This window comes from Zingiber officinale, chromosome 5B, assembly GCF_018446385.1.
Source record: "Zingiber officinale cultivar Zhangliang chromosome 5B, Zo_v1.1, whole genome shotgun sequence".
In the NCBI taxonomy this organism is placed as follows: domain Eukaryota; kingdom Viridiplantae; phylum Streptophyta; class Magnoliopsida; order Zingiberales; family Zingiberaceae; genus Zingiber; species Zingiber officinale.
Genome location: NC_055995.1, coordinates 87,328,896 through 87,400,984, shown reverse-complemented (window position 1 = coordinate 87,400,984; position 72,089 = coordinate 87,328,896). Strand labels below are relative to the sequence as shown.

The 72,089-nt window shown below is 39.2% G+C and overlaps 1 protein-coding gene across 3 annotated transcripts; it reads right to left on the bottom strand.

The window, feature by feature from the left end:
• Positions 1–24,301: 24,301 nt before the first annotated feature.
• On the bottom strand, positions 24,302–30,393 carry LOC121984841 (lysine-specific demethylase JMJ706-like). Of its 3 annotated transcripts, XM_042537988.1 has the most exons (11): positions 29,993–30,393; positions 28,502–28,885; positions 27,873–28,029; positions 27,574–27,793; positions 27,172–27,225; positions 27,020–27,099; positions 26,669–26,946; positions 26,170–26,541; positions 25,749–26,077; positions 25,431–25,664; positions 24,302–24,816 (listed from the first exon to the last, which is right to left on the bottom strand). In XM_042537988.1, exons 2-11 carry the CDS (start codon positions 28,764–28,766, stop codon positions 24,484–24,486), a joined length of 2,322 nt encoding a protein of 773 aa, XP_042393922.1. In that variant the 5' UTR covers positions 28,767–28,885; positions 29,993–30,393; the 3' UTR covers positions 24,302–24,483. The 3 variants fall into 3 exon arrangements, with proteins under 3 accessions (XP_042393922.1, XP_042393921.1, XP_042393923.1); XM_042537987.1 differs by having other exon boundaries at positions 27,020–27,225; XM_042537989.1 differs by lacking the exon at positions 24,302–24,816 and adding an exon at positions 24,871–25,318 and having other exon boundaries at positions 27,020–27,225.
• Positions 30,394–72,089: the final 41,696 nt, after the last annotated feature.

Below are 72,089 nucleotides of genomic sequence, written 5' to 3'. Positions count from 1 at the left end.
ACAGGAAACTATTCATTCGTGTCTCATCTTCTCCAACCTTCAGCTCTAATGATCTTCAGCGTCTGCGGTTCTCTTTCTGTAACCTTCCCAGTAAGTGTTCTTTCTTGACCTTTCTTCCTCTCTTTCAACTCTTCAATGGCTCAAGAAACCTTCGCCCCTTGGTATGCACAACTTTTCATTCTGATTTTGATAGTTTATAACCTTGAATCAGCTAGGCTAAACTTAGAAATCCCCAAAACCTTTCGCATCTACATCCTTGGCCCTTAAGATCGCCCCCATCACCCACCTCTTGTCTTTATAACCTTTTTCAAATATTAGCTTCACGCTAGTCTACGATTCCCCATCCCCTCATTATTTCCTAAATTAAGCCAATATTTCCACATTCCCCTTTCTCAGTTCCTTCCATGCCATGTGTAGAATCATAATCTTATGTTGCTTATACAATATCCCCTTGTTTCCTTGGACCTTCCATCACTTCTATTATCTCAAGAAATTGGAACCTAGGGTTTTTATGATTCAATCCCACCCTAAGATTGTGTTCTTTAAGAACATGTCTTCCTCTAATAAGGGATGAAAATTTCATTTCTTTTTCATCCAAGTACCCGACAATATCTTTTGGCGACCTAGTGGCGTTCGGATCTCCCCTCTTTTTTTGAGTTAGGAGAGTACCAACATGAGCCTACATGTTCTGCTGCCTCAACAAAGCTAACGAGCACGCAGTTCCTCCTTCCATCATTGCTATGAGAGAGTTTTCTCCAGCATTTGGACTGAGTCCCGTCTGCATAGCACTTCCTTCTTCCTTCGGTAAGCCCGTGTAACTTAGTGCTTATATCTTCACTGACTGAGGTCCTTTCTTTTTTATGCAGAGGACATCATGTCTAGGGCCTATGCTCTCGACTCCGCACAGTTGAAAAACGATGTAATAAAATAGCAAGGGCAGGCTATATTGGCCACAAAGAGAATCAACCTACCAACTCTTTCGAAGAGGCCTCCCATCACCAAACGGGTGGCAATGTTGTGGTTGTCAGTGAAGAAGTGGGGGATGCTGAGCCCCTCACTTCTTTAAAGGAAAGCGGCCCTACGACTTTAGCACAAAAGGTGTTGAGTTACATGCTCGGTGCAATCATGCCCAAGAGGCCATCTTCGACTCGTCTACCTACTCGAGGCTATACTCCTATCCAATAAAGTACTCCAGCTCCTGGACAGGTTGCATCACTCCCACATCCCTCTAGTCCATTGCAAGGGGAAGCCCATCTGTGACGAGCAGCTCACCCATCGCGTCTATTCCTCATGCACCTTCTCCTGTTGAGCTCTCGGAAGCCCTCCCTCAGTCGTCCCGTCCTCCCACATATGACGTCAAATTTGATCGTGTCTGGAATCTGAGTCAAATGGTAGGAGTCGGTGACGAAGGCAAGAACGTTGACAGGGAGAAGACCCAAGCCTAGGACCTGAGGGTACGTCGCATGCTTTTCACCTTCCCACAGAGCAAGGGGAGACGACCGGAGCTAAGACCACGAACCTGCGGACACCACAGACCAAACAGCCGAGAGCATTAGTGTGAGAACTAGGGAAAAGGTCCCCGGTATAGATACTCTGACGCTCAAGTAAGGAGCAATACCAAGTGAGAAATGTAGAAAGAAGATGAACAGTAGTACTGTAATAGATGTGTGTGTGAATGCGCACCTGCCCAATGGAGAGGACCTCCTTTTTTATACTGTCTCTCATAACCTTCGCAATTATGAGGCATCAGAGCATGTCGGGTATCAGGGAATGTCTGGTGATAGAGGATGTACGACAGACTCCCATTGGGTAAAGGAAGGTTTCGCTTCATGTATGTGGCAGAGCTTCAAAATATTCTCCGATGAATAGTTGTTATTCTCTGACAAGTAATTGTGATTCCCTAACAATGTTGTCTCTTAGTAATAGTCCGACCAATGTAGGGTCGTCGATAGTAGACTGGGAGTTGTGCCCATGAGAAATGAGGGGACTGTGCTGGGGTCCGATCGATGTAAAGCCAGTCGAGAGTAGACTAGGAGTTGTGCCCAGGATAAGTGGGGGGATTGTGCTCGGGGATTTGACCGGTGTAGAGCTAATCGGGAGTAGACTAAGAGTTGTGCCTAGAAGAAATGGGAGGATTGAATACTGGGATTTGATAGACATGTAGTTAATCAAAATAGATTGAGAGTTGTGTCCATAGAAAATGGGAGGATTGAACCTACTTAACTGATGCAAATTGTACTTTTAGAGCTTCATGGAGAGTTAACCACTGTCTTCTGAACACCTACGTAGCCGTACGTGTGGAGATCAAATTTATGATAATGTATAGATGCCACATCAGTGGTTGCTGTACTTTCTTAATTTAGAACGTGGAACATGTCCTCTCTGTCAATTCAACAAACTATGTTTTGAAACTGTACAAACTGTACTTTCTTTAAATTTAAATACTTAGGACATCTGTAGTCGTAAATCTCTTAAAGAGATTTATATTTTGCTATATCATTGTCACATTAAAAGTTAAAAACTTTACTTCATTTAAAAACCACTCTCTATTATCATAAAACCTCTATCTTTTAAAAATTCTACTTCTTTTAAAATTCTCTTTCTATTCTTTCTCCATTATTTGTTTTATAAACCTGATCCCAAGATTTTGATACAGGTTTATAAAAAAAACTATAAACCCCACCAATATAATGGGGGAAGGGTTTATATTAAGAAATTTATAGTATAAATTGCATGTTATAAATCTCCCACTACAAATGCCTTAATTAGTACAAACAAACTGTGTTGTGAACATGTCCTTTCTGTCAATTCAACAATTTGAATGACAGTATACGGTTTTACGGGGTCATGCTAGTCAAAATATTGAACCCATAGATCAGTATTTGGCCCATGATTCAAAAGCCTAGTGAATCATATATAATTTTAGTAGTCCAAACCACGAACCACCCGATTAATCTATAGAAATTTTTTATTGATATCGGAATAAATTCAGAAAATATAGAGGAGTGCTAGTTAATAGTTCAACATATTCACTAGTGGTTCGAGCATCTGGGTGCACGTATGATATATCCGATTATGGAAATCGAGCCCTCATATTCTTCCTCCCTTTATCATCGCACTGAACTCCGGTTGCGCCTAGTAAATTATATGTGATAATGTGTAGCCATCATGCATGCAGCAAACCAGCAACTTCCCAATGCCTTAACTAACTCGAGAAGGCGCCGCATTTAGTGAAGTGGATCATGAGCAAAAATATTCCCTTGGTGAAAAATTGATAAATACTTTGCCCACAATTCCAACTTTATGCAATCTCTGAAATCATGTCACTGGGCACACTTTTCCTATCATACATAAAAACATATGCATATGCTTGTGAAAAAAACTTGGAGTTACTCGATCACTCTCTCCGCTTGATCCAGAAAGTCTGGTTTCGCCTTGCTCATCAAATCAAAGCCGACATATCGGTTTCCAGTCGACTCGGCCTTGCCTGGTTGGTTCTCAGTGCGCAAAATTTATCTGCTCCATCTAATAATAATAATAATAAATACATGAAAAAGAATATATATATATATATATATATATATGTGATAAATTATAGTAAAATAGATGTATTGTGTAATGAAAAATCATCTAAATTTAATAAAATAATTATTTTATCCTAAATTTTAGATTTTGGATAAGGATTTTGATATGGATGTTCTAATGACCCTACCTAACTAATTAGTAAGTTTAATTGTAAGTTTTGTATATGAATATAAATTGAATTCATTTAAGTAATCTAACTTGGAGTTATTGAATCTTAAATTATTGGACGTGAATTTAATGTGTAAAACTTTTTAGCTAAATTTGTTATCATCTATAGGTTGATAATAATCGGTTACTTATATAAAGAGAGATTACCAAGAGTTTAAGGTATATTCTTGACAAAAATCCTCATCTCCCATTGACGAAGGTTGTGGCATTGCCAACCCTAAACCCTTGAAAGATCCCTTTAGTTTATTTCCGCTTCTTCTATTTCAATCAAGATTCTTAGACGTTGCTATAGGATAAAAATTAAAATAATGACTCTTCATTCTTTATCTTTCCATTTATATTTTATTTTGTTATAGTATGTTAATTATTGAAACAAAAATCCATACTATTATGTATTTTCTATTTTGAATTCATACAACAGTAGAATTGATGCTGTTTAGATTTACGCAATTTCCATCCGCCAGTGTTTCTTCTGCTACGAAGGATACTTGAGAACGCAGCTGGTGCGGCCTCTTTTTCTTTCAATGATTGAATTTGATAAAGGTGTGTACGTTGGTGGAGCCAAAGCATCATATTTGATTGGGCATAACATGACAAGCATTGCCGTTGAAATATTAACGTGCAAAGCATGCATTATGGATTGTTGGAGATTTTATTCGGAACCGTCCAAAGAATATTCACCATTTAAATAGATTTTTATAAATATTTTTTAAATTATTTTGGTAGCTGATGAACAAATTTTATAGGACTAAATAATTTTTATAGGACTAAACAAGATTACCTTCAAAATTAAATTGTTTGAAAAATTAAATATTTAAATTATATATATATATATATATATATGTAATACTATATATGTAATAAGATATATGATTTATATGTAATACTATATATGTAATAAGATATATGATTATGCGATGACTGATCTCATTAAAGTTACTAGTAGACTATCGCACAATTTGAATATTGGGATGTGACACAATTTTTAATTTCTCGAGTTGTTTAGTTCTGATCCCATACGAAAATGGCGAGTTGTGGACTGTCGATGAGCTAGGTGGAAAAAGACTCTGAGAGGAAGGCGTCAAGAACAACTACGAATATCAATAGGTATAAGGGAAAAAATTATCAGTAAGCAATCTAAGGGAGGGTCCTTGGCATAACTACTCTGATAAGGAAGTCAGAATCGGAGAAGAAGAAGAACACTAATGTAATGAGAGAAAAAAGGTGGACTCGTATATCTGCGCCAGCGGAGAAAGACCCTTAGTTATAATGCTGCATGTACTCATTTAATGAGGCATCATATAGTGGCTTGATAATCTGTTTAATCACCAAGCTTCCACTATATATGGTAGTCTCATCGTAGGTATAGAGTATTGTGTTTCTGTATGAGGATATAGTTTTCTAACAAACTCACGTACTGCATTAATTGTAAGATGGGTTCATGGGTTAGGAGGCATATTGGACTACTAGTCAGAAGATAGGTCATACATAGGAAACCCAGTTTCTCATGGGAAGTGAATGTGCAACGATAATACTACAAAGGGGGAGTTGAGCCACATAGGCATCTGTCACACTAAAGTGTTGGGTCCTTGAGAGCATGTTCGATCGGCCTTAGTCGATCGGGAGATGGTGGAGAGCAGAGTCTCATAACTGTCCGACAGAACTAGGAAGTTGGGTCCTTGAGGGCTTGTCTGATCAGCTTTAGCTGATCAGGAGAAGATGGGGAACCGTGGCCTATAGGTGTCCGACAGAACAGGAAGCTGGGCCCTTGTGGACTGACCTGATCTGCCTTAGAGGATCAGGCTAAGGTGGGAGAGCAGAGTCTCATAGGTGTCCGACAAAGTTAGAGAGTTGGACGTCACTAAGGGCATGCCTGATCGACCTTAACCAATCAGGAGAAGGTGGGAATAGGGTCACATAGGTGTCCGACAGAGTAGGGGATATGGACTCCTAAGGGCTTATCCAATCGACTTTAGTTGACTGAGAGAAGTTGAGGAGTAGGATTCCATAAGTGTTTGGCAAAGTCAGGGAGCTGAGCATCTAAGGGCATGGCCAATCGTCCTTAGCTGATCGTTAGAAGGTGGGGAGCAAGGCTCCATAGGTGTTTGACAAAGCCAGGGAGCTGGGTTCTTGAGGGTCTATCTGATAGACCTTAGCCGATCGGAAGAAGGTGAGGAGCATGACCTCATAGATGTTTGGCAGAGTTAGAGAGTTGGTCCCTCAGGACTTGTACGATCGACCGACTTTAGCCAATCGGGTGATGATGATCCCACCAGATTAACTACTTGACCTACTTTAGACTTTGACTATCCTCACACTTACTTGGTGACCCGTAAACCCCACTGAAAATCCTTCCCTTCATCTCATCATATTATATGTGAAGGTTGACTCTATTTAAGCCCCAAATGGTTCTATCTTCGTATTTTTTTATCTAGTCAGATCAATTATAATTAAATAATAAATGCTCTCTTAATTTAAATGATTAATTATTTTACTAAAAAGCTTAGTGAGTAAAAACAGAAATAATTGTCTACAAATGACTCAACTTTTCCATTACTAATTAAGATAAAATTATATATCATTTTTTAAGTTAATTAAACAACTTGGTGTAGCGAAGAGAATGATTTAATATTAAATTAAACATCTTCTGTTAATAATAATAATAATTATAATTATAATTTTCAGTGTCGTACCATTTGGAAGACCATGCAATATTTAAATGCCTCTGTCAATTCCAGATTGACGTTTCCTGAACGACTTTTTTAATTTGTTTTTTTTATAACGGTGATTTCCCAAAGAACATATCCAATATTGGCATTATTTAAAAGGCGCATCGATCATCTCTTTTCCATTTTATCCGGTCAAAGTTGATTTTTTTCTCATTCTCTTTTCAATTTCCTGTTTGTTTTTTTCCCTTTTTTTATACAATATTTGTCCTTTTCTCTCTTCACTTCACTTCTCTTCTCTTCTATGCGCTTCTTCACTTTCCACTTAAATTAAATTAAAATTTCTGTTTTTTCTCTGTACTATTATAATATTAATTTTAAAAATCAATATCATAACTTAAACATAAATACCATTATAATATTAATTTTTAAAAAATAAAAAATGATATATTTAGACTCGAAATATTATAGAAATATATAAGAATTGGAAAGAGTCTAACTGGATCATCATTGATTAAGTTTTTGACTAAAATTCATCAAGGATTGGACATTTGAATTTTTTAAAAGTTAATATGTAATGAAAGTAGAGCTGTCAGACGGGCCAACCCGTGGCGGGGCGGGTCGGCCCGTGGCGGGCTAACCATTTGGCGGGGCGGGGCGGGCCAACCCGCCAACTTGGCGGGTTGGGAAATTTCCAACCCAACCCATTCTAAGGCGGGTTGCGGGTTTGGCGGGCCAACCCGCGGGCCCATCAAAAATTTTTAAAAAAATTAAAAAATATTTTATATCTTCAACATTTTATTTCGAAAAAGTTTTCTACAATTAAATGTATACATAAACATGTATTTTAAATATAAATGAACACAAATGAGTACTTATGTTGGATGAAAAGTACTATTTTTATTTCAAAATTATAACAAAGAAAGATAATAAATTAGCCTAAAACTTAACTTACATATGTTTTTCAACCCGCGGGCCAACCCAAGCCCGAGCGGGCCGACCCGCGCGGGTCGCGGGTCTAGGCGGGTTGGCCCACGGCGGACTTGGGTTGATAAAATTCCAACCCAACCCGCTTAAATTGTTTGGCGGGACGGGCCAACCCGACGGGCCCAACCCAAATTGACGGCTCTAAATGAAAGAAGGTATACTAGTGAAGTGAAGTTATTTATTATTGAATTCATGTATTTTATTAATAATAATATGTGTTATATAAATATCATTACAAGTGAAAAATAAGAAAACACATAAAATAGAAAAATATATAAAATACTAAAAAAATAAATAATTATTTTCTAATAATAATTAATTTTTAATAATTAGTAAATAAATAAGTATTTACTAATAATAATTATTTCCTAATATACCCCTTCAAGATGATATCCTAGAAATGACATCAATCTTGCTACAAATAGCAAACAGCCGAGGTCGAGAAAGCGACTTGGTAAGTGCATCTGCTAACTGGTCCTCAGCAGGAATATGAATAACTCGTAGTTCGGAGGCCTGCACTAGATCACGAATAAAGTGATAGTCAATAGCCAAATGCTTCATCTAAGAGTGAAAAATAGGATAAGCTGAAAGATAAGTGACACTCAAATTATCAGTAAAAAAACACAGCAGGCGTGGTAACCGGAAGAAGCAGGTCTGTCAAAAGTGACTTAATCCATTAAATCTCAGACGCTGTAGAGGTAATGGCGAGATATTCAGCCTTAGTGGAAAAGCACGCAACTGTGCGCTATTTGGTAGATTTCTAGGAAACCGGATTAGGATCCAGAAAAATAATAAATGCACCCGTAGAACATCGATCATTTGGATCTCTTGCCCAGTCCGCATTGGAGAAACCATGAAGAATAAGAGGTATATCCGTAAGAAGACGAATGTCAAGATCCCTAGTATCATTGAGATGCCGAAGTAGACGCTTCATAGTGCCCCAATGCGTCTTTGAAGGAGCATGTATAAACTATAAGAGCTTGTTGACGACAAAGGAAATATCAGGAAGAATCATATGGAGATGTTGTAAGCTCCCAACCACTTGTCGGAACTTAGTTGCATCAAAAAATGAAGACCCATAATGTAAAGTAAGACGAGAGCCAACAACAATAGGAGTGGAGATCGGCTTGGAGTCAAGCATGTTGTGTTTGGAGAGAAGCTCAGTGACATACTTTTGCTAAGACAAGAGAAGAACATTTGAGGTTGGACGAACCTCAACACTGTAGAAGAGGGAAAGAGCCTCAAGATCTTTAATTATAAATTTTGCATGAAGTTTACATACTATGATGTCAACAGAAAAAGCATCACTCCCTGTAATGATTAGATCATCAATATATACGAGGAAATAAATAAGAGTACCATCATGAAAATAAACAAATAAGGAGGTGTCAACTCGAGATGCAACAAAGCCAAGAGAGACCAAGAAAGTGTGAAGCTCTAAATACCAAGCGCGCGGGGCCTGCTTTAGGCCATAAAGCGCCTTATGCAAACGACACACCTGATTCGGAAACTCAGCATTGCACATACGCGAAGGTTGCTCCATATAAACTTCCTCTTCAAGCTAAGGTGACCATTAAGAAACACATTGTTGACATCAATTTGGTAAAGACACCTCCCCCGATTCACAGCTAGGCTAAGAACAATGCGTATTATTACTGTATTAATAACATGACTAAATGTATCATGAAAGTCAACACCAGGACACTCATGAAAATCCTTGGCAACAAAATGAGCCTTATACTGATCATTTGAGCCATCAAAATTACGCTTAATGTGAAACACTCACCTATTACTCATAAGATTTTAGTCTCGCGAAGGTGGGACAAGAGTCCAAGTCTGTTACGGAGGAGAGCATCATACTCTTCGTGCATGGCCTGTACCCAATTTGGATGTTTGAGCGCCTGTGTGACAAAGGAGGGTTCATAGGGTTGTGGAAGGCTAGTATGAAGAAGATACTTTGGATTAGATTTGTAGATGACATTTTTGGAGTGAGTTTACATGAGATGTTGGTTTTGAGAAGCAAGAGGGGGATAGAGAAGCGGTGGGCTAGAGGGTCGGTCACCACCAGGTAGTGTGGACGACCCGACAACAAGAGGCGGTGACGGCGGCAACGATGACAGCGGTGAAGAAGTCATTTATTGACAACTACGACTAGTGGCAGGTTGCGGTATCGGCGCCGGAGGGTCCCCCGAGAGGACTGGTATGACGGACAGCTCAGAGTCAATGTCTATTATTGTGAAATCTAAGGAGGAGGTGATGACAAATGGAAAAACGTGCTCCATAAACTTAACATATCGAGATATAAAGAGTCTTTTGAGAGTGACATCATAGCACAGAAAGACACTTTGGATGAGAAAATAGCCAAAGAAGACACAAGATGTTGACTTGGGATCAAGCTTGTAGTGAGAGTAGAAGCACAACCATGGAAAGCATAGACACTTGAAAACTCGAAGCTTAGAAAGATCAGGAACGGTGGTGACCAATTTTTCAAAAGAGGACATGTAGGAAAGACCGACCTTAGGCATGCGGTTAATCAAATAGACTACCACAGCAAAGGCATAAGGCCAGAAAGCAAGTGGAATATACGCTCTGTGTAATAAAGTAAGACCAGTTTCGACAATATGGCGATGACGACGTTCAAAGTAACCATTGTGTTCAGGAGTGTATGAAGGAGTAGTAAGGTGACTGATACCATGAGTAGTAATAAAGGAGCGAATGATTAAGAATTCACCTCCATTGTTAATGAAGAGTGTTTTGATAGTCATCGAGAACTGATTTTCAACAAGAATTTTGAATGCAATAAAGGTAGAGTATACATCCAATTTTTTACATAATGGATAAAACCATATATACTTTGTAAAATGATTAACAAAGATAACATAATACTTAAGTTCATCAAATGATGATATAGGAGATGTCTGAATATCAGAAAAGATATTATCCAAAGGAGCGCGAGACGAAATACTAGATTTATAAAAGGGCAATTTATGACTCTTATTAATATTGCACGAAGTGCATGAAAAATTGGACAAACTATCTGTAGGAAACGAAAGACCCAAAGATAACAAAAAATGTTACAAAACACATAATGACAGATAACCTAAATGACTATACCATAAGGAAATAGATGACGAGACAAACACAGAAAAAATGGAAGGGGATGAGAGCGTAGACGCAAATTTTGGCCAATAATAGACACCATCTCTATGGACCCCGGTGACCAGTGTCACACTCGTACGACGATCCAACACCTGAAAATAGGAATCAAAGAAGAAAAAATGTAATAGGATGAGTAGCACAAAGTGTAGCGATAGAAATCAAATTTTTTGACATAGATGGCACAAATAAAACATTAGAAAAAACTCAAGGAAAAGATGGAGTGGAGAAAGAGAAAGAACTAATGTGTGTAATGGGTGGTCCAGAACCATCACCAATGACGATGCTATCATTCCCAGAGTAAGGCTCATGCAACGAGAGAGTAGTGAGATCAGTGATGATATAATGAGGCACCAGAGTCAACCACCCATTTTCAAGAATCAGATGGAGGTGTAAATGGACAACAGTGTGCGCAAACGATGCACTATACGTTGGACGTAGAGCAGGAGCCGACAGAAGTAGAGCAAGCATTGAGGCAATCATATGACTGCACTAGCGAGCAGAGTGACCTTGGACACCACAAATTTAACAGTGCCCAAGATAATGATTGGGACTGGACACAACTGGATGTGTAGGATGACACGAAGACAGCGCAGGAGTAGACATGCGTGACTGATGGGACATCAGCAGAAATTGCTGGCGACCACCACGATAGTTTGAATACCTATTATGAGAATTCCCTACTGGAGCCACAAGAGCAGTCATTGACATTAAAGATGGAGATGGTGTTGAGACTTTTAACCGGACTTCATAGCTGAGGAGCTGCTCGAATAGCTCATCAAAGGTAATAGGGACGTCATGAACTTGCAAAGCATGTGAGATATTACAGTAATTTTAGCTAAGACCATTCATGACACGAATGGAGAGCTCATCAAAATCAACTTTGACATTCATAAGTGTAAGAGCGTCAATATTTCTTTTAATGTCCTACATATAATCAGTGATAGATTTGTACTCTGTTGAGGGCTGACAAGATTTTGAGAATGAGTCGTAATCCTATCACGTGAGGGAGCAGCGTCTGCCATGTGTCTCTAGATGAAGTTGATGAAAAAATAAACTGCACAAGAGTAGGAGACATCGAACCTATAATAGAGTTGAGGAGAAGTTGATCCTGACAGAGCCAAAGAATATGATCAGGATTTGCTTGAGGGAGTGTGGCGTCTGTAAGCGTTATCTGCCAGGAGGTAGGGACGTGAACCATCAACAAAACCCAGTAAGTCATATCTGAATAGAAGATACGTGAACTGCAAGTGCCAGGCAAAGTAATTGGAGGTGGTGAGTTTCAACGGTGTCTGAGCATTAACGTTGAGAACCATAAGGGCGGAAAGTGAATAAGGAGTATTTGTGAGAGATAGCCGGCGAGTGATGTCGTTGGTGGAAGCCATTTGAAGGCGGCCAGTGGGTATTGTGGAGAAAAAAAAGATTGATGTTAAGCTTAGCGCTCTGATACCATGTTGACGATAGAATTCATACACTTTATTAATGATAATATTCGGTATGTAAATACTATTACATGTGAAAAATAGGAAAACACATAAAATAGGAAAATATATAAAATACTAGAAAATAAATAAGTATTTTCTAATATTTATGATGTTCATATTTAATTCCAGGGCTGTAAACGAGCTGAGCCGAGCCGAGTTTTGGGGTGTTCAAACTTGTTTGATAAGGTAATCGAGCCGAGCCAAGCTGAGTTTAAAATGAACCAAGATTTTGAAATAATTGTTCAAGCTTGGCTTGATTTATTTTTTATGAGCTTGAGCTTGTTTGAAACTTGGCTCGAGCTTGGCTTGTTTAGATGTTATCGAGCTCTCAATTCAAGCTTGGCTTGAGCTTGGTTCGAGCTTGGCTTGAGCTTGGTTTAAGCTTGGTTTATTTAGATGTTATCGAGCTCTCAATTTAAGCTTGTTTGATTATTTGAAAACTTTAGTTGTTTAATTGATTATTGAGCTTGATAATTTAAACTTATTTGTTTATTTTATTTTATTTTATTATTTATTTAGCATATTAAAAAGAGTTTTATTAATGAATATAGTTCGTGAACATTGATCACGAATGTTTACGAGCTGAACATATATATGTTCAAGCTTGTTTGTTTAGTTTAACGAACTGTTCAAGTTTGTTTATTTAATTAATCTTATGTATATTGAACGAACATAAACAAGCTCTTACCAAGCCAAACACCAAGCTTGTTCACGAACGCTTAGTTCATTTACAATCCTATTTAATTATGATATTCCTGTTAGGATACTACGTACTCGGCTAGAGAGGGGGATGTGAATAGCCGCCCCAAATCACTCGTTTCTTTCTACAATTCGTTAGCGCAGCGGAAAAATAAACTAGAAACGACAGGAAGAATATCAAACCTTAACACAGCGATGTACGAGGTTCGGAGATGATGCTCCTACTCCTCGGCGTGTCCGTAAGGTGGACGAGCCCTATCAATCCGTCGGTGGATGAGTCCCCGGAGAACCGGCTAATATAAACTCCTTCGGGGTGGAGAAACCTCACCACAATCTTTGCAATAGCAATAAGGAGTACAAGAAGAACAAGAACACAAGAACAATAGGAATGTAAAAACACTTGCTTGCCTCTTGTTGTCGATTGGAACCCAGATGAAACAGCAGCTTCTAGGATCCAAACTCAGCTAGAAAACCAGCAGGAAACTCACGCAGAGCTTCAGCACAATGAGAGCTCAGCAAAGCTCTAATCGCCGTAATCAGGCAGAAGAACCAGTTGCACCAAAGCCTTGATCTCCTTTTATAACCTGCGAACCTGCACAGCGAAGACAGAAGCCAGCGGAGAAGACGGAGCGACCCGTTGTGACTCAACGGTCGAGTCGTGGACCGATCAGGCTCCACCCTGATCGGTCCAGGACCCTTCTGATCGGTCTCGGGGACCGATCAGGCTCTGGGCTGATCGGTCCCTAGACCGATCAGAATGCTTCACAGAAAGTTGCCCAACTTTCTGTCCGTTTCCTGATCGGTCCCTGGACCGATCAGGCCACAGCTGGATCGGTCCACAGACCGATCCCACCTCTCTCGGCTGCGTCTCTGATCGGTCGTGGAGACCGATCAGGCTTCATGCTGATCGGTCCCCAGACCGATCAGTAAGCTCACAGAACCGATGATCACCTTCTGTTTGTCATCTGATCGGTCACCAGATCGATCAGATACACAAACGTATCACTGGATCGGTCTGCAGACCGATCCAGAGCTTGGTTTTTGCCCAAACCAAGTCCCAAACCTTCCAAACCAATATCCGGTCAACCTTGACCTATTGGTACATCATGCTTAACATCCGGTCACTCCCTTGACCTGCTAAGACTCCCCACCAAGTGTCCGGTCAATCCCTTTGACCCACTTGGACTTTCCTCTTCGTGCCAAGTATCCGGTCACTCCTATGACCTACTTGGACTTCCCATCACCAGATGTCCGATCACCCTTGATCCATCTGGATTTTCCCTTGCCCGGCTTCACTCACTAGGACTTTCACCTAGCTTCACTCACTAGGGTTTTCACACTGCCTAACATCCCAGTTAGGACTTTCTCACTGCCTGGCTTCACTCACCAGGACTTTCCAACTGCCTAACATCCCAGTTAGGACTTTCCCACTGCCTGGCTTCACTCACCAGGACTTTCCAACTGCCTCACATCCCAGTTAGGACTTTCCCACTGCCTGGCTTCACTCACCAGGACTTTCCACACTGCCTAACATCCCAGTTAGGACTTTTCCGTGCCAAGTCTCCATACTTGGACTTTTCCTGTGCCAAGTCTCCATACTTGGACTTTTCCAGTGCCAAGTCTGCATACTTGGACTTTTCTAGTGCCAAGCTCCCTGCTTAGACTTTTCCGTTGTCAAGTCTCCATACTTGGACTTTTTCCCGAATCAGATCAACCAGGTCAACCTTGACCTACGGTTGCCCCAATAATCTCCCAAACATCTATTCTTGTCCCATATCAAGAATACAACTCTTCCACGAGTGTCAAACATCAACATGCAACTCAACTAGGTCTACCTTGACCTAAGGTTGCACCGATAATCTTCCTAAGTCAAACATCAAAATACAACTCGAGTCAGGTCAACTCGAGTCAGGTCAACCAGGTCAACCTTGACCTAAGGTTGCACCAACAATCTTCCCCTTTTTGATGTTTGACAAAACCCATAATCAAGTTAGGTTAACCCGATAACCTAACTTAGGTTTTCCAACCATCTTCTAATGTCCAATGTTCCAATGTTCTTTCTTTGAACATTCTCTGAACATTCTCCCCTTAGGTTAACCCGATAACCTAACTTGGGTTCTCCAATAATTCTCCCCCTTTTTGACACACATCAAAAAGAATGCCAATGTTCTTCCTCGAACATTCCTTGACATTCTTCCCCTAGCTTAGGTTAACCTGATAACCTAACTTGGGTTCTCCAATAATTCTCCAATGAACACTCTCCCCTTTTTGACACACATCAAAAAGAAAAAGGAGGGTATCAAGGTCAAGAGTTTCTTCCTAATGAAAGTCCCATACCTTTCATTGAAACTCTTAATTTCCCCCTTGATACTAAACTCAACAATCAACTTAGTGATAATCCCATATCACTAATCCTCAAAAGTCTTAAGGAGTAAAAACTCCCCCTAAAAGTCAACTCCCCCTTGACAATTAGGTAAAACTCCCCCTAAAGGTCAACTCCCCCTTGACCATTGCACCAACAATGTCTTGGTGAGTTTCAAACCTTTAGAAATCCAAAACACCAACTCCCAGCTGAAATTTCAGACAAAACAGTCGAAAAATCAGCATTTGGCACGCCCTGATCGGTCACCAGACCGATCAGGGATTCCCTGGATCGGTCACAGTGACCGATCCAGCACAGACCTGGACCCTCCTGATCGGTCCACAAGTCTGATATCAGATTTCTGATTTCTTCTCCCGAAATTCAGAAACCTCTAGAAAATCACAGAAAATTTCAAAAATTATAAAATTTTGAGGATACATTCCTCATAACATACACTATCAAGGAAAAATAGTTTTCTATGAAAATAACTTCCATTTTTCAATCTTGATACAAAGTTCAAAAACTTTGAAATAGTTCAAGTTTAACTCAACTTTGTATCACAATGGTCAATGATGAATGCTATCACTAGGAAAGCTTCATCAATGTTTTTCAAATCAATTTTAAAATGCTTTTAAAACCATTTGAATTTAGGACCATAATCTTAGGGCTAGATGTACATGACTTGTACACAAGCTTTCCCTATGATCCTTAATTTCTTGAATTAGGGTCATTTGGGTACAAGGACAATGCACCTTGATCCTAACTCATAATCCTAATATCTCACACACATCTAAGGTGTATCAAACCACATTCAAGTCAATTTGATGTGAGATATGAGTTAAGGTCAACTTAGGCTAAGTTCTCATGCATTTTCTAAACACCAATTTGATCTCAATATCAAATTATATGTTTGTCCTTAAATCAATTTCAGTTGAGTATTAATGCAAGAGATGATGACATGACATAAAATGGTATCATAAGTAAAAATATGTGACAATGTCATGATGTCATGGCATAAAGTTTGAAAACTTAAATAAAGCATGACATATAAACTAGCCTAAGCAATATCATGACATTTCAAATGATAATAAACTAAATATGATATCATGGCATGGCATATGGCAACCAATCATGGCAAGTTAGCACAAATAAAAAACCTAAATTCCCTATCTAAGTATCCTTAGCCTTAGCTAACTTAAAATCTAACCCTAGATTGCCCATATATCTCTAAGAGAAAACCAAAATCCCAATTATGGTATTTCTCTAGGTTTTCTTAAATTGTGCCAAATAAGATTAAAATCGATATTTTTCAAATATGGCACAATTTACTCTTCAAGGAGTAAATAATAATTCTTTTTCATTTTCAAAGGTTATCAAAGCCTTGAAAATGCTCCTTGAGTGTCAATTTCCTCAAAGTTGGGTTAACTACCCTTCTAATTGGAGTTGACACTCTCTAACCCATCTATGGGATAGAGAAGATGCTCCTAGGAACCCAATATCTATGTGAGCTCATTGGGTTCACTAAATATTCACTAGGGATGACTTCCCTAGCAACCCTCCTAATGACCCTCTTAGGCTTTGAAGCCTTGGTCATTTGGGACTCATCAAGATCAACTCTAGGGGTGACTCCCCTTGTGACCTTGGTGGTGGTCTTCCTAGCCCTAGGTTTTGTTCCATAATCGAATGGAACACTATGATAAGTGAGCTTGACCACTTGGGACTTAGGTTTGTGACCCAAACCTTTCTTGTCCTTGGACTTGGGTTTTTGACTCTTAAACCCTAGAGATGACTTCTCCATGTTTTTAAGAGCCTTTTCCAAAGTATCAAGTCTTGACCTCAAGACTTGATTCTCCTTTTCTAATACCTCAAGTTTTAATTTGTCATTCTTTCTTGAGGTGTTCCTAGGCATGTGTCTAGTTGATTTAGGATTCCTACCTAGGTTATCCTTAGCCTTAGATGGGTTGATCCTAGGGTTAGCCTTTCTAGAATTATCCTTATCTAGACTCACATGTTTAGCTCCTAAGCACATGTATTGATTCCTAAGGTTATCATGCTTGTTATTATCGACAAGTGCAATAAAATTCCTAGCATGCATTTTATTAGAATTGCAAAAATGAACCTTAGAGGTTACCTTAGGGTTTGCCTTAGCTCCCCCTATCGATGTGCCCGGTCTCTTGCCCTTGTGAGGTTGCCTCCCCCTCGGACAATGGCTCCTATAGTGTCCCCTTCGCTTGCATTGGAAGCACACCACGTGCTCCTTGCCTTTGCGTATCGGGCCTCCGGCTTCCTTGACCTTAGGTGCCGGTGGAGTCTTCCTAACTCTCTTTGGACATTTGCTCTTGTAATGTCCATACTCCCTACACTCAAAGCATAATATATGTAATTTGCTCGAAATTAAAGTGTTTGAGTTACCTAGGTTTGTGGATGGAGATGAGCTTTCTTCTTCATCCCTTCCGGAGGTAGATGCCTCTTCTTGCTCCGATCTTGAACAAGAGCTCTCCTCCTCTTCTTCCTTGGATGTTGAGTAGCCCTCAACTTCCAATTCGCTTCCTCCATGATGTGAGCTACTTGGCTCACTAGGCTCATTTTCATGGAATTTTGCCAAATTGTTCCACAATTCCTTGGCGTTGTTGTACCTATCTATCTTGCACAAAACATTATTAGGCAAAGCAAATTCAATAATTTTTGTTACCTCGTCATTGATTTCGGATTGTCGGATTTGCTCTTTCGTCCACTCCTTCTTCTTGATAGGTTTTCCTTCCTCATCCATCGGAGGGGAAAACCCTTCTTGTACACAAAACCAATGTAACATATTAGTTCTAAGAAAATACATCATCCTTACCTTCCAATATGTGAAGTTGTCGTGAGACTCGTAGAAGGGTTGAATCGTGACATCTTCTCCATAGAGATCCATCTCTAGCCCGTGCTCCCCCGGGTGTTGATCCGTCGAAGAACGGCCTTGCTCTGATACCACTTGTTAGGATCCTACGTACTCGGCTAGAGAGGGGGGGGTGTGAATAGCCGCCCCAAATCACTCGTTTCTTCCTACAATTCGTTAGCGCAGCGGAAAAATAAACTAGAAACGACAGGAAGAATATCAAACCTTAACACAGCGATGTACGAGGTTCGGAGATGATGCTCCTACTCCTCGGCGTGTCCGTAAGGTGGACGAGCCCTATCAATCCGTCGGTGGATGAGTCCCCGGAGAACCGGCTAATATAAACTCCTTCGGGGTGGAGAAACCTCACCACAATCTTTGCAACAGCAATAAGGAGTACAAGAAGAACAAGAACACAAGAACACAAGAACAATAGGAATGTAAAAACACTTGCTTGCCTCTTGTTGTCGATTGGAACCCAAATGAAACAGCAGCTTCTAGGATCCAAACTCAGCTAGAAAACCAGCAGGAAACTCACGCAGAGCTTCAGCACAATGAGAGCTCAGCAAAGCTCTAATCGTCGTAATCAGGCAGAAGAACCAGTTGCACCAAAGCCTTGATCTCCTTTTATAACCTGCGAACCTGCACAGCGAAGACAGAAGCCAGCGGAGAAGACGGAGCGACCCGTTGTAACTCAACGGTCGAGTCGTGGACCGATCAGGCTCCACCCTGATCGGTCCAGGACCCTTCTGATCGGTCGCGGGGACCGATCAGGCCCTGTGCTGATCGGCCCCCAGACCGATCAGAAGGCTTCACAGAGAGTTGCCCAACTCTCTGTTCGTTTCCTGATCGGTCTGTGGACCGATCAGGCCACAGCTGGATCGGTCCACAGACCGATCCCACCTCTCTCGGCTGCGTCTCTGATCGGTCGTGGAGACCGATCAGGCTTCATGCTGATCGGTCCCCAGACCGATCAGTAAGCTCACAGAACCGATGATCACCTTCTGTTTGTCATCTGATCGGTCACCAGATCGATCAGATACACAAACGTATCGCTGGATCGGTCTGCAGACCGATCCAGAGCTTGGTTTTTGCCCAAACCAAGTCCCAAACCTTCCAAACCAATATCCGGTCAACCTTGACCTATTGGTACATCATGCTTAGCATCCGGTCACTCCCTTGACCTGCTAAGACTCCCCACCAAGTGTCCGGTCAATCCCTTTGACCCACTTGGACTTTCCTCTTCGTGCCAAGTATCCGGTCACTCCTATGACCTACTTGGACTTCCCATCACCAGATGTCCGATCACCCTTGATCCATCTGGATTTTCCCTTGCCCGGCTTCACTCACCAGGACTTTCACCTAGCTTCACTCACTAGGGTTTTCACACTGCCTAACATCCCAGTTAGGACTTTCTCACTGCCTGGCTTCACTCACCAGGACTTTCCAACTGCCTAACATCCCAGTTAGGACTTTCCCACTGCCTGGCTTCACTCACCAGGACTTTCCAACTGTCTGGCTTCACTCACCAGGACTTTCCACACTGCCTAACATCCCAGTTAGGACTTTTCCGTGCCAAGTCTCCATACTTGGACTTTTCCTGTGCCAAGCCTCCATACTTGGACTTTTCTAGTGCCAAGCTCCCTGCTTGGACTTTTCCGTTGCCAAGTCTCCATACTTGGACTTTTTCCCGAATCAGGTCAACCAGGTCAACCTTGACATACGGTTGCCCCAATAATCTCCCAAACATCTATTCTTGTCCCATATCAAGAATACAACTCTTCCACGAGTGTCAAACATCAACATGCAACTCAACTAGGTCAACCTTGACCTAAGGTTGCACCGACAATCTTCCTAAGTTAAACATCAAAATACAACTCGAGTCAGGTCAACTCGAGTCAGGTCAACCAGGTCAACCTTGACCTAAGGTTGCACCAACAATTCCTACTAAAATTATGTGTATGTGTCAATTGCCAAAATAATGAATATACTCATTTGAATTCTTCTATATAGCAACTGATCCAATCCAAGATCCTTAAAGAATGATGATGAGACGGAGGTCTTTGAGATGGATCTCTGCGATAGTCAAAGAGAGTTAGAATGAAGGTTAAAACGAATCTTAGCATAGTCACTCCGACGCTCAAATCAGAATCTGATGATCAGAGTGTCAAGAAGAGAAAGTGTCGTAGAATAGTAAAGTAGCAGTCAGAATTGTGAGCACATGCTTGTGCTAGTGAGAGCAAATTTTCTTTTATACCATTACCCTAGCAGAGAAAGCAGAGCCCATGTCCTCCAACTTCCCCACATTCTCTATGTTCTATTGCCCCTATCGTCCCATATTCTCCACCTTCTCAGTTAATCACGTCTTACCCACTTAGGTTTTGTACTCCGAGTGGTACTAGTCTCAGAATCGAGAGCCAAGTGTCGAGTAGTACTGGTCTCAAAATCGGGAGTTGAGCGTCAAGTGATACTAGTCTCGAAATTTGGAGTTGAGTGTTGAGTAATACTAATCCCAAAGTTAGGGGTTAGGTGCCAAGTGGTACTGGTCCTGGAATCAACATCCAATGTAGACCGAAATTGGCTTGAATATGCCTTGAAGGGTCTGATTCAAGTCCCGTCCTGATCGAGCTTAGCTTTGTATGACTTTTAACTTAAATTTCATATTGACTTTTATATGTCATGTGGGGGCAAACTATCTCTCCCACATCATACTAGGCTAAGGTCTTCCTTGACCTCCATTCTAACTCTCTTTGACTGTTGTAGAGATCTATCTTGAAGACCTCCGACTCGTCACCAGCCACCTCATTGGTTGTTTCCTCATCCGTGATCTTATATCAGATCAAATTGGCATTGTATATGAGAAATTCGAACTAAGATATTGAGATGGGAGACACCAGAAGAAGTCAAGAGAATCACGACTCCACTAGCAAGAACGATCAAGGTAGCATCATCACCATGACTAGAGAAGATTTCAATCAGCTCGTCATGACTATATATTGTGTAAAGATACTACAACGACATACTCTGCCACTTCCGGCCCTTCCCCGAGTACCTTTAACTCTTGCTGAAATACCCCCAGCTTCAACACGAGTACTAATAGTTCCTCTCAAAGCACTTCCGACTCTGGTTGCAACACTTGGCAAGGCATCGACCCAAGAGGAGCAATCTTGGGAATCTAGAGTTGGGGAGCCACCAATCGCAAAGCTTAACATGGACAAAGCACCCCAATTGGATGAAGAAAATAATGTAAGATCGAGAAAAGTGCTAAGGGGGTGAATAGCGTACATCACTTTCCCATTTAAAACTTTTTTTTCTCTTCAAAGATAAGCAATGGAAACACAATAATCTTAGGATGTTAGTCAATCGTTGATCACTTTAATTGAGCAATCCACTAATAATCTTTTCTCCAAATACAAAGAGACTCGTCATTTACAAAAGAAGAGAAACAACAACAAATTTATCGTTCCTTAGAATTTAAAGCACCAAGATGAATTAAAAATTAACAAGTATATCGACAAAAGGTTTTGGAGGGTCGCTTCGCTATCGAAGTAGCCAAGCGGTATCATGAGGAAACTTTTGCACAGAACAAGAGTAGGAGGGTGTATTTCAGTGTTGTACAAAATCTCTGGTCAAACCTTCTTTTATAGCCTAGGTTCGGTCTACTTCAATCCTATTGGTATACCTATCTAGATCCGATCTATCAATCTGCCAGTCTACAAGATTGATCTATTGATCCAACCCTCAGCCAGCGTTTTCCCGCCATGTCAACAGCTTGACCTCGATCATTTATCACGTTAGCTCCGCAACTCTTATCCTTGACTGTGCCTTATGTTATGTCAAACAAGTCAACTTTTATCCTTGTGTTACGCCAGCCAGATGATCCTTATTCCATATCACATCAATCATTGAAGACTTATCCCATCCACCTCAGATGCCACGTCAACACATAAGATATCTAGGCTGACACCTCAACATAAGGTCGACTGAACCTCGCCATTCAGTCTACTGATCCGTTCTATCTATTGATTGGCTTGATCAGTCTACCAAACCCTGCAAAACATGATTAACACAAAATATGATAATTAAACAAAATAAGATTTGATAGTTACTTAATTGTCTGATTTCAACTTTAGAATCCAAGCGGACATCCTGGTTGGATCATCGCCTACGGTTGTCCCTATAACGAGGACTCATTTTTATCCATTATTCTTTTCAGAAGAATTTCTCTATTCCAAGAACTTATCTTAACTTATCCTTTGTCAAACATCCAGTCCTCTAGACTTGTTTGAGATTCATTTGTTCAACATATGGTCAGGGTTTTCTTCTGACTCAATGTTCGGTCCTCACTAATCCATCAAGTCTATCTTTCTAGAAGTCCAATCCATTGACCTATTTAGACTTCCGTGTCTAATATTCTTAATCTTCTTTCTAGAAGTCCAATTACCTATTTAGACTTCCGTGTTTGATATTCTTAATCTGTTAAAACTTCCATGACCTAGTATCCGATCTAGTAGACTTTTAGTATCTATTCAATTTTACTTATTAGGACTTTTTTACTTAAACTATCTACATACTTAACGGAGCTTATTAGATCACAGTAAAATTTAACTTCACTGTCACTGCATCTAAAGCAACATCCCTTTTGTTCAGGGTAGCATTGGCATTTTGGATGGTAAGTGTTACTCCACATACAATCATCTCATCGTTTATGTCCGCGGTATTTCCTCTTTGATAACTTACCTTATAGTAAAGACAATTACCTGTTCAGATTGTTCATTTGGTTCTATTGAAATTAAAATTAGCCGATCCCTTATAAATCCATGTGAGTTGCCATTTATTGGGGCAGGTGAATTTCTAATGCCTTTTTCGTTAAAATAGAGGTTAACACTTCTTTTTTCCTTCAGATATATACTACTCTGAATTGATTAATCCGGAGATGATGTAACATCTCATAAAAGTTTTCTACCAACTATATGAATAATTTAATAATTGTTCACGGATACTCATCCAAATAACTAATATGCTTAGAGTTGCCGTCCTAGAAAAATCCTTGAAATGCGACCGTAGCTTCAATTCTTAAATATTTGATTAATTATTTGAAGGGCTAATCACTACACTGCAACTCCGGGTTTTTTTTTACACCTTTTGATGCTTATGAGCAAAATCTCCACAAAAAAACTTATGAAATTTTTTTTTTCGGAAATATTATTTTTAGATTTCCTAAAAGCATGAGCAGCTCTCATATATGAACAAAAGAGGAGGAAATAGAAAAGTCCCTCAAACTGTGGTGATGATTTCAAAGAGACTTCATGAACATACATCATGCAACTGTTGTTGCCCAGTCTAGATCCTCTGAACCACAATCTTTAATTTATTCTTGGACCAGAAGTCATTTATAGATGGAATTTTATGGATCCTATTTATATAACAGATGGGTCCATAAAATTTCACCTATGAGTGAATTGATCTATCCTCTGGATCATACTTTGTGGTCAAGAGAATTCGTGCTCTTTGTTGCCAGCCTATCGCAATTCTACGATCACCGTGATATTTTTTTTTAATGGACAGTTGATAGAATATGAAATTGTAGGCTATTTTTTGTGAATATTTTTTGATTTATTTTAATGATGGATGAAAATTTTTATAAAATTAAGTCGATCATTTCAAAATTAGTCGGAGCTGATTGTCCCAAAACTAATTGGTGTAAATTCAATACATGATGTCAATTATATAAAAAAAAATCACCACCTTTATTGGCCTTTATACACAAGTACACTTCAGTGCAATAGCCAATAGTAGAATCATCATTGATGTTTGTCACAGATAATTGGAAAAGAAATACACGTTGTTTGATAAGCTGGAAGCTGAAATATTTACATGGAGTGATTCGTATAATTTTACATCCAAAACGTAAACAAAGATATGAATTGTTTCAATTAAACAAAAACTTGAATACTCCACCTGAAATTCTTACGAGCATTATAAACTCTTAGAAACACAATAAACAATTTTCCTCAGCTGCTTCATCAACACTACACTGAAATGCAAGGAGTCCGACGACGAAAGACAATTTTTCAGTTAAATTTTGCAGACAAAAAAATGTTTCCTTACTAGCTCTTAATCTCTAACATTCTGTTCAAATTATAGAAACATGAGAAGCTGAGCCATGTTAAAAAATTAACTTAATCTCAAATTAGCAGAAGTGAGCTAATTGTGACGATAGTGGTAACACCTACAATCCCCAATATGCATCACCGGCAAAATAGAAAAAGGCCGAGTGTTTGCTGACATAATATCAAAAAAGAAAGAAAACATGTTTGAGAATCAAATCGTGTCAGCGTCTCATTTGAGGCTTGCACAAAGAATCGATTACGGGCATCCTTTCCAAATCACCTCCTGAACATGGAAAATAGCTGCCAATCTGTTGGCCGAGTCATTTCCTCAGCTGTTAGAGCCCAGTCAAAATCAGAAGTTAGCATTGGTGCGTCGAGTAGCGTATTAGCTTCCTGGAAATGGTAATTTACAGGATGAATCCCTCGGCTTATCTGCTTCAATAGGATAAAAAATGCCCTTTGACATTAAACGCTTTTGCCCAAGTTCATTAGATAGTGGTGAAATCCTGTTTGAATGGCCTGGTGTGTCAACAACTTTGTTATGATGTTTAAGTATGACAAGCTTTTCGCCAGAAGATTCCTGTCCGTTTCTTGAAAGCAATGGTATACAAGTCCTGCTGATAGCAGCTTCAAGCTTCTTTTCACATTGTCTAAATTGTGATAATGCTGGAGATGGCTGCCTACCTTCTTCACGGAGCTTCTTTAACCGTTTTAGCCCCTAAAATTTATAAAAATAAGGTCATGAAACTGCAAAGTTAAACAAGTTTGCTGAGCAAATTGAAACCAAATGTACAACATTAAAGGAAGAAGCCACATGAGTTTGAACAAAGATCAAGTCAGAGCTAGACAGAGTTGCGTGTTTGTGAAAAGCTTAATGAGGCAAGCTACCTGCAAATGGCATTGCCATGATATCCAGGGAAAGATTTTTGGTTGCAGCATTGGATTTGCACAATAGTAAAGCAATTAAAAGGACATCAGCTAACTAAACCGTATCCATGAAAACAAAATGGGTCGGGACTAAGAAGCCTTTTGGTCTACTTATTTTCCTCTTGTTCTTTTCTAATTCTAGTATTGTACATACAATGTAGCATGGGTAATCTTTGAAGTTTGATCAAAAGTACATTTGAAGGGGGAAGATTACCATTATAAGTATATTGTCCCTCTAGGCATGAAAAATTTGCTATAATGGAAACACAATCCCACGGACACCAAAAATTTCTCTGAAAAGAGCAAAATATATGATTTGGAAGGTATTGCTGCCCAGATTAAGGTTTCCATTTGCAAATCTAGACTGAATAGAAGGACTAAATATCCAGTTGCATTGGTACAAACCTGATATTCAGCGTGGCTTGAATCAACATTACCCTCAGATGTTATATCTTTTTGGACTGTAGATCTTCGTTTGATTATGAAGATTTCGGCATCAGAATCATCACTCTCTTGCCTAACTGAAGTTTTGTTACCAGCTTGACAAGAAATTAAAGTTCTATTTGGGTTTCGCATGGCAGATTGACATGAACCAGGTAACTTGGTGCACAATGATAGTCCTGTATTAGTTTTTATGTCCTGCATGCAGAATTAATTGAAAAGTAAAACTAAAATGAGAATAAATTGCAAAATCAGAAAATATGGACTAACAGAAATTCTTACATGATTATGCAATAAACATTGTTTTAACTCCACCGATGATGTCACTGATCTAGGAAACAAAATAGATCCTACTGTTTCATGCTTGTTACAACTAGCTTCAGATATTGCCTCGAAATTTATCTCACAATATGGAACATAAACATCTTCAGCATTGTAAAATGACTTTGACCATATACCAAAGTTGCCACTCTTTTGAATCAGCTGGTGCACTTCCTCTCTTAAATCATCCTCATGTTCAAATGTCCATGATAAAGACTCCAATTCCACAATGTCCTCCCTCAGATATATTAAACGAGAAACACCACAATTGCAGCTTTCAAGCTCTTTCTCTTAACAGCATAATGGAAATTAAACAAGTCAAGCAGTGGAGGAGAAAATCATGTCGGGAAAAATATAAATTTCAGCTTAAGTTGGTGCATACCATGGTGCAAACAGATTGGATCGATGATGCAATAGCACTTAACATGAGAAACATAACAGTCACGTCTGCAAATGCTACATAGTACAGTCTCTCTATTATTGCATGCACGGGCACCCAATTTCATAAGGGACCAACGAGCAAAGTGATGGAAGCGTATTAAGGACACAAATGATAATTTGATGCATTTTTGCGAGTTCAGATCTTCTCTTGAAAGCTGACGACTTTTAGAAAGCAGCACTGCTTCCCTACAGAGGAGTTCCTCATGCGGAAGTAATGGAATCCTGTTAAGAACTGCATATCGTTGGCTAGCCACAGCACCTAATGGAAACCAATCACCAATAGCAAAATTTACAGCCTCGCCACAATTGAATCCTACATATAAAATCATATAATGAAACTCAAATAATGCCCAAACAGAATAAGCATACCTATAAAGAAACCTTCAGATGTCAAGCAATAAAGGATTTATAAAACGGAACATTGCTCAAAACCACCTCACCATGGCTGAAACCTGCATGATAAGCTCGAGGAAAGGTGACAATGAATTCTCCTGGTCTTTGTATGGCTTTATAAACGGGAACATCATGTTCTAACAAAATATTTGGAGGGAACATCGTGGTCTTCCCTAAAAGAACCTCAAAAGCTGCATCTTCTCCATCAGCTTGCAAAATGTCAGAGTTATAAATGTGACTCCGGGCCACCTTTTCAAAGTCTGGAGCAGAGTGACCTGGGATTCCATACCATGTCTTGGAAGCTCCACAATGATGATAATTAATGCTGGATGAATAGTTTAACCAAGACATCAAATAAATAATTGGAAAATAAGAGAACCAGAAACTGTATTTAGTACCTATATAGATAATGATCTTCAACATGCCAAGCAAACATACTAAAGACCATCCCGATGTAAAGCATTGGATCTGTTACTCCCTTCAGCAAACCACAAAATAGTGATGAAGACAAAAAGCATATGGAAACACTGGTTGCAAAAGGGGTACTTACTGGAATTGCATATTGCAGATGCCGTAGTACAGACTTCGATAGACGAGAAAATCTCTAGATAGATAAGCCAATTTTTTAGAACTGTAGAAATAATATTGACTCTATCTATAAGAGCTAAATAAACAAGTGGCTCAGTTATTTATTGTACTATTATACTCTTTTTTTTTTAAATTAAAACATCAGGACAAAAAGGTTTGGCAGGATAAACATGAAAGATATGTGAATGGCACAAGTATCAGAAACCATAGGCTATTTTCAAAACACACTATTGTAAAATCCAATAGTAAGATATTAAAAATGGAAATAAAGCAAATAGTTGCAAACCCTTTACATAAACTAAAATGAGAAATAAATAGCAAATTGAGGAAATCAGAGAGAGAGAGAGAGAGAGAGAGAGGCCACCTTAAGATTCCAATTACTTTGTCCAAGTTGATCTCTAGGAGAAGATGAGAAAGCACTTCCATCAATATCACAAGCATACTCAACTAACTCTGTCTGGCCAAATGCAAATTTATGCCAGAATTGTTCTTCCAGAAACTTAGTTGGGAGACATCCAGAACTATAATATCTTTGAGAAAAATACTTGTTTGCCATCGTTTCGAACTCCCGAAATGTATACTTTCTAGAACCACCAATTGTTAGTCTGGTAGCATAGATGCAAAATAAAAAACCAAAGTTTGAATTGCTGTTATGTAGCTAACCTTCCGCTCATGAAAAATGTGGCCTTGTCATCTACAACCCACTCAGCAAGATGTAGAGGCTGCACTCTGGTAGTAAACTTAAACCCAATTTGCTCCTTCATTAAGACAGCACCAGCAGAAACAGAAGCACTAATAGGGGAAATGATCTTACATATACCTGAAACATTTTAAGAAAGGAAACATTTAGTAGACCAATGCATTATGAATTGAAGTATAATGCTCATGGGGCTAATAAACTTTATATGTGCTAAATGCCCCAAACAAAATGAGCAGTACTACATAGTCCCGCAAAATGATTCAATTTATGGCATTCTCAGGTACTATATACAAACTGACATCTAAGACAAAGAAATCATCAAAATGGATAACTAATATTGAAAACGGACTTGGACTTGTCATTTCAAAGCACTGCAAAAGGAGTGATTTACTTCGGCCAATAAACAGTATATGTAGTTTAATTCCTAATGTTCTGTGTTATTGCAACCCCTATGTCATTCCCACGAATCTCAAATGCAGACCGACTTTCTAGGACTAATCTACAGTAATTTAGATTAAAAATAACATATATAAACCAAGCACACATAAGCACGGTAACTGTCTATAAAAGAAGTTTCACAAAATCACCATACCGTATCTTGATGCAACAGGAGCAATCTGTTGAAGATAATCTAATGGGTCCTTGAACTCCTCCCTTGAGGGGTGAAATATAGGACATTCTGGAATCTTTTCAATCCATTCTAGGTTGGACATGCAAAATTTCTTCGCTGGATTCTTGCAAAAGGCATCCTTGATAGAACCACTAACATCTGAAAATGCATCAGTATCAGCATTCCTGAGCATCCTAGTACCACATGGCGCTGAAGTTCTTAAAGTATTTTCTCTAATTTCGGACATAAAAGTGGCTGAATTAATAGCAGAAGGCACAAATCCAGACTATTTCAGTTGGAGCTTTTTGAGTTTCAACAATTCTAACCCATTTTAACTTCCCTAGATATGCAAGACCTTCCTTCCACCTGTTGAAAGATAAGAACCAAACAAGAAGAATATTTAACAACAATATTTTCTTTACCACAGAGAATAAACCGCATCTCATGGTGTTCTTGCTTATTCACGTATGATGAAAATAAATGATTGAGTAGGCAAGAAACAGTGTTCAAGCTAAAAAGTGTCTCATTGAATTTTCATATAAGAACATGAACTCCTGTGAAATACCTAAACTACGAACCTGGCCAGAAAGAATGTCAAGTACATTAAAAGAGTCATCGTATTCAAAATTTCGACAATTATAGAACTGAACATTTTACACCAAACAAAATCTAAGAATGGAAATAAATGATCCATCATAGTGTGGAAGAAACAAGTTTATTATCACTGTGGAAAACTTCAGTATACGGTTGTAATATTAAGGAAATGGATTAGAAAATAATGGCATTAAGTTGGCCAGAAGAGACAATGATTATGGTGCGCGATGTAACTCTGGTTAAGTTGTCAACTGATCTACCAGTTAGATAATCGATAGCGTACAACAAAATTACATCATCTAACAAAAGAAGGCCTCAGGAATATTATTTAAATTTGGTGAGCCTGCATGACTAAAAACGAAAGAATTTCTCATACGTTTTTTAACACTCTGAAATTAAAAAAAAAAACAGTTTTTTCTATGAGATCCAGAATTCATAATATAAATAGAAAATTCAAAATTTCAACGTGATTAACAAAAATCTCGACCTACAGGCTTAAAATGTAGGGAGCAAATTTGAGCACAATGCTGTTCTAAATTCGAGCTCCAAATTGTACAGTTGGCACAAAAAAAAAAATCTGAAAAAAAAGTCTGTTTCTGGATAATGATCGCTAGAGATGACGATATAATAACTTTGCTTTCAGGAATAGTACAAACAAGTAATAAATAGAAATAAATCAATTACGAAAATTAATATGGAGGGGGAAAAGAGAAAGAAATAGAAAATACGGATGATAATCCTAAAATTAGCAACCGACTTTCCATGAATAAAAGGCCAAATGAAGATCTCTAAAGAAGAATAATAAGGAAACGCGAAAAAGGAAATACAACAACGAAGCGCGCATGGAACGCTCAAAATTTCATGTCCTCCGTCATTTACCATATGAAACCGATCGCGGATTCGTCACGACCCCTCCTCCACCATCCGCCTCTGGAATCGAGAGGGCATCCGATGAAGCCTCCGCCAGTGGTGCGGGAATCAGAGATCCCACATTACCCTCCCACCAGGTCCGAATATCAGAGAGATCCGAATCTGCCGTCCCTGTGGGTACCGCCGGCCGGAGTAGGACGTCACGTGGCGGAATAGCGCCCTCCAGCCAGGAAACAGTGTGAAGGAGGAAGGCCACGGCGCCGACCGTCTTCGGCCGGTGAGGGAAGCAGGGTGGAGAAGAGGAGATTTCCAACGAGCGGAGAAGACGAGGAGAAGTAAAACGGAACGGTAACAGCGAGGAGGAAAGTAACGCCGAAACGGGAGAGACGAGGGGAGAGCGAGTTGTTGGAAAACCGGAACCGAAGTTAAACTGGCGTTAGCATTTTTTTTTTATATATAATTATATCCCATTATTTATTGAGTAAAAAGTGATATTTCAGTATCGATTCCACAGTAAATACAACATATAAATGATAATGGACATTTTGCTTTAAACTTAACATGACGAATTTTCTTGTCCGTAATTTATGAATAAGAGATGGTTCATTATATATTGGTTACTTTTAGTGGATTGTATCTATTTATAGATCTATTAAAATCAACAAATTAAAATTTATGGACAGGACGATCCGTCATTATTATGAGACTAGATCTCTTGATTTATAAAAAAAAAAAATAGATCAAGAAATAAATTAATCATAATTATAGTTAGATTGTAATCGAGATCTAGTCGTAATTAATTATGATTCCTTTCTAGGTATATCGTCCCCACTAAATTATAATTTGGATAAAAAAAGATGGCTGGAAGTCATCAGAAGTGAGTAAGTGTCCAGGTTGCCTGACGCTAAGTGGGGGGCGACCTCTGGCCACTTCGATCCAAATTATAATCTGATAGGGACGATGAACCGAAGGAGAGATCACAACTAATTATAACCAGGTCGTGATCACAATCTGATCATAATTACTAGTCATTCATCTTCTGATTTATTTTGTTATGTACCAGAAGATCTATTCTCTGTGTTATAATAGTCCTTTGTATGAGATTGTCAAATAATTTATAAATTCATCAATTCTAAGAGAATTACCCAAATTATTTGAGCAAACGGCTTTACATACTAAGGATAGAGGATAGAGGATAGATCACGAAGGATGAAGGTTGATTGATTGATTTGGATGGATCCCATATATTAGAGATAAGATCTATTCAAATAAATTAATAAATATAATGATCAATTATCCGGATCAAAAAATAAGATCCAGAGGATCCGTTCTTGTTACTTCACACTATACGCGACTAATAAACCCAATATTGCGGTAGTTGTTGGGTGGTTCGACCGAAACGCCAGCAGTCAATTATCGTTTGTTAATTTTATTTATTTAATTGAGTTTGTACATATTAAATAAATATAAATACATTTTTATCTAGTAAATATTATTATAAATTATTTATATAATAATAATAATACTAATAATAAAAGTTGAATTGAACGAGTTCCATTGTAAAAAATCAAACTGATTCTCAATCAAAAATTAATTAAGCTAGTCAAAATTTTATTAATTTTAAAGAACTAGATAATTTTATGTTTTGATATTCCTTTTTTTAAAATATTAAACCGCCCATTTATCTACTCTAATATTAAGGTAGTAAATTATTTTTATTTAATTTTATCATGATAATAGTTAATAACAGAAAAAACTAACAATATATGCTAGTTAACCGTCCTAATTATTTACCATAGTATATTAAATGAGTAAATATGTCTTTCTTCCCATACTTATATTTTAGAATTGAATCAATTAAATATATATTTATATTTGTTAATGTATAAATTGACTTTTAGACCAAAAATTGAGAATTATTGTTATAGTTATACAATTTGATCCAATCATTAGATTGTTGAATCAGGTCTCTCCATTTAATATGCTATTTAATTAATTAATATCCTAATTCAACCAGTGAATTAAAAGCCCGTAAATTAATGATATTGCAATTGGACTATAACTGTTTATGTAAAAATTAAGTAATTTTTTATGAGATAATTGATTTAAGCCAAGTCAAACTGTAGAGTTTAAATTCTAACTGTTCATATTTAATTCTGTTCATGAGCAATAATATTCTAGTGTTGGATATTGTTTACTGCAGCCTGTATGCATGTGAGGAATGCCTAAGAGCATATGCAACGAGAGCTTCTATAAACTCCAAATGGAAGGGAGTTTTTTTTAGGGAGTCACTCCTGGCTCTCTTTTTCCTTTTTTTAATTAAAATGTTTTTTTTTTAAAAAAAAATTAGAAATAAAAGAATTGTAAGAAACTCTGAGACTTATAAAAGAGATTTGTTAAAAGAGTTTTTTTTATATGGAGGGATGAGTAAAAAAAATTTAATTTTGATGTGACATTGACATGATATTATATAATTTCTTGGAGAGCTCTTATTATTAGAGATACCTGAAAAATCTCCGCTTCATCATTTAGGGTAATATATATATAACACTCCATCTTATTCAAGATTTTTTTGATAGATAATTATTTTTCTTGCATGAAGTGTTCAATCTCTTTGTACGTGATGTGAGAGTTAAGAACTTTTTAATCTGTTCCACTCGACAAATGAAGTGTCATGTGCTTTTTAATTTTGACATTTGTATTTATTTAATTAATTAATTAATTTGTCAATGCATATTAGTTTTTCCTCTCCTAATTCATAAATTGTGCAATTTGATCTTGCTTAATTGACTTGAGAATGTGGGAGACTAAGGGAAAATTCTATAAAGTTGGATATTTAATCATAAATTTTAATTATATTTTATCATTGAAGGATCGAAAGATGTGACAGAAGGGGGTAAATATCGTACGTTAAAAAATTTTCATTATCTTGTAAAAGCAAAAGTAGTGCAGCAAAAAATAAAGAACTCGTTTTGATTACTTGGTTCGGAACCTAAGTCGACTTCTACTCTAAGATCCGTAATCCTTGATCGCACTGTTAAACAATCCACTAAAACTCTTCTTTCAGAAATATTCGGAAAGAAAAAATGCGTACAATATGAAGAATATAAGATAGTAACACACTACTATCTTTTGAAAATTAAAACAATGCAAGCTTAAACAAAAGTTATACCTGTTGGTGCAATTTTCCTAGGTCAAGGTTGACCAGCTTGACTAAGGTTGAGTTGACCCAAGCTTGAGTCTTGATATTTGAGTTTTGATGTTTGATAATATATGGAGATTGCAGTTGCAATTGTTCGATTGGAGAGATTGTTAGTGCAATTCCCTAATGGTCTAAGATTAACCCGTTTGTTAAGAAGAAGAGTCAAGTAGGTCAAGGTTGACTGGATACTTGATTGGAAAGCCCTAATGAGTGAAGCTAGGTAGAAAGAAAATCTTGGTGAGTGAAGCCAGATGAAAAGCCCAGTGAGTGAAGCTAGGCAGAAGGAAAATCATGGTGAGTGAAGCCAGGTGGAAAACCCTAGTAAGTGAAGCTAGGAAGAAGGAAATGTTGGTTGCTACTCGGAATACCATCCTAGTTCCCCTGTACAAAAATTTGTACAAGCATAGAACTATCCTAGCTACCCATGTGTTCTATTAAAGTTAAATTTGGATTGCAAACGATGCTTAACATTATTAATCCAAATTTTCCCTTTAGAAGTTTAAACTTGAATTGGGAACGAAACTTAACTTTCTTACTTCAAGTTCAACCGATGTGATCTTCCTAAGTTAAACCATATTATAGAAGTTGATCAAATATCTATTTCAAGGATCGGTTTTCAGGTCAAACGTGGCGAGGCACTAGGCCTTCTTGGGTATGGGAGCATCCACTACTGCCTAAACAAAGTCTTTCAAAGAAATCAGATATTTAAACTTCTCACAGTAAACAAGGTTTAACAATAGAGACCTCAATAGAAACACATTATCGAAATGAAAATCGATAACAAAAATGATAATTAAAATTGATAACCTCTTGTGTTTGATTTTTCAAAATCTATACAAAAGATGAACTAGTTATGATGCGAAAACTAAAAACTAGTTATACCTCTTGTAACTTATAGACCTCTTGATCTTCTATTGTATTCCTCTTCTTATCTCGGACATTATGTGAGCGACGATCTACCAAGACGAAAATCCACCCAAACCCAAGCCTTCTTCTTCCTTTCAAGTTTCGGCCACCAACTTTCTCCAAGAGATGATGAAGTTCGACCACCAACTTTCCTCCAAGGGATGCTAGACAAGAGAACCTCCTTCTCTTCTTCTTCTCCTTCAACCAACCGGCCATCAATGGATCTCCACACCAATACGTCGTCGGCCACCAAGAGGGAAAACAAAGGAGAAGAGAGAAAGAGTAAGGGCCGACCACCACCAAGGAAGAGAGGAGAGGAATAGAAGATGTATTGTTGTGAGGTGAGGTACCTCTACCCTCTCTTTTATATTCCTTGGTCTTGGCAAATAAGGAAAGTTTTAAACATAATTAAAACTTCCTTATATTCCTTTCCAATGACTAAAAAGCAAAGTTTTAAAACAAAAAATTAAAACTTCCTTTTCTTCTTGTCATGGTCGGCCACATGCTTGTTCTCCAAGTAAGAAAAGATTTTAAACAAAAATTAAAATCTCTCTTTTAAAAATATCTTTTGTGGATAGTTCTAAAAGGAATGTTTTATAAATTAAAATCTCTCTCTTTTAAATCCTTTTTATGGATAGTTCTAAAAGGAATGTTTTATAAATTAAAATCTCTCTCTTTTAAATTTTTTTTATGGATATCTATAAAAGATAAGATTTTAAATAAAACATAGTTTCAAGAAAGGAAAGTTTTATAAAAAAATTAAAATCTTTCTTTTACATTATAGATAACTACAAATAAGGAAAGATTTCAAATCTCTCTTTTGTTCCTTTGTAGAAAGCTATAAAAGAAAAGATTTTAAAATTTAAAACTCTCTTTTTAAACCAACATAAAAGGAAAGTTTTCAACAAAATAAAAACTTCCTTTTATTTTCTTTTATGACCGATCTAAAAAAGGAAAGTTTTATATTAAAATCATCCTTTTAAATCCTTTTAATGGATCTCTATAGAAGGAAAGATTTTACAAAATAAAACTTCCTTTTGAATTCAATGTGGTCGGCCACCCTTGCTTGGCTCCAAGCTAGGGCCGGCCACAACTTGAACCCAACTAACCTTGGTTTGGCTGGCCCTAGCTTGGGCTCCAAACATGGCTTGGCCAACCACCTTAAGGTGGGTAAGAAGTTGAGTTTGGGTGGATATAAGACTTTATAAATAAGAGGCTACAATAGGGACCGAGAGGAGGAATTGATTTTGGTCTCCCGATGAGCTTGAGCTTCCCGTGTTCACCCCGAACACCCAACTCAAGTTCATCAATAATATCTCATTCCACTAAAGAGTTATTATTGTACTACCGCACCAATCCCATATTACAATATGTGCTCCTTCTTATCATGAGTGTGTTAGTCTCCCTGTGTTTAAGATATTGAATGCCCACTAATTAAATGAGTTACTGACAACTCACTTAATTAATATCTAGCTCCAAGAGTAGTACCACTCAACCTTATCGTCATGTCGGACTAAATCCACCTATAGGGTTTATATGACAATCTTTATGAGCTCCTCAAGGGGACATCATCAACCAAGATTACTAGGGCACAATTTCATTATATAACCAACAACACACTATATAAATAATATTATTTGCCAACTTATCGGGCCTATTGATTTAACGAGCTAAATCACACCCTTTGATAAATCAAAGAAATAAATACTAAGTGATAGATCGAATTAGTGCGATAGAGGAAAGGGGGGGGTGAATATCGCATATTTAAAACTTTTCTTTTTCTTTGAAATCAGAGTCGTGCACAGTGGAAAGTAAAGAGAGAGAGAGAGACAAGTTCATTTACTTCGTTCGTGTTGGGACCAAATATGTAGCTAGAGGGGGGGGGGGGGTGAATAGCTCGTCGCGTACTCGTCGTTGGCGTTGCTTGTTTCTTCAAAGATGTGCAGCGGAAATACAAAGAAACAATGCATACAACGCTAACAAATGGATTTTACTTGGTATCCACCTCATAAGAGATGACTAGTCCAAGGATCCACACACACATACACACCTCCACTATGAATAACACTCCTTTATGGAAACTACCAAAGGCGGAGAAGCCCTACAATCTCTCTATACAAGAAGAAAGCAAAGGGAAAACAAATACAAGAAATATCTTACTAGATAAGCAATGCAAACCCTAACCCTAGCTTTTCTTCTTGTTGTGTTCTCGCCTCTTGACTTGGATGTCTCTCCAAGATCCTTCAACAACTGGCGATCTGAACCTCAAAGAGTTGCTGTGGAGATGCTGTGCTCGCTGGAGAAGATTGGAGTTGAACAGTGCAAGCCATAACGAAGAAGACGCACGCCAACGGCCTTTATCTGCGCCAACGGTCGGATCCCGATCGATTGGATTACTCCCAATCGATCGAGGAGGCTTTGGATAGATCAATGGATCGATCCAGAGCGCCTCTGTGCTCTCTGGAATAGCCTGGATCGATCGGTGGATTGATCCAGGGCTTATCGCGACAAATCGCGCCACCCCAATCGATCCATTGATCGATTGGGGTCTCTGGATCGATCCACTGATCGATCCAGAGGCGTTCTGTGCGCTCTGCGACTTGCCCACTCGAGGCTTGTCGCGGGGACCTTCCCAATCGATCGGTCGATCGATTGGGCATCAGCCAATCGATCGGCTGATCGATCCAGACTTGGTTTTTGCCCAAACCAAGTCCCAAGCCCCCAAACCAACATCCGGTCAATCCATGACCTGTTGGTTCACCATGCCTAGCATCCGATCACCCTTGACCTGTTAGGACTCCCTCACCAAGTGTCCGGTCAATCCCTTTGACCCACTTGGACTTTTCCTCATCGTACCAAGTATCCGATCACTCCCTTGACCTACTTGGACTTTTCCCTTCTTGCCAAGTATCCGGTCAATCCCTTTGACCTACTTGGACTTTTCTTCCTCGTGCCAAGTATCCGGTCAATCCCTTTGACCTACTTGGACTTTCACCAGATGTCTGGTCAACCTTGACCAATCTGGATTTCCCCGTGCCTGGCTTCACTCACCAGGACTTCCCTTCTGCCTAGCTTCACTCACTAGGACTTCTCTTCTGTCTGGCTTCACTCACCAGGTCTTTCACCTAGTTTCACTCACTAGGATTTTCTTCTGCCTGACTTCACTCACCAGGACTTTCACCTGACTTCACTCACCAGGATTCCCTTCTACCTAACATCCCAGTTAGGACTTCCCAGTCAAGTATCTGATCAACCTTGACCTACTTGACTCTTCTTCAATCAACCTGATCAGATCCTGATCAGAAAGGAATTGCACCAAACAATCTCCCCAAATGAACAACTGCACCTGCACTTGTCCATATCATCGAAGTCTTGTATTGTCAAACATTGCAACCCAAACCAAGACTCAAGCTTGGTCAACCAGGTCAACCTTGACCTGAGGGATATTGCACCAACAATCTCCCCCTTTTTGATATTTGACAATACCTCATTTAAGTTAGGCTAATTCTCATAGCCTCAACTTCCTTCGTGCCACTAGGTAATGACGGTGTAAGTTAAACCCTACATTCTCCCACTAAGAAAGCAAACTCCCTCTTAGATAATGAAGGCCTAACTTAAACCCTACATTCTCCCCCTATTGGCACACATCAACAAATTCACTTGTTGAAAATTCTCCTCTTGGAGACTCTCTCCCTGAAGAGTTGCTCATCATTGTTCACAACTTCACTCGTTGTGATCAACACGATAATGAAGGTCTCATACCCTTCATTATCAACCCTACATTCTCCCGCAATGTAGACAAATGCCCAACCTTGAGCATTTACAACTTAAACAATGAAAATATCCACTCTCCATTGTAATCCAATGCTTAACCATGAGCATTTTTACTAAAGAAGGTTAACCACTTTCCAAGGTTCATGAAAAATAGTTTTCATGTCTTTAAAGAGTACCTCCCCCTAAAGACATGGTCGTACCTTCTGTCATTGCACCAAAAATGACTTGGAATTCCTAAACCTTTAGGAAACCAAAATTTAGAAGTTTTGAGGTTCAAAAGTTCAAAATTTGAATCAAACCTCAACCTAAACTTTAATTTAGTCTTCCTCAACCAATCCTTCCTTGTTTTCAACATAAAAACACCCTTTTTATGTATACAAATGTATTTTGAGGGGTTAGGAAAGGTTACCTAGACTAACATAGGTTCAAAATGCTGAAAATAAGCTTTCCCAGCCAAACTCAGCATCTTCGATCGATTGGAGTTGGGTTCCAATCGATTGAACCAGCATGAATCGATCCACTGATCGATTCAGGTGGGTTGGATCGATCGATGGATCGATCCAGACGGCTTCTGTTCGCGAGAAGCCCACCCTCAATCGATCGCCTGATCGATTGAGACCCTTCAATCGTCCCGATCGATTGAAGGCCTGATATTTCTGAAATTCACTTTCAGTGAATTTCAGAAACCCTTAGAAAAATCTACAAAATTCTAAAAATCGTGAAAATTTGTGTAGACACTATTTAGGGTATACTTTATCATGAAAAAATAATTTTCTATGAAAATACATCATATTTTCAAAGATTGACACTAACTTGAGAACTTACAAAAACTTTAGTGTTTTCTTCAAGTTTGTGTCTAACTATTCAATGGTGATTACTATCAAAAGATAGCTTTCACCAAGGTTTTCAAAATCATTTTAAAAACATTTTCAAAATTAATATCCCACCATGTTCCTTGGGCTTAATGCACATGACTTGTACATTAGCTTTCCCAATGATGGGAAAACACATAACTATGTGTTTTGATGAAATTAAACTCAAGGAAATGCACTAAATCAGCATGTTGAGTTTTGTTCATCATCCTAACATCTCACTTGTATCTAATGTGCACAAAACACATACAAGTCATCTTATAGGTCTTTGTGAGATGTAAAATTTGGTTTTACCCTAATCTAGGGATCATGCATATCTATCTAGGCATTTTGTGGATATTGAACATCCACCTAGGATGTCACTTGTTGAAACCACATGTTGATAAATGTCATTTGTCCTTTATTTTAAGGAAATAAATATAATGCATGATAATGTTATGGCATACATCAAAATAAAATAATTTTCAAAAGAAAATTTCCTATAACTACATGATGTATGTATGTCATGACATGATATTTTTTTGTATTTTCATAATAAGGCATGAGTGCAAAAATAAAACATGATGTCATGGCATATAATGGGAAAACAATCATGGCAAGGTTTAGCATAAATAAAATACCTAGATTACCTATCTAAGTGTCCTTAATCTTAGCTAATCCTAAAACTTAAACCCTAGATTGCCCAAAGTGCCTCAAGAAAGTGCCAAAGCCTAAATTTGCATTTCTAATTCTCTTGATTAATTTATGCCAATTGAAAATTTAAAACATTCCTCAAATGTTGGAATATTTCATTTTTCCACAAGAGTAGCACTTTAAATTAAGGCTTAGATTTGCCTTAATTTACTAAGAAAATACCAAAGTTCCAACTTGGTATTTCTTATGTTTTCCCAAATTGTGCCAATTAAGATTAAAATCAATATCTCCGGAATTAGGCACATTTTACTCTTCCAAAGAGTAAATGATAAATCCATTTCATTTTCAAAGGTTAATAATAACCTTGAAAATGCTCCTTGAGTGTCAATTTCTTCAAAGTTGGGTTAACTACCCTTCTTCTTAGAGTTGACACTCTCTAACCCATCTATGGGGTATAGAAGATGCTCCTAGGAACCCAACACCTATTGGTGCTCCTTGGATGCTCTAGGTATTCACTAGGGATAACTTCCCTAGATACCTTCCTGGTGACTTTGTTTGGCTTCTTAGAAGCCTTGGTCACTTTTTCTAAGTCAACCCTAGGGATTTCTTCCCTTGTAACCTTTTTAGTGACTTTGTTAGACTTCTTAGAAGTCTTAGTCACCTTAGTTGCAAAAATACTCCTAGGGATAACTTCCCTTGTACTTTTGACTTGACCCTTAGACCTAGACTCGGTTCCATAGCTATATGGGACCCTATGGTAAGAAACTACATCCTTCTTAGCCTTGAGTTTGTATCCCAAACCTCTATGGCCATTGGATGACTTTGATGCTTCTAGACCTAGGTTTTGACTCTTTGACCCTTGTGTCATATTTGTGATTTTTCTAAAAGTCCTCTCTAATTTGTCAAGTCTTGACCTCAAGACTTGATTTTCCTTCCATAATTCTTCAACCTTAGGTTTTTCACTAAAACCTTGATTTTTCTTCTTCTTAGGCAAATACCTAGAATCCTTGGGGTTCTTACCTAAATTCATATCTACCTTTCTAAACCTAGGTTGAGAGGTTTTAGCATGATAAGCTACATGATTTTCCTTAACTTTATCATGCCTCCTATTTTCATGGTAAATAGCATTAAAATGATATAAGTTAGGACTAGCATGTTTTTTACCATAATTTAAAGGGGTAGGCTCAATAAAAGTTACCTTTCTTTTTACCTTGGAGGCTCCCCCTTTAATTGAGCTTCCTCCTTGAGCCTTGACCACCTTCTTCCCCTTAGGGCATTGACTTCGGTAATGCCCTTTTTGTTGGCACAAGAAGCACACAATGTGCTCCTTGCTCTTCTTTGTTCTGGGGACGGTCTCCTTGGGCTTCTCCTTGCCCTTGGGTGCCACTTGGCCCTTCTTCTTGGCCAATTTAGGGCACTTGCTCTTGTAGTGCCCGTGTTCCCTACACTCAAAATATATAATATGATTTTTATTTTTAATTGAGATATTTTTACCTTCACATGTAGGGATGACACTTGGTCCTCCATGTGATGTGAATGTAGAGGCTTCCTCTTGATCCGATAGTGATGCTCCTCCATTAGATTTGTCTTGACTTGTGGAGGTGGAAGCTTCTTCATCCTCTTCTTCTTTTGACCCGGATGTGGAGGCTCCTTCTTGCTCCGGGGTCAATAATCTACACTCCCCCTCAATCCTAGAGGTGGAAGCTTCATCATCTTGTACATGGAACAAGGAGTATGCTCCCTCCTTGTTCCCATCATTGCATTCCCTCAAAGATGAAGCTTCTTGGACTTCTTCTTTGGAAGTTGAGTAACTCTCAACTTTGGAGTCCTCCTCTTGGTCTTGCTCCAATGAGCCACCCTCTTTGGATTCCTCTTGATTCAGTATAGTGGAGGGGATCTCATGAACTTTAGCCAATTTGCTCCAAAGCTCCTTGGCATCCTTGAACTTTCCAATTTGCTCCAAAATGTGGCTAGGCAATAGATTGACCAAAAGCTTGGTCACTTTATCATTGGCCTCACATCTTTGGATTTGTTCTTGGCTCCATTTGCTCCTCTTGAGAATTTTTCCCTTTGAATTCTTGGGAGCTTCGAAGCCTTCCATTAGAGCAAACCATTGCTCTATCTCCACCATCAAGAAATTCTCTATCCTTGATCTCCAAAGATTGAAGCTTGTAGATGTGTACGGTGGAGCCACCCTTGTGTCAAATCCAAGTCCATTTTGGAATTGCATCTTGAAGTTGAGCTTCTTGAATTCTTTGACTTTGAAAATTTTGCTCCAACTTCTTCACCCTCTAGCTCTTCTTGTTATGTTTGCCCATTCCGACGATGATTCCGGTGAAGAACGACCCACTTGTTGGGACCAAATATGTAGCTAGAGGGGGGGGAGGGGTGAATAGCTCGTCGCATGCTCATCGTTGGCGTTGCTTGTTTCTTCAAAGATGTGCAGCGGAAATACAAAGAAACAAATGCATACAACGCTAACAAATGGATTTTACTTGGTATCCACCTCACAAGAGGTGACTAATCCAAGGATCCACGCACACACACACACCTCCACTATGAATAACACTCCTTTATGGTAACTACCAAAGGCGGAGAAGCCCTACAATGTCTCTATACAAGAAGAAAGCAAAGGGAAAACAGATACAAGAAATATCTTACAAGATAAGCAATGTAAACCCTAACCCTAGCTTTTCTTCTTGTTGTGTTCTCGCCTCTTGACTTGGATGTCTCTCTAAGATCCTTCAAGAACTAGCGATCTAAACCTCAAAGAGTTACTGTGGAGATGCTGTGCTCGCTGGAGAAGATCGGAGCTGAACAGTGCAAGCCGTAACGAAGAAGACGCACGACAACGACCTTTATCTGCGCCAACGGTCGGATCCCGATCGATTGGATTACTCCCAATCGATCGGGGAGGCTTTGGATCAATCAATGGATCGATCCAGACTGCCTCTGTGCTCTCTGGAATAGCTTGGATCGATCGGTGGATCGATCCAGGGCTTATCGTGACAAATCGCGCCACCCCAATTGATCCACTGATCGATTGGGGTCTTTGGATTGATCCACTGATCGATCCAGAGGCGTTCTGTGTGCTCTGTGACTTGCCCACTTGAGGCTTGTCGCGGGGACCTTCCCAATCGATCGGCCGATCGATTGGGCATCAGCCAATCGATCGGCTGATCGATCCAGACTTGGTTTTTTCCCAAACCAAGTCCTAAGCCCCCAAACCAACATCCGGTCAATCCATGACCTGTTGGTTCACCATGCCTAGCATCCAACCACCCTTGACCTGCTAGGACTCCCTCACCAAGTGTCCGGTCAATCCCTTTGACCTACTTGGACTTTTCCTCATTGTGCCAAGTATCCGATCACTCCCTTGACCTACTTGGACTTTTCCCTTCTTGCCAAGTATCCGGTCAATCCCTTTGACCTACTTGGACTTTTCTTCCTCGTGCCAAGTCTTCGGTCAATCCTTTTGACCTACTTGGACTTTCACCAGATGTCTGATTAACCTTGACCCATCTGGATTTCCCCGTGCCTGGCTTCACTCACCAGGACTTCCCTTCTGCCTAGTTTCACTCACTAGGACTTCTCTTCTGCCTGGCTTCACTCACTAGGTCTTTCACCTAGCTTCACTCACTAGGATTTTCTTCTGCCTGGCTTCACTCACCAGGACTTTCACCTAACTTCACTCACCATGATTTCCCTTTTGCCTAACATCCCAGTTAGGACTTCCCAGTCAAGTATCTGGTCAACCTTGACCTACTTGACTCTTCTTCAATCAACCTGATTAGATCCTGATCAGAAGGGAATTGCACCAAACAATCTCCCCAAATGAACAACTGCACCTGCACTTGTCCATATCATCGAAGTCTTGTATTGTCAAACATTGAAACCCAAACCAAGACTCAAGCTTGGTCAACCAGGTCAATCTTGACCTGAGGGATATTGCACCAACAGTTCGGAGCCTAGCTCTGCTCCTACTCGAAGGCCCATGGTCCTTGACCACACCGATGGGCAATCACTATAACCCTTCTTTCCGAAATCCTTCGGAAAGAAGCAGATCGTACAAATGAGTAAGATAGTAACACCCTACTATCTTACTAAATAGTGAGTACAATGCAATATAAAATATTATACCGACAGAAGTAGAATATGAAGCGCAGTCAGTACTTCTAGAGTAGCTTGAAGATTTGTTGCAGACTTGTAGTACGAGGATCTTGAGCTGAGTAGAACTTTTTTGTAGATCAGAAAGCGTTACCGAGCCTCAGACCTCGAGCTCCTTTTTATAAGTGTCATTGTTGTTCGATCGACCAATCCCTCTATTCGGTCGACCGAACCCGCTTCCTTCCTTCCTGGCTGGAGTCTGACGCTGGCTCGATCTATAGCATTAACTGGTCATTAATGGTTTGGTCGACCGAACAAACTTTTCAGTCGACCGAACAGCTTCCTTCCCTGTTCGTCGTGATTTGCTGATATCAATAGTTAATGCACCATTAATGCTGATTGGTTCGGTCGACCGATCCCTATATTCGGTCGACTGATCTGCTTATTTTCCTTTGCTGCTGATCAGTGCTGATGAACTGGTGCTGAGTCATCATGATTCGATCGACCGATCATACTGTTCGATCGACCAATCAATGTTTAATTGGACTCTGATCTATTCTGACTTGATCTGAATACTGTATTAATTTTGCCTTGTTTGGTCGACTGACCCAGTGGTTCAGTCGACTGATCCAGTCGGACCTACAAAATAGTGTTAGGCAAAACATCCTGCAAAACAAATGTTAGCACAATAATATTATAATTGCATGAGTAATGTTGGCTGGTCCTAGGAAGATCGTACCGGTTCCACTGTACAGAAATTTTGTACAAGTGTCGAACCTTTCCTAACAACCTATTGTGTTCTTTAGAAATTAAATTCGGAATCGCAAACGGAACTTAACATTATTGATTCTAAATTTAACTTATCTGTTCTTAATGGTTTATACTTAGATCGCAAACGGAACTTAACACTATTGATCCAAGTCCGACCTATGTTACAAAGTTGATTAAATATTTATTTCTAAAATCGGCTCCCAGGTCAGACATGGCAAGACACTAGGCCTTCTTGGGTATGGGATCATCCACCACTGCCTTAACAAAGCCTTTTATAGAAATTCAATATTTAATTTCCTAAAATAACATTAGGTTTAACCAAAAAGAGCAATCAAATCACAAATTCGAAAAGCAAAAAAAACACGAACTTGAATCACAAATTCGAAACCTGGAATTATATGCCTCTTGTGTTTGGAATTCATACAAAGAAAAACTAGCATGATGCGGAAAATAATTACTAGTTATACCTTTCTTTGTATGCAACGACCTCTTGATCTTCTACCGTATTCCTCTTCTTATCTCGGACGTCGTGTGGGCGATGATCTACCGAGATGAGAACCACCCAAGCTCCTTCTTCTCCAAGCTAGTTTCGGCCACCACAAAAAACTCCAAGAGATGTGAGGTTAGGCCACCACCACCAAGCTCCAAGGGATGCTAGAAATAAAGTCTCCTTTCTCTCCTTCTTCTCCAAGCAATATCCGACCACCTTCCAAGCTCCAAAGGATGAAGAGTTTCGGCCAAGGAGAAGAAAGAAAAAGGAGAAGGGAAAACTTAGAAGGGCCGACCACACCACCAAGGAAGAGAGGGAGGAAAAATAGAATAAAGTTGTTAGCCATGAAGGCACCCCTACCCTCTCTTTTATAATCCTTGGTATTGGGAAATAAGGAAAATTTAAATAAAACCTTCCTTAATTTCTTTGCTATGAAAAGGAAAATTTAATTAATTAAAAACAAATTCCTTTTCTTAAATCATATGGTCGACCACCTCATAATCCCAATCAAGAAAAGTTTTAATAAGAATTAAAACTTCCTAATTTGTTTCCGAAAATTTTAAAATTAAAATTTCTCTAATAATTTATCCCTTCATGGTAGATTATAAAAGGAAATATATAAATTAAAATTTCTCTATTAAAACATGTGGATGATTTCCAAAAAGGAAAGTTATCTTTAAAATTAAAATCTCCTTACTATCTACAAATAAGTAAATATATCAAATCTTTTCTTAATCTTTTGTAGAAACTTATAAAAGGAAATATTTAATTTTAAACTCTCTTTTTAAATCATGAACATGGTTACAAAAAAGGAAAGTTTTATCAAAATTAAAAATCTTCCTTTCAACCTACAAATAAGGAAAGATATCAAATCTTTTTTTAATCTTTTGTAGAAAGCTATAAAAGGAAAGATTTAAATTTTAAACTCTCTTTTAAAACTATGGAATCCACATAAGAAAAATTTTAATAAAATCCTTTTAATTTTATTGTAGCCGGTCACCTAAGCTTGGACTCAAGCTAGGGTCGGCCACCACTTGGTTCATCTAAGGATTAACTTGGTCGACCCCTTGCTTGGGCATCAAGCAAGGCTTGGCCGACCACCTTAGGATGGGTATAAAAGTGGGTATAGGTGGATATAATACTTTATAAATAAGAGGCTACGATAGGGACCGAGAGGAGAAATTGGTTTTGATCTTCCGATGAAATTAAGTTTCCCGTGTTCGCCCCGAACACCCAACTTAATTTCATCAATAATAATTCATTCCACTAAAGAATTATTACTGAACTACTGCACCAATCCCAAATTATATTTTAGGCTCCTTCTTATTATGAGTGTGTTAGTCTCTCTGTATTTAAGATGTCGAATGTCCACTAACTAATTGAGTTACTGACAACTCATTTTAATTAATGTCTTAGTCCAAGAGTAGTACCACTCAACCTTATCGTCATGTCGGACTAAGTCCACCTGTAGGGTTTAACATGACAATCCTTATGAGCTTCTCTTGGGAACATTATCAACCTAGATTACTAGGACACAGTTTCCTTCTATAATCAACAACACGCACTATAAGTTATATCATTTCCCAACTTATCGATCGGTCCTATTGATTTATCGAGCTAAATCTCACCCTTTGATAAGTCAAAGAAATAAATACTAAATATATGTGCTTGTTATTATATTAGGATTAAGAGCACACACTTCCATAATAACTAAGGTCTTGCTCTTTTATTAAGTCAGTATAAAAAGAACTTACCTTAAATGGTCTTGCTCAATACACTTAGAGTGTAGTAGTGTAATTTATCAGTCAAGATAAGCTAATACCTAATTACACTACGACTATTCCAATGGTTTGTTCCTTTCCATCTTATCGTGAGCAACTGTTTATAATTTATAAAGAACTGATAACATGATCTTCTATGTGTGATACCACACACCATGTTATCTACAATATAAATTAATTGAACAACTACATTTAGCATATAAATGTAGATATTGACCAATATGATTCTTATTTCTAAGTAAATATTTATACAAAAAGCTAGGCTTTTAGTATACATTCCAATAATCTTCCACTTATACTAAAAGACTATGCTGCCATATATCCTGCCATACATCTGATTCTCATCCCTTCAACATGTCCATCAAAAGCTCTTACCTTAAGGGCCTTAGTGAAAGGATCTCCCAGATTATCACCTGATGCAATCTAGGCGGCAACAACTTCTCCTCGTTATACGATGTCTCGTATTGGGTGGTACTTGTGCTCTATTGTGTTTACTTGCCTTATGGACTTATGATTTCTTCGAGTTTGTTACTGCACCACTATTATTATTACAATAAATTGTAATAATTTTTGGGCAAACCAGAAATCATGTCTAAGTCCATTATGAAGTTTCTGAGCCATATAACTTCTATGGCCGCCTTAGAGGCTGTCACATACTTAGCTTCTATAGTGGAGTCCGGAAAAGCACCTATGCTTAATACTCCTCCATTGTTATGGCTTCATCTCCTAAAGTAAACACAAAACTCCAAGGTCAATTTACTATTGTCCCTATCTGATTGGAAGTCAAAATCCGTGTAACCCACAAGGATCAAATTATTTGCCTTGTAAATTAGCATATAATCTCTAGTCCCTCTAAGGTACTTTAATATATGCTTTACGGCAGTCTAGTGTTCCGGTCCTGGGTTACTTCGATATCTGCTAACTATGCCCTGGGCAAAACAGATATCTAGTCTCGTACACAACATTACATACATTAGGCTTCCGATAGCTGAAGCATAAGGAACTGCCTTCATGTCCTCTATCTATTTTGATGTCTTCAGAGATATCTCTTTAGATAAAGATTTTCCATGCACAAAAGGTAGAAAAACCTTTCATGGAGTCTTGCATGCTTAAATGAGCTTGGATAGTATGAAGCTCGGGTTAAGCACAACATTCTTCTCTTGTGATCCTTTTGATCTCGAGAATATGTGCGCACTCTCCCAAGTCCTTCATATCGATTTGTTTGGACAACCATACCCTTACTTCCGACAACACTTTGATATTATTTCCAACTACCAAAAATGTCATCTACGTATAGTACAAGAAATACCACCATCACACTTCTTGTATACACAAAACTCATCCGGACACTGAATAAATCCATAGGTCTAGATTACTTCATTAAACCAGATGTTCCAAGACCTTGAAACTTTGCTTCAGTCCATAAATAGACTGATTGAGCTTACATACTAGATGCTCTTTGCCCTTTGCAATGAACCCCTCTGATTGCTTTATATGGATGTTTTTTTCAAGACTTCCATTAAGGAAAGCTGTCTTGACATCCACTTGCCAAATCTCATAATCAATATGAGCAACAATAGATACAAGTATCTGGATAGACTTAAGCATGGCTAATGGTAAAAGGTTTCCCTTTTTCAACAAGCCTTGCTTTGAAAGTTTCCACCTTCCCATCTGCCCCTCTTTTTCTATTGTAGACTTATTTTCACCAAATGGCTTTTACACCATTTGGTGGTTCTATAAGCTCAATATTCATTGCTCTTTGCCAAGATGCTGCATCTTTATCTTGGAGTGCTTCATCATATGTCTGGAAATCAGGTTCATGTTCACCAGGGATCAAGTCCAAAAACTCTCCCAAAACATGAATCTTTTAGGTTACCTAACAACCCTGACACTACGACGAGGCACTTTGTCCAATTGTGTATCATTTGTGATACGTGTTGCATTTTCTTGTGATATCTCATCTTGTACAGTTGGTACTAGATTAGACGTGCCCTTTATTATTTTCTTAAGAACAAATTTACTTGTGGACATGTGGTTTATTACATAGTCCTTTTCTAAAAATCGGGCATTGGTGCTAACAATGATCTTATGATTTTTAGGACTATAAACCTCCTTTCGTTTCTCTAGGATAACCCATAAACAAGTGAACTCTTGTTCTTAATTCCTACTTATCAATGTCTCCCTTCAGCACATGTTCTGGACTACCCCAAATCAGAATATGTTTTAGACTAGGCTTACGCCCATTCTACAATTCTATGGGAGTAGAGAGTTCTGATTTAGAAGGTACTATGTTCACTTCCATTTCCAGAGTATATCCTCAAAACGAATTTGGTAATAACTCATCATCGATCTAATTATTTCTATAAGAGGCCTATACCTTCTTTCTGTCACACCATTCTGTTGGGGTGTACCAGGTGCAGTCAGTTGGGATTTAATCCCGACTTCTGATAAGTGTCTCCAAAACTCTCCTAAGAGGTACTTGCCACTACGATCTCACCGCAGTGTCTTGATACTTTTACCTTGACGTTTCTCCACATCAACTCTGTACTCTTTGAACTTATCAAAGTATTTAGACTTGCCGGGCATCAAGTAAATATACCCATATCTCGAATAGTCATCTATAAAAGATACGAAATATTCAAAACCACCTCTTGCCTGGATAGTCATAGGTCCTCACAAATCAGAATGAACCAATTTCAACACGTCTTTGGCTCTATACCCCTTAAGACTTAAAAAGCTTCTTGGTTATTTTTCCTTTCAAATAAGACTCGCAGGTTGGAAAGGTTTCCACTACCAATGAATTCAAAAGTTTATCGGCTATTATCCTTTGAATCCTACTCAAGTTAATATAACCTAGCATTAGATGCCAAAGATATGATTGGTTCATTTCCGAAGGTTGCTTTCTCTTATTAGAATTAGAAGATATGTCATTAATTTCCATTTGTTGCATTGTGGGAGTTATTAGATTTTATAAATTGCCAATCAACGTACCAGAACAGATAACTTCCCTCTTTTCCTTGATAAGAACTTTGTTATTAAAAGAGACAGAATCTCAAGTTCTTTGAATAGTTTAGAAACTGAATTCAAGTTCTTTCTAAACTTGGTATGTAAAGACAATTTCCATATTTTATTCCTATCAGAGGATAAACATCTCCCATTGTAACAACTGCTACTTTTGCAGTAGTGCCCATGTAGACAGTATTTTCCCTTTCACATAGTTGTTAGGTTTCCTGGAACCCCTGCAATGAATTACAGACATGATCAGTGGCTCCCATATCTACATACTAAGTACCAGTAGATAACACAACTAAACATGTTTCAATAACTAATGAATTAAATACACTTTTATTGTTCTCATTTTTGAGAGGACAGTCCACCTTAGAGTCCAAGTTTTGTTTCCAATCATAATTGGGACTACTAAGTCTATTCTATAGTATAACAGCTAGGGGATTGACAAACATTTGAAATCCTAAGAATCACAAAAATATTTGGTCAAGACCAACACCTTAAAATCCCCGTGAATTTTGTATGTCACGTTAGTGTGGACGTATACAAATTCAAACTTTAATAGGAAATTTTATCCACTAATTTTATTGTCTTGTCAACCTATCTTTATGACAAATAAAATTAATAGTTGGTCTTACTTTGATCAAATATTTGGTCAAGACTTTGAATTTAAAATAACATTGATTCCTCAAACAATATTATTTAAATTCACCAACACCTCAAACACCGGGAATTATGCATGTCACGTTAGTGTGGACATATACAATTTCAAACATTTGTAAGAGGAGGATCTTACCCATTAATTATCTTGTCAACCTAAAATTACCTCAAACACCATGAATTTTGTATGCCACGTTAGTGTGGACGTATACAAATTCAATTGTTTGTAAGAGGAGGTATTACCCATTTTATTTTGTCAACCTAACTTTATGAAAAATAAAATTACCTCAAACACCATGAATTTTGTATGTCACGTTAGTGTGGACGTATACAAATTCAAACATTTGTAAGAAGGGGGTTTTACCTAGATTTATGACAAGTTGATAGTTGGTATTCCTTTGGTCACGCAAAACAATAGCAGTGACTCCGTTGGGGAGGATACTATTGAATGTGTCTATGTGTATACCATTACTTGATACTTAGTCCATTAAATAGGATTATGCCCCTTCAGCTGGAGAAAATCACACGCTCCTAAATAATTTCCTATAACCATCCATAAAGGAAGTTTGATTGAGTGATCCACAACAAACTCATCCGTTGTGGAGGGAGACACTCAGAGCCAACACGCAAGTTTGTTGCATAACTTACAAGCCAGTAATGGAGACTGTGGGATTTATTTACTTATCCCTCTCCCACTTAGTTTTTTTAAAGATGAGGATTTTTGACTATGCTAGCATACATCACATGCACACACATACATCACAGTAAATAAAAGCAATAAATATGGAAATTAATTTTTCAACTATTATGGCTTCTTCCATCACTGTTCTCCGTGTGCTCCCGCCCTAGGGTTCATGTCGTCGGGTCCATCGAGCTTCCTTTTCCGCTGCGCTTCTGGTCCTCCAATAGTACCATGCCTTGCAAGGATACGATCCGCGATAAAAATAGAATTTTACATATATACTGACGACGAAACCGTACACTTGCGGTTGCGTAACAGACACCCTCGCAGTGCGACCTCCCGTCTGATCCAGTCGCCGCTTAGCGTCTTGGCCCCCACTCACCAGAGGATTCTTCGGTCAGGAATCCATTCCACTCCGACCGGCCCCCTCCTTCGTCCCGGCGGTATCTTGTCCGTCCACCCAGAGCGGTCGTCGGTCGATAAAGGCGAACTTGAATCTCCCGAATCAGGAGCTTCTGTTGGCTGCCATCAGCCAACCTCCCTCGAACATCAAATAGTTATTCGGGGGCAGTTGGCCAAGGTTTGGGAGGAGGCTCGAGCTCGGGTTGCGACCATGCCGCCGGGGCTGCTTGGCAATAGCCATATGCAGATGGCAACCGGGGTAAGTTGTCTATTTTATGATTTATTTTCAACTTGGCATTAAACTTCCGCCGATCGACTGTAGTACTGGGTGGAAAGTGTGGCAGTATGCATCCGCCTGGCGTTGTTGGAGGAGGAGCTCAAGAGGCTTAAAATTTATAGGGCGGGTCCCTCCCAGGGTCCTACACATGCCGAGCTGCAGGCGAACCTGGCTAAGACCCAGAAGTTATTGGAGGAGGAGCGGAGGAACTCCTCCGGCCTGTAGACCATGGTGGGTCAGCTCGAGACCCAGGTCAAGTCGTATGACCAAAAGATCGATCTGGCCACCACCAGGAAGAACAGGGCCGTCGCCAACCTGGAGGTGAAGAACGTGGAGGCCCGAGCTTTGGATCAAAAGGTTAAGGAGTTGATGAGTCTGCTGGATGCCGAGCAAAAGGGTCGCTCGGCTGAGGCGGCTACTCTTCGAGAGGACTTGAAGACCTTCCAGGACATGCTCGAGGCCTCCCGTCTCGCCTTTAGGGAATACCAGGATGCTGAGCCGAGCTGTTTTGCTGTAATGAGGCAAAACTACATCCGTTCGGAACAATTTGTCAAGAAGACGTGCGAATGGCTTGTTAGTGCCTTTGAGCTGGCCATCGATGCCACGGTTACCTACTTGAAGGCAAAGGGTCATCTTCCCGAAGCCACAACCATTCCGGTTTTGGACCGTGCCGAGCTCCTCACCACCATTCCTGACGAGACCTTTGATTACTTGGAGTGAGGAGTGGTTTTTTTTTTATGTCTCGTATGTATGCCTGCCGCTCGGCAGGTATTTAGACTAGTTAATGGAGTTCCTTTTTGGTTTTTCGTATGTCCCTTGCCCTTAGCTGACTCTATAAGCCTAGGCGGATCGCCTACTCGGATCTCGTTCCCTGTCATTTTCGTTATCGATCTCGTTCCCTATCATTTTCGTTATCTCCTGTCCTTTGGATGACCGTTCGACCTTCGATTTTACACACACTCTCCTTTTGTACCTGAGCCCAGAGTTGCCGTTTTGCTCGGGTTTATAGTTATCAACGACCCATGGTCTTAACATCGCTGCTCGACGGGTTTCCAGGTGGGGTATTTATAGTCGTCGTTCCGACTCTAGGGTTTAACGTCGCCACTCGACGGTCTTCGGGGCAGGGTTTTTATGGTCGCCGCTCTAACCCTGGGGTTTAATGTCGCCACTCGACGGTCTTCAGCGCGGGGTATTTATGGTCGCCGCTCCGACCCTGGGGTTTAACGTCGTCGTTCGACGGTCTTCAGCGCGGGGGTATTTATGGTAGCCCCTCCGACCCTGGGGTTTAACGTCGCCGCTCGACGGTCTTCAGTGCGGGAGTATTTATGGTCGCCGCTCCGACCCTGGGGTTTAACGTCGCCGCTCGACGGTCTTCAGTGCGGGGTATTTATGGTCGCCGCTCCGACCCTGAGGTTTAATGTCGCCGCTCGACAGTATTTAGCGTGGGGTATTTATGGTCGCCGCTCCGACCCTGGGGTTTAACATCGCCGCTCGACGGTCTTCAGCACGGGGTATTTATGGTCGCCGCTCTGACCCTGGGGTTTAACGTCGCCGCTTGATGGTCTTCAGCGCGAGGTATTTATGGTCGCCGCTCCGACCCTGGGGTTTAACGTCGCCGCTCGACGGTCTTCAGCGCGGGGTATTTATGGTCGCCGCTCTGACCCTGGGGTTTAACGTCGCCGCTCGACGATTTTCGACTTTAAGCTTGCCGTTCGGTAGTAATTTTGATAACCTTGGCCTTTGATTTAATCCTGCAATTTGAAAGGGACAAGAACATAGGAGACACGACATTGATTACATCAGCGCACCTTTCAGCCAGCTTGGTACGGCTGGAGATGGTTCGCGCTCCAAGGGCATTCGAGCCGCCGCCCGTCCTCGTCATCCAGGTAATAAGCACCCGAGCAGAGCTTCTCCACGACTTTGAAAGGTCGCCAACCGGCTTCACCTTCTTCCATACGAGATCGCCTACTAGGAAGGATCTAGGTATCACTCGTCGATTGTAGTTCTGACACATCCTTTGTCGGTAGGACGTTAGCCGTACGAAAGTCATGGCGCATGCTTCGTCCACCAAGTCCAACTCTAGCCGTCTCCGCTCAACATTGTCCTCATCGTATCGCTGCACCCGATCGGACTCTACCCCCACCTCGACTGGGACGATTGCTTCTCCTCCATACACCAAGTGGAATAGGGTTACTCCTGTTCCCTCCTTTGGAGTCGTGCGAATTTCCCATAAGACTCCCGAGAGCTCGTCCACCCAGCTGCCTCCTATATGGTCGAGCTGAACTCGAAGGATCCATAAGATCTCTCGATTGGAGACTTCTGCTTGTCCGTTGCTCTGGGGGTATGCTACGGGGGTGAAGGCCTGATGGATGTCTTACCCTTTGCACCATTCTCTGAGTTGTTGGCCAACGAACTGCCTTCCATTGTCCGAGACAAGCCGACGCGGGATGCCGAACCGACAAATGATGTGCTGCCAAATGAACTTTTTGACCATCTGCTCGGTTATCCTTGCCAGCGGCTCGACCTCGACCAACTTGGAGAAGTAGTCGATTGCCACAAGCAGGAATTTTCGTTGTTCAATCGTCATTGGGAACGGTCCTACGATGTCCATTCCCCACTGGTCGAATGGGCAGGACACCATGGACAACTTCATCTCTTCCGTAGGCTAGTGAGAAGAGTTATGGTACCTTTGGCAGGATAAACAGGTTGCCACTGTCCGAGAGGCATCTTCCTGGAGAGTCAGCCAAAAGTATCCTGCCAACAAAATCTTCCATGCCAGTGAGCGGCCGCCCAGATGCCCTCCACATGACCCTTGGTGCACTTTTTGCAGTATGTAGTCGCTGTCTTCCGGCCTGACGCACTTGAGCAGCGGTCGAGAGAAAGCTTTCTTGTATAGCTGATCTCCAATCAGCGCGAACCGACTCGCCCTTCTTCTCAGTCGATGGGCCTCTTCCCGTCGGGAGGTGTCGCTCCAGATTGCTGAAACTCTATCAGGGAGGCCCTCCAGTCACTCGGGAAGGTGAGCCCCTCCATTCGGTCGATGTGTGCCACCAGGGAGACTTGCACGATCGACTGTTGGATGACGACCGACGATATGGAGTTGGCTAACTTGGCCAGCTCGTCTACCACTTGATTCTCCGCTCGGAGTATCTTTTGAATAATCACCTCCCGAAAGTTGGCTTTTAACCTTTCAAAGGCTTCGGCGTAGAGTTTGAGTCGGGTGTTGCTTATCTCAAATGTTCCAGCAAGTTGCTGAGCAGCTAACTGGGAATTCGAGTGAATCAAGACATGGGTCGCTCCGACGTGCCGAGCAGCCTACAAGCCTGCTATGAGTGCCTCGTACTCGGCCTCGTTATTAGTTGCCCGATATTCTAGCCGTATGGACAGATGCATCCATTCTTCCTGAGGGGAGATCAGTAGTATACCGACTCCGCTCCCTTGCCGAGTGGATGATCCATCCACATATATCCTCCAAGTGGCCTCTGGCTCGAGATTCTATACTTCCGTGACAAAATCTACCAAGGATTGTGCCTTGATGGTCGCTCGGGGCTGATACTGTATATCAGACTCGCTAAGTTCCGTTGTTCATTTGATGAGCCGTACGGATGCTTCTGGATTGAGGAGGACTCGACCCAGATGGCTGTTTGCCATTACAATGATTGTATGCACGAGGAAGTATGGTTGAAGCCTCCGAGCAGCGAGTACCAGTGCAAAGGCAAGTTTCTCGAGACCAGTGTAGCGGGATTCAACATCTTTTAAGATATGGCTCAGGAAATACACTGGCTGTTCTTCGCCGTTCGATCGCACCAGCATCGAGCCGATAGTGTGCTCGGTCGAGGACAAATAAACGCGGAGCGGCTTGCCGGCAGCTGGCTTAGCCAATATAGATAGAGAACTCAGATATGCCTTTAGTTCTTCGAATGCCTTGTCGCACTCTTCGTCTCATTGGAACTTGGTAGCTCGGCGTAGTATCTTGAAGAAAGGGAGGCTCCAGTCGGTCGTCTTGGAGATGAATCGGGATAAGGTCGTTATGCGACCGGTGAGGCGCTGAACTTCCTTCAAATTCCTTGGAGGTGGCATATCTTGTAGTGTTTTTACTTTTCTAGGATTCGCCTCGATACCCCGCTCGGTAACTATATAGCCCAAAACTTTCCCACCCTTCGCGCCGAACAAACACTTGCCCGGGTTCAACTTGATCCCGTACGCTTGGAGTGTTCGGCAGGTTTCTTTGATGTCTGCGTAGAGGTCAGTAGCTCGGAGGGATTTAATAAGTATGTCATCGACGTATACCTCCATATTCCGTCCAATCTGCTTCCGGAAGACTTTGTTCATGAGCCGTTGGTACGTGGCCTTAGCGTTCTTTAAGTCAAACGACATTATGTTGTAGCAATAGGTGCCGTCCACCGTGATGAAGCTCACCTTCTCCTGATCTTCCCGAGCGAGCGACACCTAATGGTATCCTTGGTATGCATCCAGCATGCATATCAGCTCGCACCCAGCGGTCGAGTCCACCATCTGATCGATTCTGGGTAGGGGTAGAAGTCCTTCGGGCACGCTTTGTTCAGGTTCCGAAAGTCAATGCAGACCCTCCACTTGTTGTTCGGCTTGGAGACGAGTACTACGTTCGCTAGCTAGTCGGGAATTGGACCTCCCATATGTGGTCGGCTTCCAACAGCTTCTCGACCTCCTCCCGGATAATCTGATTCTGCTCGGCGCTAAAATCTCTCTTTCTTTGCTTTACTGGCCGGGCATCTGATCGGACATGAAGCTCATGCTGTGCTACGCTAGGGGAGATGCCGGGCAGCTCGTGTGTTGACCACGCGAAGACATCATGGTTCTGCTGGAGGCAGCTAATCAGCTCGGCTCCCAGATCCAATGCTATGAAAGTCGTCGCCTCTGGTCGGCAAGGATGTATCTGCACTTCCTCCTTTTCTTTATAAACTAAGGTAGGAGGTTTCTTAGTTATAGTGTTTACCTCGATCCGAGGGGCCTTTCGGGCGGACTTAGCCTCCGCCTTTACCATCTCGACGTAGCAACGCCGAGCAGCCAGTTGATCCCCTTTGACTTCTCGGACCCGCTCTTCAACCGAAAATTTAATTTTCTGGCAAAATGTTGAGACAACTGCTCGGAACTCATTAAGGGATGGTCAGCCCAATATGACATTGTAAGCGGACGGGGTGTCTACAACGATGAAGGTAGTTGTCCTTGTTCTCCGGAGTGGCTCTTCTCCGAGGGATATGACTAGCTTTATCTGGCCGATCGGTTGGACCTCATTACCGGTAAACCTATACAGCGGAGTCGTCATCGGCAGCAGCTCGGTCCGGTCTATCTGGACTTGGTCGAACACCTTATTGAAGATAATGCTGACCAAACTCCCTGTATCAATAAATATGCGGTGGATTGTATAGTTAGCAATTACCGCTGGGATAATAAGGGTGTCGTCATGCGGTACTTTGATTCCCTCTAAATCTCTGGGACCGAAGCTGATCTCTGGTCCGTTCGCCCTTTCTTGGCTGCAGCCTACCGTGTGGATTTCCAGCCGCCGCGCGTACGTCTTGCGGGCTCGGTTGGAGTCACCGCTGGTCGGCCCACCAGCGATGATGTTGATCTCTCCTCGAGTGACATTGTTTCTATTCTCCTCCTCCCTAGCGGAGTGCCCAACTTGTCAGCACGAAGCTGGGGCGCGGTGTTCTTGACGCTGATGTCGCTGCTCGGGTGTCCGCTTGATCTCCCCTCATCGTTCGATGATTGGCCGCCTATATCGTAGTTCGGGGGAAGGTGATTGGCGGCGATAACTCCTAGGAGTCGGCTGAGCGTCTGCGGGGACTCCGCGGCAGTCTCGTGTGTTGTGGGTGGCGGATTGATGGAAGGTACAGAACATAGGAGTCCATACCATACATAGGAGCATACGTTTTGAGAAATTATCTTTACGTACCAAGTTTTAGAAAGAACTTGATTTCAGTTTCTAAAACTATTTAGGATAGATATTCTGCCTATTTTGATAACAAAGTTGTTATCAAGAAAAATAGGGAAGTTATCTATTCTGGTACGTTGGTTGACAATTTATAATCCAATAACTCCCACGATGCAAAAATGGAAATTAATAACACATCTTCTAACTTTAATAAGAGAAAGCAACCTTCGGAAATGAACCAATCATATCTGTGGCATCTAAGGCTATGTCATATTGACTTGAGTATGATCCAAAGGATAATAGCCGATGAACTTTTGGGTCCATTGGTGGTGGAAAACTTTTCAACCTGCGAGTCTTACTTGGAAGGAAAAATGACCAAGAAGTCTTTTAAGTTTAAGGGGTATAGAGCCAAAGAAGTGTTGGAATTGGTTCATTCTGATTTGTGTGGATCTAAGACTATCCAGGAAAGAGGTGGTTTCGAATATTTCATCTCTTTTATAGACGACTATTTGAGATATGAGTATATTTACTTGATGCGCCACAAGTCTAAGTGCTTTGATAAGTTCAAAGAGTACAAGACTGATGTGGAGAAATATCAAAGTAAAAGTATCAAGACACTACGGTGAGATCGTAGTGGCGAGTACCTCTTAGGAGAGTTTAGGAGTCACTTATCAGAGGTCAGGATTCAATCCCAACTGACTACACCTGGTACACGCCAACAGAATGGTGTAGTAGAACGAAGGAATATGACTTTTATGGAAATAGTTAGATTAATGATGAGTTATTCAAAATTATCAAATTCATTTTGAAGATATACTCTGGAAATGGAAGTGAACATAGTACCTTCTAAAATCAGAACCCTCTACTCCCATAGAATTATTGAATGAGTGTAAGCCTAGTCTGAAGCATATTTGGATTTGGGGTAGTCCAGCACATGTGCTGAAGGGAGACACTGATAAGTTGGATAGGAGTTCACTTGTTTGTGGGTTATCCTAGAGAAATGAAAGGAGGTTTATAGTCCTAAAAATCATAAGGTCATTGTAAGCACCAATGCTCGATTTTTAGAAGAGGACTATGTAATGAACCACAAACCCATAAGTAAATTTATTCTTAAGGAAATAATAAAGGACACGTCTAATCTAGTACCAACTGTACAAGATGAAATATCATAAGAAACTGTAACACGTATCACAAATGATACACAATTACAAACAGTGCCTCATCGTAGTGGGAGGGTTGTTAGGCAACCTGAAAAATTCATATTTTGGGAAAGTCTTTGGACTTGATCCCTGGTGAACATGAACCTGATTCCCGGACATATGACGAAGCGCTCCAAGATTAGGATGCAGCATCTTGGCAAAGAGCAATGAATAACAGAATTAGAATAGATGTATTCCAATAAAGTCTAGGAGCTTGTAGAATCACCAAATGGTGTAAAAGCCGTCAGGTCCACAATAGGAAAAGGACAGACAGGAAGGTGGAAACTTTCAAAGTAAGGCTTGTTGAAAAAGGGTATCGATTATAAGGAAACCTTTTCATCGGTAGCCATGCTTAAAGTCTATCCGGATTCATTTATCTATTATTGCTCATATGGATTATGAGATTTGGCAAGTGTATGTCAAGACAGTTTTCCTTAACGGAAGTCTTGAAGAAAACATCCATATGAAGCAACCAAAGGGATTCATTGCAAAGGGCATAGAGCATCTAGTATGTAAGCTCAATCGGTCTATGGACTGAATCAAAGCTTCAAGGTCTTGGAACATCCAGTTTAATGAAGTAATCCAGACCTATGGATTTATTCAGTGTTCGGATGAGTCTTGTGTATACAAGAAGTGTGATGGAAACGTGGTGGTATTTCTTGTACTATACGTAGATGATATTTTTGATAGTTGGAAACAATATCAAAGTGTTGTCGGAAGTAAGAGTATGGTTGTCCAAGCAATTCAATATGAAGGACTTGGAAGAATGTGCACATATTCTCGGGATCAAAGTAATAAGGGATCGCAAGAAGAGAATATTATACTTATCCCAAGCTTCATATTTAGATACAATCCTTGCTTGTTTTAGCATGCAAAACTCCAAGAAATGTTTCTTACCTTTTCAGCATGGAGTAGGTTTATCTAAAGAGATGTCTCCGAAGACATCAAAGGAGATAGAGGACATAAAGGCAGTTCCTTATGCTTTGGCTATCAGAAGCCTAATGTATGTTATGCACGAGACTGGATATCAGTTTTGTCGTAGGCATGGTTAGCAGATATCAAAAGTAACCCTGGACAGAGACATTGGACTGCTGTAAAGCATATAATAAAGTACCTGAGAAGGACTAAAGATTATATGCTGGTTTACCAAGCAGATAATTTGCTCCCTGAAGGTTACACATATTTTTGACTTCCAATCAGATAGGGACAATAGTAAGTCGACTTTGGGGTTTTGTGTTTACTTTAGGAGGTGAAGTCATAACAATGGAGGAGTGTTAAGCATAGGTGCTTTTTCGGACTCCACCATAAAAGCTGAGTATGTGGCAGCCTCTGAGGCAACCATAGAAGTTATATGGCTCAGAAACTTCATGATGGACTTAGACAAGATTTCTGGTTTGCCCAAAAATTATTAAAATTTATTGTGATAATAGTGGTGCAGTAGCAAACTCGAAGAAATCATAAGTCCATAAGGCAAGAAAATACAATAGAGCGCAAGTACCACCCAATACGAGACATCGTATAACGAGGAGAAGTTGTTGCCACCTAGATTACATCAGGTGATAACCTAGGAGATCCTTTCACTAAGGCCCTTAAGGAAAGAGCTTTTAATGGGCATGTTGAAGGGTTGGGAATCAGATGTATGGCAGGGTATATGGCAACATAGTCTTTTAGTATAAGTGGGAGATTGTTGGAATGCATACTAAAAGCCTAACTTTTTGTATAAATATTTACTTAGAAATAAGAATCATATTGGTCAAATATCAACATTTATAAGCTAAGTGTAGTTGTTCAATTAATTTATATTGTAGATAACATAGTGTGTGGTGTCACACACAGAAGATAATGTTATCAATTCCTTATAAATTATAAACAGTAGCTCACGACTGAGATGGAAAGGAACAAACCATTGTAATAGTCATAGTGTAATTAGGTATTAGTTTATCTTGACTGATAAATTACACTAGTACACTCAGAGTGTATTGAGCAGGACCATTTAAGGTAAGTTCTTTTATACTGACTTAATAAAAGAACAAGACCCTAGTTATTATGGAAGTGTGTGCTCTTAATCCTAATATAATAACAAGCACATAAATTTAGTATTTATTTCTTTGACTTATCAAAGGGTAAGATTTAGCTTGATAAATCAAAAGGCCTGATAAGTTGGGAAATGATATTACTTATAGTGTGTGTTATTGATGTAGGTGCAGCGGAGGTCGGCAAGAGGGGGGTGAATTGCTGAAAACAAAAATAAAATATACCCTCCTCGGACGCCGTGCACGCTCTTCACGCCCACCGGAGTACTCTTCCGCAGCTCTCTCGTCCTTCGGACGCACCGAGCCCGTCGGCTCCCTTCCCGTGCCGTCCTTCTCACTAGCTATATCTTCCGCTCGACTTCCTATGCTCCTAAGCTCCTGTACACTCAGACACAGGGATCAAACACAAAGCAGGACTTAACCAACTTGATTGATCACATCAAAACTACCACGGGGGTCTAACAATCTCCCCCTTTTTGATGTGCATCAACCCAAGTTCAAGTTAGAGTTAAAATAGATATAAATAGTAATTTTAAAGGAAATTACTAAACTAACATATTTAAGCATAAATTTGCAATAAATAAAATTGCAACACACTTCAAAAAAAAATGTTAAATTTTTTTTAATTTTTAATTTTCCAAACTCCCCCTAAACTTGTACCTTTCTCTCCCCATTTGATCACAGCAAAAATGGGGTATGATAATAAGAGAATATTAAGCAAATTATTAAGGTAGCAAAAATGAATTTTTAGAAGATTTCTAAGTTAAATTGAATTTTCAGAAAAATTTTCTAACCAAAAATGAATTAAAAAAAATTCTAAGTAAACTAAATTTTTGAATGTTCTAAAAAAAAAATTTCTAAGCCAAATGAAGTTTTTTAGAATTTTTCCAGGAAAAATTTCTAGCTAATATGAAGAAATTTTTTTTTTAAGTTTAGAATTTTCAAGAAAAATTTCTAAGTAAAAGAAATTTTTTGTTTATTTTAAAAAATGTTTGATAAACTTTCAAAGCGTTATTTAATTCTAGTTTTTAATGTTTTTTCAGAAAGTTAATTAAACATTTTATTTCAATATTTCAACTTCCAAGTCATGGCGAGGCACTAGGCCTTCTTGATTATTGGAGCAACAACCACTTCCTTAGACAAAGCCTTCATAAAGAAAATGTTTAATTTTCTCTCTTTAAAGCTTTTAACTTAAAAGAAATTAATTTAGCACAGATTTTGGAACTCAATAGAGGTTCCTTCCTACTGGATTAATCAGATATTTAGGGGGTACATAAATTTTGGGCACTTTTGTAAGTTGACCCTGATGGTTTCTAATGTACCAGTTCAATTTTCCATAAATTCTTAATTTTGAGTTTGGAAATTGATTTAAGCTTGCAGCAGATTTCAATTTTTTCAATTTCTGATTTTAAACTTTCATTTTCTGATTTAAATTTATCTAAGATATTATTTAATTCAGCATTTCTTTTTCTAATTGATCTAATTCTTTGGACAGAGACTTGATAAATTTAAAGGACTGAGTTAGGGTTAGATTGCGTATCTTACTTACCTGATCTGGTGGTGCTCCCCCTTCACTGTTGCTTTCTTCTTTTGATATTCCTCCCCCTTTATCGATGCTCATCTCTGAGCTAGACGTTTCTTCTAGCTGATGGTTGACTATCAGTGCTATTCCCGAGAATTCTTCGACTTCTGATTCGGAGGATGAGTCTGACCAAGTGGTTTTCGGGTTCTTGTGCTTGGAGGATTCTGGTTTCTTGTACTTAGTCTTTGCCTTCTCCTTTTGCTTGCTCTTCAATTTTGGGCAGTCATCCTTGATGTGCTCTTCTTCGTTGCAGTTGTAGCAATGAATCGCCCTTCTTTTTCTCTCATGCCTCTGCGATCTAAATTTGTTAGAAAAAAATTTATTGAAGCGTCTTACCAATAGTGCCGCTTCTGATTCGTCGACCGAGGCTTTGGAGTCAGAACTGTTCATTTTTTCCTTTAAGGCAATGTTCTGACTGGTCTTCTCTACTCCTTTGGGCTCTGAAACTCGAGATTCATGAAGTTCAAAAGTAGAAAACAATTTCTCTAAAGTACTTACCTCGAAGTCCTTAGAGATGTAATACGCATCTACTAAGGAGGCCCATTCGGGAGTTCTCGGGAAGGCGTTGAGCGCGTACCGGATTGAATCATGATTCGTTACTTCTTCTCCAAGGTTGTTGAGTTGAGTAATCAGCTCTTTGATCCTCGCTTGGAGTTGCGCTACCTTCTCGCCTTGGTTCATCCGGAGGTTCGTCAACTGGGTCCGGAGGATGTCGCGCCTCACTAGCTTTGCTTCAGAGGTACCTTCGTGAAGCTCCAGGAATTTTTCCCAGAGATCTTTCGTGGAGTCGTAGCTTCCGATTCTATTTACCTCCTGAGGTGGCAGAACGTTGAGTAGGTGGAACTCAGCCTTTCCGTTGGCGATGAAATCTGCTTGCTCCTTTTTCGTCCAGGTGTTTTCCTCCTTATCTTTCGGAACTGCATAGCCATATTTCATTATTAAAAGAATGTCAAATTCGGTTTTAAAAAATACCTCCATTTTGTGCTTCCATGTGGCGAAGTCTCCGTTGAACTTTGGGGGATGGATGTTCGCTTCGGCCATCGTCTTGATCATAGTGCTTCAGTTGGCGGTTAGTCCTTCTGAGGCGATCAGGCTCTGATACCAATTGTAGGTGCAGCGGAGGCCGACAAGAGGGGGTGAATTATTGAAAACAAAAATAAAATATACCCTCCTCGGATTTCAACTCAATAAATAGCAACTATAAAAATAAAACAGGAAAGTAAAGTAAAATAGAATTTAACCTGGTTACAACCAAGGAGGTTGTTAATCCAGGGCGATGAAAAGCTCGACTAGCAGAATCTCCTTTACTGTAGGCGGAGAAGCCTTTTTACACTTAGAACGCTCACTTAGTTGCTAGGAATTGATTACAAGTTGGATGCTTGAGTTGTTGATTCTTTCCTAACTCCAGGAGCCTTTATATAGGTCCTGGAAATCCTATCCTGAGGGTCCAAGGTGCCTTCAATAAGGTTTAAGGTGCCTCCAGCTCGGTCAGCAGATAAAATTTTATCCGCTGCACAATCGATCTGTTTGACCAGGCTTAAGGCGCCTTCATCAGCCTTGAAGGCGCCTTCAAGCTAAAGGCGCCTTGAGCTGATTATCCAGCACAGCTTCTTTTTCCAGCTCTTTTGCGTTGGCTTCCGATGCTCCGATCTTTTGGGTGATTGCGGCCAACCGGAATAGGGCTCACTCAAACTCAATTCCCGGCCTTCTCTTCGAGCAGCCTTCCGTCCCGGCTTAACGTCCCTCGAACGCCGTGCACGCTCTTCACACCCACCGGAGTACTCTTCCGCAGCTCTCTCGTCCTTCGGACGCACTGAGCCCGTCAGCTCCCTTCCCGTGCCGTCCTTCTTGCTAGCTGCGTCTTCCGCTCGACTTCCTGTACTCCTAAGCTCCTGCACACTCAGACACAGGGATCAAACACAAAGCAGGACCTAATCAACTTGGTTGATCACATCAAAACTACCACGGGGTCTAATAATTGATTATAGAAGGAAACTGTGTCCTAGAAATCTAGGTTGATAATGTCCCCAAGAGGAGCTCATATGGATTGTCATGTTAAACCCTGCAGGTGGACTTAGTCCGACATGACAATAAGGTTGAGTGGTACTACTCTTGGACTAAGATATTAATTAAAGAGAGTTGTTAGTAACTCATTTAATTAATGGACATTTGACATCTTAAACCTAGGGAGACTAACACACTCATAATAAGAAGGAGCCCAAAATGTAATTTGTGATTGGTGCGGTAGTTCAATAATAATTCTTTAGTGGTATGAATTATTATTGATGAAATTAAATTAGGTGTTCAGGGCGAACACAGGAAGCTTAATTTCATTACGAGACCAAAATCAATTTCTCCTCTCGGTCTCTATCGTAGCCTCTTGTATATAGAGAATTATACTCACCGCATACCCACCTTTCTACCCACCTTGAGGTGGCCGGCCAAGCTAGCTTGGAGCCCAAGCTAGGGCCGGCCAAAGCTAAGGGTGGAGACAATTTAAGGTGGTCGGCCACAGCTTGGATCCCAAGCTTAGGTGGCCGACCACTAGAAAAATAAAAGAGATTTTATTTAAAATCTTTTCTTATGTGGATATCATGGTTTTAAAAGAGAGTTTAAAATTTAAATCTTTCCTTCTACAAAAGATTAAGTGAAAGATTTGATATCTTTCCTTATTTGTAGTTAAAAGGAAGATTTTAATTTTTGATAAAACTTTCTTTCTTTGTAACCATGTTCATGATTTAAAAGAGAGTTTTAAAATTAAATATTTCCTTTTATAAGTTTCTACAAAAGATTAAGAAAAGATTTGATATCTTCCTTATTTGTAGATTGAAAGGAAGATTTTAATTTTAAAGAAAACTTTCCTTTTTGGTAATCATCCACATGTTTTAATAGAGAGATTTTAATTTATAAAATTTCCTTTTATAACCAACCATGAAGGGAAAAATTATTAGAGAAATTTTTATTAAAAGTTTCGGAAGCAAATTAGGAAGTTTTAATTCTTGTGTTATTAAAACTTTCCTTGCTTGGAGCTATGAGGTGGCCGACCATGATGTTTTAAGAAAAGGAAATTGATTTTAATCAATTAAATTTTCCTTTTCATGGCAAAGAAAATAAGGAAGTTTTATTTAAATTTTCCTTATTTGCCAAAACCAAGGATTATAAAAGAGAGGGACGAGTGTCTTCATGAGACACAACTCTATTCTATTTTCCTCCCTCTCATCCTTGGTGGTGGCCAGCCCTAGTCCTTGCTCTTCTCCTTTTTTCTTTTTCCTTGGTGGTCGGCGGCATCAACACTAGAGGGATTTTTGGTGGCCGGTTCTATCTTGGAGAAGAAGGAGAGAAAGGAGGCTTTGCTCTTGCATCCCTTGGAGCTCATTGGTTGGTGGCCGAATCTTGCTAGAAGAAAGGAGGCTTGGTGGTTCTCATCTCGGTAGATCATTGCCCACACAATGTCCGAGATAAGAAAAGGAATACGGTAGAAGATCAAGAAGTTATTGCTTACAAAGAAAGGTATAACTAGTAATTATTTTCCGCATCATACTAGTTTTCTTTGTATGAATTCCAAACACAAGAGACTAGTGATTCTAGATTTTCGAATTAGATATTTGAAGTCGTGTTTCTTTTGTTTTGTTTTTTCGAATTTGTGATTCGATTGTTCCTTTTGGTTAAACCTAGAGTTATATAAGGAAATTAAATATTAGGTTTCTTTAAGAGACTTTGTCTAGGCGGTGGTGGATGATCTCATATCCAAGAAGGCCTAGTGCCTCGTCATGCAGTCCTGGAAGCCAATTATAGAAATTAATATTTAATTCAATTTATAACATAGGTGGATTTGGATCAATAATGTTAAGCATCGTTTGTGATCCAAGTCTAAACCATTAAGAACAGATACGTTAAATTTGGAATCAATAATATTAAGTTGTTAGGAAAGGTTATTAGGAAAGAACACAATATGTTGTTAGGAAAGGTTCAGGACTTGTACAAAATTTTTGTATAGTGGAACTGGTACGATCTTCCTAGGACCAACCAACAAGCAGAAGCGAGAACTGTAGCTACAGTAGAGATATAAGCATACCTCCGTCGAAGTCTGGGGGTCCTTATATAGGGCTCCCCAGAGGCGCGTACACGCTCCCCGAGGCATGCACGCTCCTCCAAGCATACCTAGAATGGATGTGTCAGGAGAGCATGCTCGACACCCTACCTTAATAACACGAGCATATCTCTAATGTGACAGTGGAAGTTTCCACAATACGATTCTCTGTCCGACTAGGCCGCTGGCCATGCTTCTTGTCAGCGACACTGGTTCCTAGGAAGATCTTGCCACCTGCTCCCTCTATCTTTTACCAGGCCGAGCAGAGGAACATCTCGGCTAGAGCCTTTCCCGGACCGAGGGAGGAACCGCTCGGCTAGTACCTTTCCCGGGCCGAGAGGGGGCCCGTCGGCTGAATGTCGTGTCTACCGTTAGTTGAGTGGGATGGCCGCTCTCGACTTCCATTTCTCCCCTCTTTGCCTTGTGAGCGTCGGAAACTCGGCGTTAGGCCGAGCTGTCAAAATGTCGGGTCGGTCATTCCTCCTGCTGATCAGGAAGGTAATCCGTCCGATCGAACGACTGTCGGGTTTTGACCACTTTGACCTCCTACCGGGCGGGTCCCCCCCTCTTACCATCGGATCAAGTATCATAGTGGAATCATTTTGAATTAGTATAACCATCATTCTAGTCAGAATTTTTTCTTCATTTTCTTAGTTTTTTGACTCAAATTTGAATGGGCGCACTCACTACTTTGGACAAAGTTTTCAATTTTCTTGTAATTTTTTGAAGTTGGTGCAACACTATTCAAATTATTTTTCGATTTATTTATTTTTCTCCCATACTACTTATCCCAAGATTTAGTCTTGGAATATTTCTTTGAAATTGTGTTGTACAAGATGCACAAAGAGATATTGGGGCAAAGCATCCATGATCCTCTACCATATGAAATGAACTACTTCAGAATATGGAAACATCAGATGGAAAACTTCATAACGATAGGTGACTTCAATTGTGGCATGACACTAAGATGATCTACCCAAAACACATAAACTAACAAAAAGATAATAAATTCAATTATAAAATTATTACTTAACAAAATTACATGCAGGATAAGGGTCAAAGATACCCATGAGTTTGGACTCGGCTGAATGAGCTTCATGAGCATTTGTGAAAACTGAAAGATCAAGTCAAAGTTGAACTCAGACTCAAATATGAATCAATAGAAAATCCTAATGAATCAGGGATTGCGATTTTGATAAGGCAATTTATAGAATGCATGATCACTTAGATAATTATTCTTACAACAATTTAAATTTGCATGCTAAGTTAGATAATATTGACCAAATCAATTTAAATAAATAAATTAATTCTAAATTTTTGAAATTAATTAATAACCATTCAAATTTAATTAATTCATCAAATTTGAATTTAAATAAACTAATTAATAAAAATCTTAAAAATTCAGAAATAATTAATTCATCAAATTTGAATTTAAATAAACTAATTAATAAAAATCTTAAAAAATTCAGAAATAGTAATAATTTAATCAATTCAAATATTAAAATTAATTCAAATTTAAAAATTTAAAATGATGAAGTCAATATAGATCTAGATAAAATTAGTAAATTTCTTTAAAAAATATTTAATAATCTAGATAATGTTAATATAAAAATTTTATCTAAAACAAAGATAATTTAATTAATAAAAATTTAAACAATAAAGATAAGATGTTAAACACAAATAATTTAATTAATTTAAAATTTTAAAATAATAAAATTGAAACACTAAAGATAAGATCTTAAACTCAAACAATTTAATTAATTTAAAATTAAAAATTAATAAAAATTTAAACTAAAGGTAAAATGTTAAACACAAACAATTTAATTAATTTGAAATTTAAAATGAATAAAAATGTAAACACTAAAGATAAGTTGTTAAATACAGATAATTTAATAATTTCAAAATTTTAAAAATAAAAGTGCAAATATTAAAAATAATATTTAAAATAAAGATAGTTTAACAAATTTAACCCGTTTAAAATTAAAAGAAAATTAAAATCTTAAGTAATTTTTTTAATAGAGATAATTTAATCAACTTAATTAATTCAAAATTAAAAGTTTAAATTAATTCATAATTGAATTAGTAAATATTGAATACAATAATTAATCCAAAGATTAATTAACTCGAAGTTAATTAATTAATTAAGTCCAAAAATTATTTTGATATGAGATTAATTAATAAATTAATTTAAACTTAAAATGATTAACTAATCAGATTATAATTAAAATAAAAAATGATTAGGATTGAGTTAAAATTCAATTCAAGTTAAAATAAAAATTAAAGATTTAATTTAAAAACCTTATTCATAGAAGTTTCTGATTAAGATTAATCAGAGCATAACTTGTGAAAACTTACCTAACAAAGTAACCGTGACAAAATTAATTTTATTTATATAAAATATGAAATTCACTATATAAACTTAAAACATAGAATATATGACTTAGAGAAAACACCAAATTAGTTAAAACCTCAATAACATAGCCTACCCAATTGGGTAAGTAGGACTAGATAGGAAAAAGCTGATTTGATTCTTGTCCGACATAGAACTAGGGTGGGGTGAAATGATAGTACGTTAGGGAAGCTAGATTTAGGAAGTCAAGTAGGGTAAGATGTAACCTACTTAATCTACCTAGCTAAGTAGAACTAACCGAAAATACCTCACTACTTCCTAGACTAGTTAGACCAAGCTTTTTTAATAGGAAGGTTAAATGTACATTTTCTTAAAAAGACTTTATCTAGAAATGATCGTTATTCCAATCCCCAAGAAAGCTTATGTGCCTTGCCACAATCTAGGCGCCAATTTTTAAAATGTATATTTAGCCAACTAATGGTTAAAGTTGAATCTAACATAAGGTCAAACTATCTTAAAAAAAAAGATTAAGATAAATTAACTAAACATCTCACAAAACTATAGGAGTAGCTTGATTGAAAATTTTTACCGAGTGAGATGAATAGATTAACTAAAGTCTAAATTTAATTTAAAGCTTAATTAATTTAAAAACAATTAAAACTTAAATTAAATCTAAATTTAAATTTAATTAAACTTAAGTTAAAAAAAACTAAATTAAAACTTAAATTAAAATCTAAATTTAAACTTAATTAAACTTAAATTAAAAACTAAATTAAAATCAAAATTAAACTTAAATTAAATTAAATTAAAACTTAAATAAAAAATTAATTAAACTTAAACCTTAATTAAATTTAAACTAAAAAAAAATGTATGTTCAAGTGACTTATTCACCTGATCCTGGCCGCTTGGACCTAATTAAGACACCCCACTCAACCAACTAAAAAACTAGCCTACGGTTTCATGAAATTGCCCATAGAATTGGGATAGGGGCGCCTAGATTCATTCCAAAGGCCCTGCAATGCCCCATATACAGGTGTCTGGATCAGTCTCTAGGTGTTTAATATAAGATACCCGAAGCCACAACTTCAGCCGCCCGAAACCAAAAGTAAACTTTGATTTTCTGATGGTTCTCAAGCCTACTCAGCTTTCGATCAACTTGGGTTGTCATTCCCAATATAAATATTCAAATATGCCTAGGTAATACCCTAAACTTAAACTTTTTCAATTATTAATATTAGTTTAGAGTTTAAATTGTATAATTGTGATTGATAGGATTAATAAAAATAATCTATTGCTGGTACCTCTCAGACTCCTAGTATTGATCCCAGATTTCCTACAAAGGAACTTAGGAATAGGTTCTTATCCATGTCATATATTCCTCTTTATTCTAGATACCTGTGTAAGACTTTCTTTATGAGATCATACATTTCGTCTGTCGAGTATTAGAATTGCAATACATTATATATGAATTAAAGGATACATCTACAATAGAATCTAGCTTTTATTAGACTTTAAAACATAATACAAAATTGAAACAATAGCTCATGAATGGTTGACCTAAATCCATCGCAAAAGAGTATTGCTTCTTACTTGACGCCTATTACGAAGTCGCAAGTGCATGACTACGTCGTCTGTAATAAAAATATCGATTCCATAGGGATTGGGAACACTCAAGACTTACACTTTGAATTAGCTAAATTAATGAATTCTCAAAGAGGTGTTTTTTCACAAAAGTAAGTGTAGAAGCAAAGCAAAGTAAACTAAAGATAAAAGTGAGGAAGCTTTGTTTAGTGAAATGTTCTAGGGGTTTCAGTTTCAAAGTGATGGGACTTAATGTGCTTAGATTTACCCATTTCCTATCATCAATTCTCATACATGTAGAAAGCCTAACCAAACTTCCAACACTAATCTGCAACTATGTATTGGAGTGCTTTCCCTATCGTCATATAGTCCTCCTAAATGAAATTAGCAATCTAGGAAGTCTGATTAAAAGGGTATTCCTATCACTAGGACCCCCAGTCATACATCCTTAAATCACACAAAATCACCTATGAGTATGAGATTAAGGAAAATCCATTAAGTGCAGTTATGATCTCCCTTGTGGGGGAATTGCCCCCTTCATCAAGATCTACCCCCTAGATATCCGGTTAAGAGGGTATCTTTATCACTAGGACCTCTGGTCATACAATCTAGAGATCAATCCATACTAAGTTAACAATTCACCACATCAAAGCTAACATGATCATTAAGCACAATTCCACACATTCACATTAGATTTAACAAGAACAAGCAATAAGAACATCACTTGAATAGGACATTGACATAATCCAAGAGTTTACATCAAATCCTTATTACAATTACTCCCTAATCCCTAGAGTGAGAATTCTACTCCATAACAAGAAGGGAATTGAATTCGAAGACAAAGATATCAAGCTAACATTCAAATAGAGAGAGAAGTGAAGAAGTGACTTAGCGAATGCCAACAAGTGATCTTCGGAATAATCCTTGTTAATGGAGGGATGGAGAGCTGGATTCTAGTCTTGAATCATCGATTTGAGACCTCCTGGGCACAAGATCTGAGCTTGAATCGTCTTTCCCAAAAGGAGAAAAACTTTCTCCCTTAAAATGGGGAAGAAACCCCCTTTAAATAAGCAAGCACGACCAAGGCCATGGGCCATGCCACGGTCGTGCCCAAGAGGCATGACTAAAGCTTGTTGGCTGCTGGAAGGAAGCACACGGTCATGTGTGCTCCCCACGGCCTGAAGTGAGTTTAGCTCAGCTGATGAGGCATGACCATGCCAAAAGACATGACCCTACTTCAATTGTGATATGGTGAAGAGACACACCCGTGTAGATCTGTACGGGTTGAGTTAAGTTTGACACTAGAAGACTTACACGGTCATGCCTGGAGGCATTAGCATGCTCTTGTTGAGCTCGGGTGTATTGACATGGTTGTGCTAAGAGGCATGACCATGCTCTATTCTTTTCTCCGCAAAGCTGCTCCTTTGCACGTTTCTGCTCCGTTTCTACTCCAAAAGCGTTCCTATCAAAATAAAATACACAAGAGTAGATCTCCATACAAAAAGAATAATTATGCTGAAATAATGATGAAAGGAAGTGCAAATGCATAGAACATACTCGAGATAAATCCATGATTGTGCAATAAGGTATGCATAAATGCGTATGTAAATATGCACATCACACCCCTAGATTTAAACATTTGCTTGCCCTCAAACAAAAACTTACAATCAAGACACAAATGCTCAGATTGCTCATTATAATTCTTAATAAATGGATCCTTCTTTATCAACTAGTTTCATTTGTGATCATGATCGTAGAATGCTATGGGTATAGCCTGAAGTTAAGTTCTCGTGC

What these genes read in the sequence shown, in the direction of transcription:
- LOC121984841 (XM_042537987.1), bottom strand. Translation starts at nt 28,766, where the DNA reads ATGTCCGAAATTAGAGAAAATACTTTAAGAACTTCAGCGCCATGTGGT. An exon ending in TCCTGTTGCATCAAGATACG is followed by an intron (nt 28,030 to 28,501) that starts GTATGGTGATTT and finishes AAAATGTTTCAG; the next exon opens with GTATATGTAAGATCATTTCC. An exon ending in AATGTTTATTGCATAATCAT is followed by an intron (nt 25,665 to 25,748) that starts GTAAGAATTTCT and finishes TTCTGCATGCAG; the next exon opens with GACATAAAAACTAATACAGG.